This window comes from Mus musculus, chromosome 12, assembly GCF_000001635.26.
Source record: "Mus musculus strain C57BL/6J chromosome 12, GRCm38.p6 C57BL/6J".
NCBI classification, from domain to species: domain Eukaryota; kingdom Metazoa; phylum Chordata; class Mammalia; order Rodentia; family Muridae; genus Mus; species Mus musculus.
This window is the reverse complement of record NC_000078.6, coordinates 105,535,100-105,605,740: the sequence shown is the minus strand read 5'-3', so window position 1 is coordinate 105,605,740 and position 70,641 is coordinate 105,535,100. Positions and strand designations below refer to the sequence as shown.

The 70,641-nt window shown below is 51.0% G+C and overlaps 2 protein-coding genes across 4 annotated transcripts; both read right to left on the bottom strand.

Moving 5' to 3' along the window:
* Nucleotides 1-229: 229 nt before the first annotated feature.
* On the bottom strand, nt 230-1,650 carry Bdkrb1 (bradykinin receptor, beta 1). Its single transcript, NM_007539.3, has one exon. It carries the CDS (start codon nt 1,562-1,564, stop codon nt 560-562), a length of 1,005 nt encoding a protein of 334 aa, NP_031565.1. The 5' UTR covers nt 1,565-1,650; the 3' UTR covers nt 230-559.
* An 8,846-nt stretch (nt 1,651-10,496) lies between these two features.
* Bdkrb2 (bradykinin receptor, beta 2) lies at nt 10,497-42,569 on the bottom strand. 3 transcript variants are annotated; one of them, XM_011243991.3, is made up of 4 exons: nt 22,894-23,068; nt 20,220-20,598; nt 17,441-17,544; nt 10,497-14,168 (listed from the first exon to the last, which is right to left on the bottom strand). In XM_011243991.3, the coding sequence occupies exons 2-4, from the start codon at nt 20,226-20,228 to the stop codon at nt 13,061-13,063; spliced, it is 1,221 nt and encodes a 406-aa protein (XP_011242293.1). In that variant the 5' UTR covers nt 20,229-20,598; nt 22,894-23,068; the 3' UTR covers nt 10,497-13,060. The 3 variants fall into 3 exon arrangements, with proteins under 3 accessions (XP_011242293.1, XP_006515505.1, NP_033877.3); XM_006515442.4 differs by lacking the exon at nt 20,220-20,598; NM_009747.2 differs by lacking the exons at nt 20,220-20,598; nt 22,894-23,068 and adding an exon at nt 42,493-42,569 and having other exon boundaries at nt 12,670-14,168.
* Nucleotides 42,570-70,641: the final 28,072 nt, after the last annotated feature.

Below are 70,641 nucleotides of genomic sequence, written 5' to 3'. Positions count from 1 at the left end.
GGCAAATCAGAGCACAACTTTATTCTCTCACCATCATGGGGGACACGGCTGAAGTCAGCATGTTGGCCAGGCTGGGTTTTTTTTTTTTTTTTTTTTTTTCTGGAGGTTCCAGAGAGGATGTCTGTCTGTGTTCTTTTTTTTTTCCAGCCTCTAAGGGTGCCTGCCATCCTGGCTGGTGGTCCATTCCTCACAATTCTCTGACCTCTGCTTCTGACCTCACACATTCCAGCCCTTTCTAATCCCATCTTAAAAGGACCTCTGTGGCTGTTCTCGCTCTGCCTCTGAAAAGCTTCAGGATCAGCCTAATCTCCGGATCCTTATTAAGTGCATCTGCGAGGTCCCGGCTACCCTGTCCTCCGGCTACCCTGTCCTCCGATTACTCTGTCCTCCGGCATCTTTGTGGGCTGTGGCTCAGCCAACCAGATGGTCCCTATGATAGCAGAGACGGTTGGTCAAGAAGCCAGGCTTCTTGGCTCAATGCTGTTTCAATTCCAGCAGGACAGTTGGAAGAGTTCTTTCCTACTGGGCAATACCGGCATTTTATAAAGAGGTGCATCACTTATAAAGTTCCCAGAACCCTGGTCTTAAAGAGCCGGCCTGCAAAGACATAAATCAGTGGGTTCAGGCAGCTGTTGACAAAAGCAAAGAAGTTGGCCAGCTGCAGGCCCAGGTCTGTGAGCTCCTTCCAGAAGCAGTCCTGGATCACTCTCACCTGGACCAGGAAATCCAGGAAGGCAAAGAAGTGGTAAGGGGCCCAGCAGACCAGGAAGGAGGCTACCAGTGTGAGGATCAGCCCCATTGTCTTGCTGTCCTTGGGTCCCCCACACCGGGTTCTGCTGGCCTCCTTCTGTCCTCTCAGGGAGGCCAGGATGTGAAAGTTGAAGTAGAGGATGGCAGCCAATGGGAGGAGGAAACCCAAAACGTTCAACTCCACCATCCTTACAAAGTGCCAAGCTTCGTGGGGGAAAAGCAGGATGCAGGCAGAGATGTTCAGATCAGGGACGACTTTGACGGAACGCAGAAGGAACGTGGGGGTGCTCAAGAGGCCCCCAGCTACCCAGATGAGCAGGCAGGTCACTTGGGCTTGCCGTCGCCGCCGGTTCCCCCAGCTGGTCATGGGGTATACCAGCAACCTGTAGCGGTCCTGACTGATGGCCACCACCAGGAAGATGCTGATGAACAGGTTGGCCTTGATGACCCCGCTGACCACCCGGCAGAGGTCACTTCCAAAGGGCCAGTTGAAACGGTTCCCAACGTTCTCTGCCCAGAAGGGCAGGCCCAGCACAAACACCAGATCAGAAGCTGCCAAGTTAGCCAGGTAGATTTCTGCTATGGTTAGGCGCTGCCGCCGCTGCTGCCACCATCGTCGCCAAGGCAAAAGGAAGAAGGACAGGACTAAAAGGTTCCCCAGGAGGCCAAAGAAACAGACAGTGATGACAAACCCTGGCAGCACCCGACACAGCAGATCCCAGGCTTCCGGGGCGCCCTCGCAGGAGGTGATGTTGGGAGGGGCCTGCTGGCTTTGGTTAGAAGGCTGTAGCTTCAGCGAGGCCTGGGACGCCATCCACAGGAACCTGAAATTGACAGAGAGTATAGGAGGCCAAGCCCAGCTGTGGTCTATCCCAGACAATAAAGTTTTATTGGCACACAGCCATACTCAATGCTTATATATAGAGCATCTGTGACGATTTTCGTGCGTTATGATGGCAGACCAGAACGGGCACAGCACAGCCTGTCTAGTCTGCAAAACTGACAATATTTACTACCAGTTTCTGTAGAGAAAGAGAGGACTGACCTCTAGGTTAAAAGAGGGATCTAGTAGGAGCTGGAGAAAGCGCTTATTGGTTAAAAATTCCGGCTGCTCTTCCAGAGGACCAGAGTTTGTGTGCCAGCAATCCACATGGTAGCTCACAACCATCTGTAACTTCAGTCCCAGGGGATCTGGTGTCCTCTTCTGTCCTCCACAGGCATTGCATGCATACAGTGCACATACATATACACAGGCAAAACGGGTCAGGCGTGGTGGCACACACCTTTAGTCAGACAGAGCACTCCCACAGGCAGAGATGGGATCTCTGTGAGTTCTAGGCCAGTCTGGTCTACATAGTGAGTTCCAGGACAGCAAGGGCTAGGTAGAGACCTATCTCAACTCTCTCTCTCTCTCTCTCTCTCTCTCTCTCTCTCTCTCTCTCTCTCACACACACACACACACACACACACACACACGGATTGTTAAATCCCTAACCAGAGGCTGGGTATAGTGGTTCACACCTGCATATCCAGAGCTGAGGAGCCTGAAGCAATTTGGGGGTGAACAGGAAAGAGTCTGTCTCAAAACTGCAACAACAACAAAAAGCCACCCCCTCCCAAACCCAGAAACATACCCAAACAGACCAGACATAGGATAAAAATCCTTTTAAAATGAACGGTTGAAGCCTATCTCTTCTGCCAGGCCGTAAGTCAACAAGAACACTTTCTGTTTGTTGTCTTTTGCTAAGAGACCTGCTCTACGGTTCCATTTAACAGTCCTGAGAAGAAAACAGATTGCTATAGACTTACCCAGACAGAAAAACAAAGAGCTCACAGCTTCAGCTGGGGTTTTGTATGGAGACAGCTGTCTTAGGAGGTTTCTGTCCTGGGCAGCTCTCTGGACACATACTGGTCTTAAATGAAACCACCTCTTTTCCCATGATGTCACAGGGGATTACCCGAAAAGTGAGTCTTTCAAGCCAGAGGAGGCTGAGGTTTGGAAGGGGCCGTGGCGCCGCCTTTCACTCGCTCGCTTAGGGATAGTAGGAGGTTCTTCGACTACCTTTTTGCACTTTCTCCACTGACATTTTTGGCCTGTTGAGTTTGCCTAGCTGCTGTGTGTTGGCAAACAGGCCCTGAAGACACATTTCAGTGTGGCCAATACTCTCAAGGCTCACCCCTGGCGGGATGTTGAGTGATGGCTTCCCCTGATTCCCCGTTGGCTCCAGGAGGTCTGGGATTTGGCCACAGGTTCTTGGGAGCACACTAGGACAACCCATCTTGAATTTGAGCAGTGAAGGACACACAGCCAAGAATCCATCAGTGTGGACCCCATTGTACAAACAGTGAGTTCGGGAAAAAGTTTGACTCATGCAGGGCTCAGAGTTGAGTAAGATCAGCCGCACTTTTCCTAATCCTTGCTGACGGCTCTGGGTTTGGTTTGGGTGTGAGTTGGCATCCATGAAGCTGAGCTACCCTAGGCCTGGCTGTGAGAGATGCAGAAATTCCTGGCTTTCTCTGAGAGCTGAGCACCAGGACCCTCCAGCCACTGGCCAGCCATCCCTCTTCATTCCTCCGGTTGTCTCGCTCTGCCCTTACTGCTGGAAACTGCCCAGGTTCATGGCTGGAACGATTTCTAGAGGTGAGTCTAACTCATCCAGCAAAGATGCTCCTGCGGTGTCTGGCATCTGGTCTCTCCTCTTTTATTTTTCTTTTTGCTTCCATGATTTCACGACCCCTAGCAACGTTTCCAGACGCCTTCTCTTCTTGCTAGGGGATGCGAAATCATGGAAGCAGAAAGGTAAAATGAAAGAGAGCGAGCTGGAGCCTGTGAGAAGGTCTCTCGCCTTCCCCAGCACCCCGCAGATGTGTGGCATTGTGAGCCATCTGGGGTTCGGTAGGCGCTTTGTATATTCCTAGGGTTGACGTAGCCTGAGAAAAGTTCAAAAGCCGTGAGCTTCCCCACTTGGCAGTGCAGCCGGGCCTCACTAGCCAGCACTGGTTTTCCCTTGATTCACAGGAGTCGTGACTGAACCATGGCTAAGAAGCACCTGTCCTGGGCACATGTCTCCCTGCCTGGCAGTGACCCACTCCCGGCAGAGCCTTTGATTAGTTCTGGTGGGAGGAGAGAGGGCCTCTCAGAAGATATGTCGACATGTCCACAGGAAGGAGAACAGCCAAGGGCAGAAGGCCAGGCCTGGGTGGGACTGCACTCAGAAACGTGGTAGAGGCTGATGAACCTGGCTTTGTGGGGATGAAAATGAGGTATCTGGATCGGGTCCAGGGCCACCCGGGGTAGGTTGGAGAGCATTTTCAAAAAAGGCTTATCCCCATTGTAGTGGGAAGCTGGCCTAGGGCCAGGGAACAGAGGCTCCCCTTTGTCTTCAGGGCAACAAATAATGGGAAAGGGAGGCATGAGGGCCAAACAGAAGTCTGAGGAGAGAAGTGACCCTTCATGTGTACCTCTCACATGTGTGGTCAAGGCTGGCTCACCCTCACAGTCTGTTGAACTCCCTTTGTTGAGTCAGTCCCCTGCGTTAAAAAAAAATAGAAGAGGAGAAGCCAGTACCTAGAGGAGAAGCTGACCAGTCAATGCTTAAGATGGGCCCTCAGGCTAGCTGGGCACCTCTCCTGCCTAGACATCTTTCCCTGTTCAGACCTCATCCACCATGCCTGTCCCCACAGCCCTTACCCAGCACCTGGCTGAGGAACACAGGGACACTGGGACACCTTCAGAGGGTGGTTGTGTGTATGAGACCATCTCATACCAGGTGTGGCCCTGGCCTGACCCACCTGCAGCTAACCCGAGGCAGGGGGCTCTGGGCGTGCCCTGGGACGAGAAGATGCTCATTGCCAGGGTTCCAAGGGCCAGGGAGAGTTTATAAAGACACACCTATGCTCTTGGGCCCCGTACTGGGCTGCTCAGTTCTGGTTCCAGTCCTCAAGAGGAAACGTCTCCAAGGCCCTAACCTGGGCGATCAGCTCTACCTCTTTATCTTCTGGAATCTAAGCCATGTCTACCCTTGAAACGTTGACACTCTTGTCTCCAGCAGAAACAGAGGCAGGCCAGCCCCCCATGCCCTCCCCCCCACGCCCCATGCTTTATGAGAGAGGGCTTTCCTCTCACCAGCCCTCCAGACCTCCTCAACCGCGTCAGAGCTGACACATCTCTCACCGCAGAGCCTTTGGATTGCCAGTTCCCTCTGCCTGGAGCAGCCTACCCAGGAAGCCACACGCTCACCCCACTCAGGTCTTTCTGTTCCCAGCAAAGTGTCTGGAAATGGGGCCATTTTGGGAGCTTCTTCTCCAACCTCCTCCCTGGCTTCCTGGCTCTTCGTTCTGCCTGCCACTTTCCATGTGTTCTACACTCACGTGTTAGCTCTCACTGCCCCCTGACTAAGTGTGAGGTCCCCCAGCAAGTAAGTGGGTTTCCTCTCTCCTTGTGTTATGGTCACAGTTTCAACACCAGCCACCAGGCTGATGCACTGTGGGATGTCCAGGGTTTGTTGAGAGAATTCAGAGACCACTTATACCTAATAACAGCAGTACTTCTCTTATGTCATTAAGCGTGTCCTAATCCACGTGTGCCAGATACAGTGTGCACACGAAGGGTGCAGAGGTGACACAGCTCTCTCCTGCTCCCCCTTCTCAGAACAATACTCGCATCTTTCTATGGAAAATAGGAGGAAAGCCCAGGCTATCCCAGAAGTCCCCAACGTACAGCCACATGTTTCTGATCTCCTGGAACCAGGCCTTGCCTGGAACCAGGTAGCAGATTTTCTGACCTCAAGGCTCGAACCCCATCTGGTTTTGAGGGCTCAAATTGGACATCAGGGTAATAGGTATGAGACATGGAATCACTTTCCGGGACCACAAGGACCGCAAGCCTCACTCGATCACGCCAAGTAGGTTGATGGGGCTTGTTTACCATGCTGCCTTCAGGAGCTTGGATCCTCAGCTGCAGAGCGACTGCTTTGCAGTCAGAACCACAAGCCATGGCACAGGGAGGCAGCTGGGCTAGGGGGTGTGGTGGGGGGCGTGCCCTCTGCTGTCTTAGGCTTACTGTTGCTGTGGTGAAACACCATGACCAGAAGCAAGTTGAGGAGGAACGGGTTTATTCAGCTTCCACATCCCTGGTCATCACTGAAGGAAGCTGGGGCAGGAACCTGGAGCTGAAGCTCAGGCCATAGCAGGGAGCTGGGATTGGCTTGCTCACTATGGCTGCTTTCTCACAGAATCCAGGACCACCAGCCCAGGGTGATACCACCCACAGTGGGCTGGGCCTTTTCCCATGAGTCACTAATTAAGAAAATGCCTTACACGCTGGCCCCATCTTAGGCAGTTTCTCACTGAGGCTCCTTCCTCTCAAATGACCTTAGTTGATGTCATGTTGACATAAAGGCATCCGGCACACCCACCCTGCTGAGCAAATGCTGCGTCTGTCCCACTGTGGAGGCCACACAGGTGCCACCGTGGAGAGGCGGCATCCTCAGGAGGCTCAGAACCCTAACTCTGTCCCCATCTACAAAACAACAGACTTCCCTAGGACCTCAGTGGCTTGCACCAGCTGCAAGGCTGGAGGCTGGACTCTCAGCTTCTCTTTAACCTAGTTCAAAAGAACCTGCCCTTGGGTGATGGGGGAAGGAAAGAAGTGGAGTAGCCCACATTCTGAGTATGCAGACGTGGGTATACACACCCAGTCCTGCCAGGCCTGTGCTCCCGGCTCTGGGAGCCTGGGATGGTCTCTGGTGCGCTGTGTGACCTTGGGAGAGCTCCCAGCCGCTTTTGTTTGGTAAAATCTGCACAATTCAGAAGGTCAGTATGTGATGGTCTTTCTTAGGCTGCTTCCTTCATGCCTGGGAACAGATGTCAGGACCGAGACAGCTGGAGGCCCTGAGGGGACTGCCCTTGCTCCTTCAGGTCCTCGTGGCTGTCTGTCACCCTTCGCTCTCATAGGCTTAGGCCAGGTCCTCTAGTATGTGTCCCATCCTTCTCTTCCACCCCGGGTGCTTCTCTCTTTTGCAATAATGACAGCTATTTGACTGAGGGCCCCCTCTGCTCCAGTATAACCTCACTTTAAGCTGTTCCTTGTGCCAAGACGCTATTCCCAACGGGGCCACACTGTGGACTTCCAATTGGACGTGGTCTGTTTTTGGGTTTTTGTTTGTTTGTTTTCTGGGAGATGCAGTGTGACACCCCCTTGCCCTCCCCCCTCCCCCCGTACACCAACTTCCCTCACCCAGTTGTCACAGTACCTGGTTCCTTATCTTGTAGAAGAGAAAGCATAAGCAGGGAGCTAACTTCCTCCAGCCATGAAAACCGGTAAGCAGAGGGGAGCCAGGAGCCCAGCACCGCTGCCGGACCACTTTGGTCTTGTGGGCCCCGCCCTCTACAGTTTTCTATGGCTCCTCCGCAGAGTCACATACTGGAGATGTTCTTTCTTAGAGGATTAACTTTCCGCATTACAGATAGAGAAACTGAGGCCAAAAGCCAGGGGAGAGAAGAGGAGTGGAGTCGCTAGCCTGGGTCACGTGGGGATGTCTCCCATTAGTACCACATGTCAGCGGAAAGCAGGTGAGGGAAGCCAGACTCCATCAGTACTCATGCGTGAGTGTGCCAACATGAACTGTCTGAGAGGCCGAGGGAGAGACAGAGATGAGTAGCTACCAGAGCCGTGGGGTGGGAGGAATCTGAGGCGACAGCTAATGGGCTGGGGATTTCACTTTGGGGGTGATGAGAATGTTCCGGAATTAAATAGTGGCGATGGTTGTGCAACTCCGTGAATCACTGAAGGCTGAACCAGGGATGTGTGGGGCACATGGTTTACATCTCAACACGATTTATATGCGTGTGTCAGCGTAAGGTCACGTGCTTCTCCACTCACGGTGGGCCTTCATTCCAATAAACCCCTCCTAAACTGGAGGCTGTCCATATGCGTGGGAAATCTGCATTATACGTCTGTGTCCGTGAATGTCTCAGCCTGGGGCACAGCTTGGACGGTGGTGTTTCCCCTCTGACTGTTATCCTGGAGCAGCCCCTGAGCTGTGGTGCCTCTGCCTACTGCAGAGAGAGACTCAACTAGAGACATGTCACTAGCCTGGGAAAGGAGTCTGACTGGGTCGTCAAAGCCTGGTGCCATGGTAAAGTTGAAGATGTCTAGGCAGAACGACTGTAAAGAGGGGACCTCTGTACTCACAAAGGCTCAAAGACACTGTTTATTGTGGTGTGAACAGGTCAGACTCTAGTATAGCGATTTATGGGATAAACTTCCTGTAGGCCCTGCCTGTCTGTGGTAGACTGCGATGTTTGTTGGTTAAGGCCTGTGCACCCCAGAGTTATTGGGGCTCCCTAACACCCACTAAAGAATTGTAGACCCAGTAAGTTCCCCATTTTGCCAACCTCCATGGAAAGGGGAGAGGTCTGGCATGGTTCTTAGTTCCATGGGCCTGGCTGACCTAGGCCTGGCCTCAGTCAAAACCCAAAGTCTTAAACTTTCAGCCGCTATTCTTGCCAACTCCTGACCATGGCTGTTCATCCGTGACCCCCACATCCTCCCTGCACTTAGATGAGGGACCAGGGCTGTGTGAGGCTTGGCAATGACGTCAGAGATTGGGTAGCAACGACACAGAGGTATGCGCTGCTGAGTTCTAGGAAGCAGGCACTTTACCCGCTGAACCAGAAAGCCTGTTCTTAGTGGCTTCCTAAGACAGCGAGCCATCATCCGTGGCCTCACATGAGTCCTAGGGGATCCCCTGGCCTGCTGGGGATATCTCTGCACTTGGCCTTGACACCCCTGGCCAGAGTGGCATTCCTGCTCTTGACTGGTTTCCTGAGGCCTACCAGGAGCTCTCCTCATGGCTCTGACTTCCTGGAGCCTAGAGAGCAGCCCGTGTGGTGAGGCTGGGTTGACCAGTCCTGCATCCAGATCTGACTACTGTGATTCCGGCTCCAGTCCACGGCTCCTCTCAGAATCATACATGTATTGTGTGTATAAATGAATGGTTTGTTGTGCCCACATCTCTGTCACCCTGGAGCAGGAATCTCCCTTGGGGATTTCAGATGCAGGGTACTGAGTGTGGGGTGGAGGCTGACAGGAGGAGGGGTCCCTGAGGAGAAGTGAGATATCTCCTGAGATCTGCCCAGGCATCTTGAGCCCCATGTAACTGGAGGGTAGAGAAGGAGTGGGGGAGAAGGGGTGGAGCCAGCAGGGTGGGCGGGGCCAGATTGCCAGGGGCCTCACAGGCCATGTATGAATGTGTAGCTTTATTACAAGAGGGTTGGGGAATATAAAAGGTTCCCCTGTGAAGAGTGTCCTCATCGACATCCACATCCCATCGTATTCACCACCCTCGCCAACAGCTTCTGCACCAACCATCATGCTCTTGGGTAGCGTCCCCTGCTTTGTGAGCCACTCTCAAATAAAACCACTAACTGGCATCTCTTGGTCACTGAGACAGGAACCCTGTGAAACAGCATCATTTCTGCCATCGCCGCCATTGCCACCATCATCAGCATTATTAACACCATCACCATCACGGATGACACTCACCATCACGGATGGCACACACCATCACGGATGACACTCACCATCACGGATGACACACACCATCACGGATGACACTCACCATCACGGATGACACTCACCATCATGGATGACACTCACCATCACGGATGACATTCACCATCACAGATAGCACACACCATCACGGATGACACTCACCATCACAGATGACATATACCATTACAGATACATCCCTCACAGACTGGTTTCAAGTCTGTACCAGACACTGTCCTAAACAGTCTTCTACATGAACCTGTTGCCATTTTTCTGACTTGATTGCTGCCATTGCTGACCCCACTTTACAGTTGTTAAAGAGTCAAATGGGAGCCCAGGGCAGAACCAGAATGGGACTCCACATCGCCCTGACTCTGAAACCTCAGCTCCTTTTATCTGCTCCCCATGATCCCAGCCTCCTGGGACTGTAGCCTTGAGAATTGCTGTTGCTGAGAGTGAGGAATGAGAGCTTAGAGACATCTAAGAGTGGGGTGAGAAGCAGTAAGCCAGGATGGTCGGTCACAAGAGGGGCAGAATCTGAAAGGGAGGCTCCTGCACTCAGGGATGAACAGGATGGGGTTCAGTGAGCACTGAGCCCCAGGTGTCTGGACTGGACAGATGGGTGTGTGACTAAGCAGTGCTGTTTGTGGATTCACAGAGTGAATGGAGAGTGGACATGAGACCTGAATGTGAAGCACAGAGACTCCCATGGCTGGGAGGACACATTGTACAGGATGCTCTTGATTTGAGGTGAAGGTTGAATGGAAGAGTTTTATAAATGTGAGCGACTGGACTTGGCCGTCTCTGACACTATGATATGAGCATCTGAAAGAGGTTTGGGAATGAGCTGTCTATGGAGTAAAGTAGCATGGGGGGGTGGGGATACCCAAAATGCATTTTCTGAAAAGTCCTAATGCTATTTGTTTAACATAGTCATGCATATTTCAATGAATATTAATAATTATGCAAACTGAGTATCCTGTGTTGTGTGTTGCCCACCACCACCACCACCACCACATCCCCATCTAACCCCTAAGGGATGCACCATTGCAAAAGCTTGGAGTCCGTTGGTCTTTTCCGTGACAGAAACCTTGGGAACCGAATGTGTCCCTCACCTCCCAAGCCTTTTGACTACCAAAGCCAGTGTCCCGGAGTCAGAGCTCAGAGGTTCAGGAAGTTTGACACAGGGAAACACTATGCAGAATTCATCTGTTTATTCCAGTGCACAGGAGAGTCGTGTGCTTTCACAGAGCGCTCCTCCCTCGTTGGTACCCTGGCCACTTCCTCTGCACAGTACAGAGCTCTCTGCATCTTTCACTGGACACGATTTGTCATCAGGATGCTGACACAAGGCACAAGGGGGCTTCCCTCCCACAGTCCTAGTTGCAGACCCTGCAGGGACCCAGTTCCAGACCCTTCAGCCACCCCGAGGGACCCAGGCTGTGGCCAGCCGTGACCCTTGCACTTGTAGCCCACCAGCTCCTCTTCTGAGAACGGGGCCCTGCTTCTCCTTCACAGTATGGGTGTGTCATTTGTTTCCTTCTTCTGGCTACAGTGTCCTGTGTGCTTGTTGGACTAGTGTCCGGGAAGATGGGGTGGAAAAAGAATTTCCTGGGGTCCACTCTGTTAGGAAATTCAAAGTCAGATTGGTGGGGATTTATGGGCTCTTTGCCACATAGGCTCTCCCTTGGCTCCAGCCTGGCCAGAAACTCCAGTGAACTCTGCTCATTTCCCCCAGTCTCCGTAGCCTCTGGCTGTCAAGTGGAGAGCTCCTAAGTGGCTTGGTGTAGGAGGCTGTTTGATATGCTCCTCATATGTCCCCAGGGGCCAGCCAGTTTGTAGCGACATTGTAATGGTTGAGTCTGAAATGCGCTTCCCTTCGTTCCTGGCTGCTGGCCCTATTTTGGAAAGTGATAGAACCTTTTAGGATGTAGGACCTTATAGGTGAAAGGTCACTAGGGGCAGACATTTGACAGTCATAGGCCTCCCTGGTTCCAGCTGTGTCTCCGTTTACTGGTCATCTCTGAAGTATGATGCTTCTGTCAGGCACTCTGTTTACCATACAGTTCCTGCTGCACCGGACCAAAGCCTTTCTTGACACTGAGAGACAAAATACCCTTCTCTTTCCCTTAAGTGGCCTCTGTCAAGAAGTTTGTCACAGGTCCTAGAAAGTAACCGATATGGACGCATGGAAAAATTAACTCCCATGGAAGATTCTGGAACTACGAGTATGGTGTCTGTCACCTGAGCCTCTGGCAGAGTTGGTGGGGCAACTGTCTCCACTGACACCTGAGCTCACCTAAGGACCCTGAGAAGGTTCTAACGGAGAACCCAGTGGCCCTGAAGCTATCCGAGAGGCTATCCTCATATCCCTGATGGGAGACCTGCTCAATATGCACGTGTGCTGTCCCCCAGAGGTGGGGGTGGTTTGAGTCTCATGTCATAGTTCCCTGGGTGCAGGCAGCTCCACCCACCATCACTCATGAGGCTATCACTCTGTGGCCATGCAGGGGATTAGGCCCAGAATTAACACCCTGGGTTAAGTGACCTTGGATGGGTCAGCTGCTCTTTGGTAGTGTCCGTCCCCTGCTTTGTGAGCCACTCTCAAATAAAACCACTCATTGCAGCCCTTGGTCACTGAGACAGGGACTCTGTGAAGCAGCTTAGACTCTCCTGGACAGCTACCAATTTGTAGCCAGGCTGTGAGGTGTGGATTCCCTGGGCAGGTCCCATCAGAATTCCTTTTTCTTTGTTTCCCTGCAAAACAAACACTCGCTGTCTCCCGCCCTTGCCCTTCCTGTGGAGCAAATGCTTTGTGCTTTGTGTGCATAGGGGTGAAATACTAGGAGGGAAAGATAGAGGGGACTGAGGGCCGCAGACACCTGCAGGCAGGTACTGGGCCTTCCAATACTAAGTGTCCCCACAGAGTAGCTCTTCAGCCTGAGTGGCTTTCTCTGTGCCAAGAGTCCCAATGCGTCTGCATGTGGTGGTGTGGGTCACAATGCCTCACAGCCATATAACACCCCACTTTCAAAGCCCAGGACACCCTCAGATTACAACCGAAGAAGCAGAGGCAGGGATGAGGCTACCGTGTTCGGGGTTACTGGCTAGCCTGGGCCCTGTACTCTCCCGTCTCCCACAGTTCCTTGCTTTGGCACACCAGCAGCAGCCTTCTCGGTATTCTCCGCTAATGTCAGGGCTCCTATAAGACATTAAACTATGCAGTTCTTTCCTCTTGCCCTCAGTGTATAACGGTGTGTATTCAACAAGTGCTCCATAAATGCTTTGGGGGCTCTTCTTTTGTGCTGTCCACCTTGTCTACAGGTGAAAGGAGCCACAGAACCCCAGTCCCTGGGCTCTTACCATAGAATTTAACCTTCAGAAGACCAATAAATCTTATACCCTTGAAACTGGGAAATGAGGCGGCCATGCCTACTGTGCATGTAGCCACAGGGCCAAAGCTGGCAGGAGATCTGTCCTTCCCCAAAAGGGAAGGAAGCTCTGTCACTCCCACCCATACCCATGACCCCTCCACTCATGGAGAATTAGAGCGTCAGTCAGTAAGAATGACCCTGCTGTGCCCCAGGGTACCCATTCCCCACAGCATGCTTATGCCATGAGACAGGGCTGGAGTCACCTGCCTGATTCCCTGGGGCTGCCTAGGATGCTTCAAGCTCCTTCCTGAACCCAGGCTGAGGAGCTCCGGTCCCACCAATCCTCACACACTTGGCAGTAGTCCTGCCTGGTGGCTTCTGTTCACTGTTTCTTCCCTGCCCAGTCCTGCAGCTTGTGGATCTGCCGTTCCACGGAGATCGAGGTTCTCAAAGTCCCCATGGAGTTCTCCATCTGGACGGGTTCTCCCATGCAGCCTCCTTTCTGGCACAGCACCCGGTACACCTCTCGGGACTTCTTCCGGAAGCGCTTGCCCACGATCACGTACACCAGTGGGTTGAGGCCGCTGTTGCTGTAGGCCACGTAGGAACTGATCTGCGTGATGACGTCTACGGCGTGCTCGTCCCAGCATCCGGACAGCACGCCGAGGCGCAGCAGCGTGTCCAGGAAGGTGCTGATCTGGAAAGGCACCCAACACAGCACAAAGAGCCCCAGGACGGCCAGCACTAGCACGGTGGCCTTCCTCTCCGTCTGGACCTCCTTGAACTTCTTCATCTCGTTGTTCCTCAGCACCTGCAAGATGCGCACCGTGCAGAAGGTGATGACGCTCAGGGGCAGGAGGAAACCCACCAGGTTCAGCAGCACGTTGGTGAACACCTCCCAGGAACGGGACGGGTAGACGATGACGCAGGCGGTGACATTGTGGCCCTCTTCGCTGTATTCCCTCATGGTCCTGAACACCAACATGGGTGAACTCAGAAGCAGTGTACAGCCCCAGATCACCAGGCTGTAGAGTTTGGCCCAGCGCACCCCGCGCATCCGGCCCATGGACATGGTCTTCACCAGCGCCAGGTAGCGGTCGATACTCACGAGCATCAGGAAGCAGATGCTGCTGTACAGGTTCATGTAGATCATGGTGTTCACCACCCGGCACAACACCTCTCCAAACACCCAGTCAAAGTTATTGGCGATGGTGATGGCCCAGAAAGGTAACCCGCAGGCCAGGATGAGGTCCGCCGCTGCCAGGTTGCCCAGGTAGATCTCGGCCACAGTGCAGCTGTTTTTGTGCAGGAAGAACACGCTGAGGACAAAGAGGTTCTCCAGTGCGGCCAGCAGGAAGAGGACCCAGAGGAAGGGGGCCTGGATGGCATTGAGCCAACTCCACCACTCGGTGTCTGGGCAGTTGTCCTTCGAAAGGGTCCCGTTAAGAGCAGACCCGAGGACTTGTGTGGTGACGTTGAACATTTCGATGCTGAAAGAAAGTAGAGAAGAGACAGTCGTATCCTCAGGTCACAAGGAGGGGGAGGGGAGGGGAAGAGAAAACGGGATAGCAGAAGGAGGAGGTGGAGGGCCAGGGAGGAGCACAGGACAGGTGGACCAGAAAGTCTATTGTTCAGCTGATGACTCCCGGCGGCAGTGGGGTGTGGGGAGGTGGTGGGACTCCGGTCTGTGGACAGCACTAGGGGACTTGGACTCTCCAGTCCTTTGAGAGATCTTCCTGGGACCAAAGGGACATGATATTTCTTGGTCTGAACTCTGTAAGAATCCTTCCCTGGCTACTCCAATGGTCGTGAATGCCACACCTGGAGCCCTTTGAAGCCTCCACTATGAGATGTGCTCGCTGCCTTCTCATGCCTCTCCCCTGTGGGACCGTGACCCATCAGCTCCTCAGAGTGGGGTCACAGGTGAGCCATAAATTAGACCAGATCAGCGATGCCATGCCAGGTGGAGAGACTGCAGTCTGGCCCCCCAGAGCACAGCCACCTCCATGACAATCTGTGTCTTCTAGCAGAGGGAGAACCTTGTGCCTGTGCCCACTGGCAGCAAAGCACAGAAGGTGAGCCAAGGTTGCCTGGAAAGAGGAAAGGCGAGACTTTGGCTTGGTCCCCCTGGGGCCGAGTCCTGGTCACCGTTTGGCCTTGGTAAGTTGCTTAATGTTTTTGGACCCCTAACCAGTAAGATGGGAATAATATCGAAACATGATTATAAAGATGCACTAAAAAGCCTAAAGCACACCCAGGGCACGTGTGACTAGTCACCTGCAGAGTGGGGGATGGGAGGACCCTTCCACTGCGGGGCAGGGGAAAGGAGGCACTAGGCAGAATGATGAGAAGGCTCTGCTCAGCATCCTGAGGTTTCTCAGGAAGAGCCCCGGAGTGTCTGCTGGGCTGGCGCTACCCTAGAGCCAGGCCGGGGCCTGTGACTCATGGTGACATGGTTTGGATCCTGAGGTATCTAGAGCCCCTGTAGCTCCTGTGTGGATAAGGAGCTTGTTTTTCTCTTAACAGTCATGGACTCCTCTGTGATGAGTCCTGGGTAGGTGGTGATTTCAGGAGGGCACAGACCCAGCATCCCTCCTCCCTTACCACCATCATCATCACTATCAACAGCACCATCACCACCATCACCACCATCACCACCATCACCACCCTCACCACCCTCACCTCCATCACCATCATCAGGAATCCTGGATTGGGCCCAAAGGAGATTTTTTAAAAACCTCCAGACTGGGGAGAACAAAGCAGACAAAGCTGGAGTAGTGACCCATCTCAAGTCCATTTTGGGGTCACGAAGTGAGATTAAAGTTTGCAAGGTGGTACCCGGTATGACAGGGATGTGTGTGGAGGGAGATATGGGAGATGCGACTGAACAAGGGAAGAAGAGAGGGTCCCCACTGTTGCCCTGAGGATATTATGGAGGGGCCAAGGGGTAAGCTGTGTGCTCTGGAAAAACACCTTGCTACCAAAAAAAAAAAAAAAAAAAAAAAAAAAAAATCCCTCCCAGTCTAACTCTTCTTCCTGTGGATGTGGCTGGACTTAGTGAACCGCTGCTGACCCACAGTGGCGATGGGGATACGTGACTTCCAAGGTGGGGCCATTAAATGCATTGCAGTGTCTTCCTGAACTTGCAGGAAGCCAGACACCCTCGGGTGCAAGGGGAGTCGCCAGCTCCAATGCAGCCTGTGTTGTTTCCACTCTCATGACTCAGTGTCTTCCAAATGAGCCTGGGCATCACGCGGCAGAGATGAGCTGCCTGCGGGCTGCCCTACACCATGACCTATGGTATTGGCTCTTCTTTTGGAATCTTCTAGATGTCTTCATTCCAACCTTTGGGCACATTTCTGCAGGCATAGAGAGCCCATATTCTCTCTTTTTTTTAAATTAGGCATTTTCCTCGTTTACATTTCCAATGCTATACCAAAAGTCCCCCATACCCACCCCCCCAATCCCCTACCCACCCACTCCCCCTTTTTGGCCCTGGCGTTCCCCTGTACTGGGGCATATAAAGTTTGCAAGTCCAATGGGCCTCTCTTTCCAGTGATGGCTGACTAGGCCATCTTTTGATACATATGCAGCTAGAGACAAGAGCTCCGGGGTACTGGTTAGTTCATATTGTTGTTCCACCTATAGGGTTGTAGTTCCCTTTAGCTCCTTGGGTACTTTCTCTAGCTCCTCCATTGGGGGCCGTGTGACCCATCCAATAGCTGACTGTGAGCATCCACTTCTGTGTTTGCTAGGCCCCAGCATAGTCTCACAAGAGACAGCTATATCTGGGTCCTTTCAGGAAAATCTTGCTAGTGTATGCAATGGTGTCAGCGTTTGGAAGCTGATTATGGGATGGATCCCTGGATATGGCAATCACTAGATGGTCCATCCTTTCGTCACAGCTCTAAATTTTGTCTCTGTAACTCCTTCCATGGGTGTTTTGTTCCCATTTCTAGGAAGGGGCAAAGTGAGATGGCTCAGTGGGTAAGAGCACCCGACTGCTCTTCCAAAGGTCCGGAGTTCAAATCCCAGCAACCACATGGTGGCTCACAACCATCTGTAACAAGATCTGACGCCCTCTTCTGGAGTGTCTGAAGACAGCTACAGTATACTTACATATAATAAATAAATAAATCTTAAAGAAAAAAATCAAGAAGAACGAAGACCAAAGTGTGGACACTTTGCCCCTTCCTAGAAATGGGAGAGCCCATATTCTTAACAGCAGTTTGGGGGAGGTATTTGCTCACTGGAGACTCAGGTGTACCACCGGGGCCACTTGCTATTTGTTCTGAGGGCCAGCACTCTGAGAAAACCCAGCGGTGCCAGGAGGCTGCCTGGCCAGTGAGCGCTGAGAGCTGTGGGGACAGTTCCCAGTGGCACCTGCCGCAGGATGTTGAGGATCAGTTAGGACCCTTTTCTCTGCTGCCAGCACTGGTCCCTCAGGATGGAGGCCCTGTCTCCTGGCTCTACTCTGACTCAGTTTCCCCAAGGCTTCCCTTCGTCTTCAGTCTTCCAGCAGATGTCAATTCCATGGCGACCCTGTCTTCACAATGACTGGGACATCCCACATGTGATGAAGTGTCCCTGTGCCTTCCCCCAGTCCCACAAAAGCCACTCCTGTTGCTCCTGACGGGGCTGTGGGGACTGTTAAAGATTTGGTCTTTGAGCCTAACTTGAAACACCCCTTCAACCATGACCCACAACAGGACACTGCCTGCCCTGGAGTCACCGATGGTGAGCTGGAGATCCCCTGACTTACCCAAAGGAGGCCGCGGTGGGCATGGGCTCATGCACCGACAGAAACCCGAGTAGCTTCCAGGAGCAGGGCATTTGGACGCCGGACAAAGAGGAGTGAGGATCCTCCTGGGGAGGCAGAGAAGAGAATGTCATTAGCTGGGACGAAGGTCAAAACACACCGATCTGGGCTGGAGAGATGGCCTGAGTGGTTAAGAGCACTGGATGCTCTTACAGAAGACCTAGGTTCAAATCCCAGCCCCCACATGGGAGCCTACAACTGTCTATAACTCCAGTTCCAGGGGATCCGACATCCCCTTCTTGCCTCCAAGACACCTGACACACACATCATATATAGATACACACATTAAAAAGTAATTAGTTGAAAAAAAAACCCATTCTCCATGAGGGTGAAAGATGGGGTCTTGGGACCTTCTCTGGCCCCGTGCGGCGTGTGGGCACACATGGTGGATGCAGGTGCACGCTCTATGTCCAGGAAAGCTTGCAGGCTGCAGAGAAGAGGGGGATGCCACTCAAATAGTCACCAAGGTTTGCCCAACCAATGTCAACTACAAGGCCAATGGCTTGGCTGTGTCCCCAGGAGGCTCGTGTGAAAGCCTGGTTCTTACAAAAGGTGACATCACACGTTCACTCTGAGCTGTCCTCCACAGGCTCATATTCTGAATGTGTGGTCCCAAGGGGTGGAGCTATTTTGGCATGCCATGAACCTTTAGGGGGTGGGGATGGTCTCGCAGAGGCGGGTCACTTGGGACAGGCCTCTTGTAGGTCATATGCAGCCCTGGTTCTGAGTGACTTTCTGCTCCTTGTCACACGCTCTTACTGCGTGACCTCTGCCTAGACAGACCGAACTGGCTGAAACTGTGAATCTGTCTAAACTCGCCTCTGCTCAGGTGTTTCTGTCAGGTGTTTTAGCGTATCTGACCTCCACACTGTCCAGGACTCCGTGTGACATGACAACCCTGCCTGGAAGTATGTAGAAAACTGGGGTACGTAGGTGGGTGTACTATAGGTCTCGCACTCAGCAGCCAGTCACTCCTAAGCTAGAAGATTCTGGACATCGCAAAAGCACCCAGGTTCTCCCAATTCACCAGTGTGTGTGTGTGTGTACACACCAGTGCAGACAGTAGCAGGGGAAGAAAATGTATCGGAAGGCACTCAGGTGACACTGGAAGAGATTTACTGGAACCTCCCAAAACCAGGGCCAGGACTAGAAACTCAGAACTAAGTCTTTCTGCTTCTCCAAAAAAGGGAGGTTGGGAAAGAGAATCCCCCACAGTCAGCCTTTCAGAGACCCTTCCCGACTCTTTAGGGGGAAATCCAACTGGGCGTCTGAGACGATGAATTTGTGGCTCTAGGTTTAGCATACGTTAAGAATGACCGGGGCTGGGGTGACGTTCTGTTATCCAGGAGAAGGGCAGAGATGCCCCTTCTGCCCTGGGACTGGCTAGTCTGTGGCTGGGTGCTGTTCATCTGGACAGTGACAGCTCCTGGAGACCTTGGGTCCTTGGTCTTGGTGGCTCTGGGAAGGTGTCCAAAGCCCCCAGTGACCAGTATGGCCCAGTTAGGCCCTGCTTTCAAGATAAAAGCAAAATGTGTGTTCTCTCTTGCCCAACTCGCAGGCAGCAGGCGCTTTACTGCCCAGGGGACTTGGCAACTACAGGCTACTCCCCTGCTTCTGTATATCTGGAAGCTGCCTGACTGGGACTCTGGTGTGGGTTCTCCTGGGCCCTGCTCCAGAGCATCCCCTGTTCTCCACTGCCTTGGGCTTGTCAGGCCTCTTAGGACCACTCCTGGGATCCTGCCATCTGGCCTCCCAGTGGGTCTGGCCAGGAGTACAGTCGGAGATGCTGGCAACCCAGCTCCCTGTCTTGGGGACCCGTAGGGTCCAGAGTTTCTGGCCTTCACCAAGAGCCCACTGTCTAAAGGGGAAGGGCAGGGAGTGCAGGCCATGCCATCTCAGGACTTCACATGCTCGCTGTACTCTGATGTGAACCGGCTTGTCAACCTCTCTAATGCCACCAGCCTGAATGTACCTTCTGGCTCCCACCAGGGTCCTGACAAATACAGTTTGGGAGAGCAAGTTCAGATACAAGAAGAATGTTTAAAAAGGACAAGGAGGAAAACTTGGTGCTCATGACAGTGTCGTGTTGTGCTGCATGTGTGTGTGTGGGGGGGGGGGGAGCAGGAGGTGGGTGGGCTCCACAGATGCCGCGATTCTCAGGGATGGGATGAGCCTGAGTCGACTCCTGCAGACACTGGGAGCTGGAGCATCTAACATTCCAATTGTCTTGCATGCTCACGGTGGGCGGTGTACTGGCTGGTTTTGTGTCAACTTGATACAGCTGGAGTTATCACAGAGAAAGGAGCTTCAGTTGAGGAAATGCCTCCGTGAGATCCAGCTGTAAGGCATTTTCTCAATTAGTGATCAAGGGGGAAAGGCCCCTTGTGGGTGGTGCCATCTCTGGGCTGGTAATCTTGGTTCTATAAGAGAGCAGGCTGAGCAAGCCAGGGGAAGCAAGCCAATAAAGAACATCCCTCCATGGCCTCTGCAACAGCTCCTGCTTCCTGACCTGCTTGAGTTCCAGTCCTGACTTCCTTTGGTGATGAACAGCAGTGTGGGAAGTGTAAGCCGAATAAACCCTTTCCTCCCCAACTTTCTTCTTGGTCATGATGTTTGTGCAGGAATAGAAACCCTGACTAAGACAGGCAGCATCTAGGCATGCAGCCCAGCTAAGGCAGGGAGTGGGGTTGGGAGAAGAAAGCTTTGTTTTTTGCCTGCTCACTTCATTCATCCTTGTTGCCAAGTTCTTCTACTCTGTCGCTGCTGCAGGCTGTCACTGATGGCACTACCCAGCTTTTTTGGGGTGTCCAACGTGGACTAAGAGTCAGAGGCTCTCTGGGAATTCTCCAGGCCTCTAGCACCAGATTGGATCTGCTGGAGAATGGACCTTGAGGTTCTCGGCCTCTTCAGAATAGAGAAACAGGCATCGTTGGACTACCGGGATCATGTATGTCACATAAGCGCTCTGAGAAACCTCCTTTTAATAGCCATCATTCTGTCTGTTCTGTTCCTCTGGTGACTCCTGACCAACGCAGACGTAAAATCCTCCTCCACGGGGCTGTTATCATGAAAGTCAGCAGGCAGCCTTTCCCTCCAGCGCACTGCGAGGAGGGGAGAAGTCACTGTCAGTCAAGCGCTAGCTCTTGGTCAGTAATCTGCTTCCTCTGCACCACCAGGGGGCGCCCTGCTTCAGCCACAGGAACAGGATGGGGCAGGATTGAGGGAAAGGCCCTTCCTCTCAGCCTGTTCTCCCGTCCACAGCTCATGTTTGGCCTTGATTTCCTATCTGGGTGGACACTGATTTCACAGCGCTGAAGGAGACGGGCAGCCTGACGATCCTGGGGAACCACTGAGGCTATGTTCTGTCTGTGTTCCGAGGGGCAGCTCTCCTATACTTCAGCATCTCAGCAAAGATCATGTGTGTATGTGTACCTGTATGTGTACCTGTGTGCGTCTCTCCGTGTAAGCAAAGTGTACCTGGGTGCCCACCCTATGCCACACACTATTCTCATGGGAGGCCCCTGTCTCCTTGGTCTCCCAGTCTCTGCCCATCATGTCTCAGCCCCTTGAATAACAACATCAAATCAGTAATCAAAGCTCTTTCCGCCACCAGGCCAGAGCCAGAAAGGACCAGGTCTCCTGAATCCCTTCCCTGACTCCTCACAGGATATAAATTTCCCCTAAAGCCAGCCTTTCATGGCTATTGCATCAGGATGGCGTTGATAGACCATCACTACATAAACCTCCGGCCAAGGCACAGATGGGTCTGGAGGAGATCGAGGGGACCTCACAACCTGCCGCAGCCCCTGCAGCAACGTGTAGCCCCGAGCATAGGTTTCCAGGCAACCGTTGCCCTTAAAGGAAGAAGGTCAGAGGCACCTGCAGGGGCAGGGCTGGCGGTTGAGGTGGACGGCAGATTCTCCATTCTCAGAACTCAGTCAAACCAGAAGCCAGATCCAATACACGACACGTGCATGTGGGCCCTCCCAGCATCTGAACGCTTTCTGGTTTTGGAATGTTCTGGAACATTTAGTAATAACTAAAGGAAAGACGGAGCCTTGAGAGGCGGAGCCCCTCTTCCATCTTGCTTTCTGCAGGGGAGGCAGGAGGCAAGGTGAGCTTGCCTGACTGCTTGCCTCAGACCCTGGGAGGGAAGCTGACTTACTTCTTTGTCTTTTGTTTGTTTGTTTTGTTCACCGTGATCCTGTTTAGAACATTAGAACATTACTTTCCCTTCCCACACTGAACTTTACAATTTTGAGAGACTGGCAGTGTAATCTCATGTCCCTTGAAGTAAAAATCCTGACTACAGCATTAGCCCTCTCAGGGACTGCCCCTGAGCTGCTCATAGGCACCATAATGACCTTAAAACAAGCGCAGTGCTTTTAAAGCCATTCCTTTGTTTCAGTCCCCTTTTGTTTAATGTGTTCTGTAGTGCTTGAGACTCTTAATTCAGTCCTGGTTTCGCCAGACATTTTCTATACTCCTAGCTCTGCCTGAAGCCACACCCCTCTGCCAGCTGCCTCCTGACCACACCCTTCTGCCTCCTGGCCACATCCCTCTGCCTGCTGCCCCCTAGCCACACCCCTCTGCCTGCCTCCTCCTGGCCACACCCCTCTGCCTGCTGCCCCCCCCTAGCCACACCCCTCTGCCTGTCTCCTCCTGGCCACACCCCTCTGCCTGCTGCCCCCCCCCCCAGCCACACCCCTGCCCAGTTGCTGCCCCTAACCTCCCATGGATCTTCTTCAAGAACTTTGCTATGGTCATCCCTGTGTGACAGCCTGACTAAGCCACTGTTCCTTGTTATTTTCCCCTGTCCCCTAATGATGGCCTATGTATTACATCGGTGGCTTCATGTAAAATCTATAGCCTCTGACTTTCTACAAGGAAGACATCCATTAGGATGTCCAATGTATGGCTTTTGTGCCCCGGGTATCTCAGGATACCTATGGATGTGACCCAATACATTTGTAGATGACAGCGATGTGTCACACACAGTGTTAAAGGATAAGCCTGTGCCTTCGGCCGCTGACTGGACTTGATCTCATCAGAAGGAGGACATTTAAAGCAGACCCCAGTTTCACAGAAGACGAAGAAACACTCCTTTGGGCTGGCAGCTTCAGTCCAAGTCCAACCCAGGGTTGACTCTTCCCTAAAGAGTTTCCCCGGGTTTCAGGGAGCCCAGACACTCTCCGCAGGCCCATCAGCCAATTCCTCGAAATAAATCCTATGATCTGGATCTCCAGCCATTCCATTTCTCAAGCCAAACTCCGCCCTGAGAGTGTTATGATTTCCTGCTGCTCGGGTAGTGCGACCTCTCCCTCCTGCCCCCAGACATTATTGTAATTGCCACATGGTCCCTTTTGCTGCCTCCCTCCACCAGGCGCCTGACCTACCGTAGGTGCTCTGTCTTTGAGGGTTAGCTGACAGACAATGGGCAGGTGATGTGTACTCCTCCTTTGTCCAAAGCAGATATCTTTGCAGAATAGAGGCAAAAGGGAACAATAGTGTGCCTCTATACGTTCTCACACCCTTGGAGGCTGAGACGCCCTAGACAGAAATGCAGAGGCGCTGAAGCCGCTCCACGTGGTTCAAGCCCACAACCAATCAGAGGCGGGCCTCAAACCCAGGGCTGCACAAGGCTGAATGCTAAATCTTTCTCTGGCCCTGGAGCGGCTCCTATCCATCTCCTAGTGCAGGATGCATCCCAAGGAAGATCTGAGGTAGGTGAGCTCACAGCCTAACTGCTTATGGGAGAAGCTGTACCTTGCTTCTCCAAGGGGAAGATACGCTGTCCATGTGACTGCTCAGAGTCTCTCTGACCCTCTGCTCAGACTCAGGCACTGAGGGGGAGAATCGTCACTGCAGGAAAGAAGAACAGAAAGCTCTAGCCTGGCCCTGGTGATATCTGACCACTGTGATGACTGGATATTATGGGGTTCACACCACAGAAAGACCCTTGCCTCTGTTTCATTGGCTACTTTTTTTTTTTTTTTTTTTTTTTGGTTTTTCGAGACAGGGTTTCTCTGTATAGCCCTGGCTGTCCTGGAACTCACTTTGTAGACCAGGCTGGCCTCGAACTCAGAAATCCGCTTGCCTCTGCCTCCCAAGTGCTGGGATTAAAGGAGTGCACCACCACGCCCGGCCTCAATTGGCTACTTTTAAAATGAGGCTTGAACAGAGTTTGACAAGTGTGATGGTGTATATAAGCTCAGCACAAGGAGTGACACTTTTAGTAGGTGTGGCCTTGTTGGAGGAAGTGTGCCACTGTGGGTATGGGCTTCAAGACCCTCATCCTAGCTGCCCGAAGTCAGTCTTCCACTAGCAGCCTTCAGATGAAGATGTAGAACTCTCAGCTCTGCCTGCACCATGCTTGCCTGGACTCTGCCATGTTCCCATCTTGATGATACAGGACTGAACCTCTGAACCTGTAAGCTAGCCCCAATGTAATGTTGTCCTTTATAAGACTTGCATTGGTCATAGTGTCTGCTCACAGCAGTAAAACCCTAACTAAGACAGCAAGGAAGCTAAGAAGAGTGGCTGCTATTTGTGTGCCTGTGCATTATACATGTGCACAGTGTACACAGGAATAGTGCATATAGTATGTGTGTGCACATATACAAGTGTGTGTGTGTATGTATGCGTGCTTATGTGTGCCCATGTTCCACTGAGTAGATGTGTTCTGGGAGAATGTCCAGTGTACTGTGAGCCTCTTAGTTACTATTACGTGTGCTCAGGAATATGACAAAACAGGGACAGGTACTGGACCTGTGCCAGGATATCATCTCTGAGACCCACAGCCAATCCAAAGGCCAGCTCCAAAGCCCATTAGCTGTAGATAATGCAACCTGAGTTTCTCTAGCTGCTAGGTTAGATACTCCCTTGGGGAGGTTTCAGGGATGCTAACAATTGCAAGACACGCATTAACGGCCCAGGCATACAGTATACCTTTCCCCTATTAACAGCAGGCTTCAGCAAGCAGTTTTATTAGAGGCAAGAGTCCTGGTGCCCAAAGGGACAATGCCCAGCCTTCCCTCTTCCCTATCTTTTTGCAGAGGAGGAAACAAAGTCCCCTCCTTCACTTCCTCCACTAACCTGGACACATCAGCCCAGAGCTGTTGCCAAGACTTTGCCTGTTTAAAAGTGGAGCAGCCAGAGGGGCTCTGGGGCTGGGCCCGGGTGGAACCCCCTGGGAACATTCTTTCAGGTGACATGGTAATTTAAGGCTCTAACTTCATGAAGTCCCGAAGTGTTTGAGTGGGAAGGGCTCCCAGGTGGCACTTGAGAAAAGACCTTGAGGCTCAGAGGTCACTCAGGGCTAGCTGCACTTCCTCTTGAATCTGGGACCTCCAATCTTAACCCTACCTCCTCATTCTTTTGTCTTTTTTGTCCACCCCATTCTGGGGTGGAAGGCTGAGACGTGCGTCCAGCATCAGAGGCCGCCGCACCCCTTACTGTGGTCACGCACGGGATGTTTGAGCACGTGCCTTTTGTGAAGGTAAAGGGTAAAGACTCAGCCTTCCCACGCCTCTGACCGCCCCAGGTTTCCTGTCACGAGCACTGAAATAATCACGGGTCTCAGGAGGCGATAGGAATCTTTTCCACAGAACAAAACCAAAAAAACTACATCAGAGAGGAAGGCTGTTGTGTGTCCAGACAGGAACATGTGCGCCCGCGAGCGATTCCTCAGGGTGGTGAGCAAGCTAGGAAGCCAGTGGGTCCTGTAGGATAGCTGAGCCTCTGCAGCCTCCCCGGCTGCACTGAGGGCCTGTGACAGACAGCACTACGGAGTCTGCCACATTAGAGCCGAGAAATGGAGGAGGGTGGTGTGGAGTTGAGCCCTGGGGACCAGGTGTGTCTTTGGGTAAACATGTATCCGTGAACCTTCTATTTCTTCATCTGGAGAATGGGCTGTAGATGACTCGAGAAAGCAGTGAGTGAGCTCCCCATCCAGAGAAGCATGCAAGCTGAGACCACGGAATCTGCTCTCTCTCTCTCTCTCTCTCTCTCTCTCTCTCTCTCTCTCTCTCTCTCTCTCTCTGTTTCATTGGCACCCAAGGTGGACTGAGTCCATCTTGGCCAGCTTCCTTCACTGGCCATGGTGAGAGGAGACTGCACCCTGCCTAGCTCCTCTCAGCCTCTGAGGATCCTAGGCTGGCTCTGTCCAATCAGGCCTGCCAAAATGGAGCTCACCACCCCCACTCCCCCCCCCCCCGTCACATGACCTCTGTCTGCTGAAAGGGGAGCCCCTCAAAAGAGAGGGAGTAACCCTTCAGAATTCCAGCACTCTGGGCTCTGCCAGCGTTTCCTGGAGAGCATGGGAGAGAAGCAGGGTTCTGAGTGCTGAGCTGCAGAGCAAGAGAGAGAGAGACAGAGAGACACAGAGACAGAGACAGAGAACATAGGAAAGGTTGAGCCCTCGCCGCTGTTTCACGTCTAGCCTGGATTCGGGCGACACAGGAGCAGGGTCTCCATCTTGTCTGTTCTCACTAGAAAACCAGGTGCACATGGCCTCACCTTTTGATGAACTGGGCTGACCTCTCTAAACAGGATACCGGGAGGACTGGTAAAAATGGAGCCTGAGGGCCACACATGGCCACCTGTCTTCTTTCCATGTTTCTGAGCACGTGACAGATAAACCTCTGCATGTAGCCCCATTTTACAGAGAGGTAAAGTGCGGCACACCTAGCAGATGAGAGCTGGGGTTTCAACTCAGGCTGACTGGGCTGGAACCCCATGTTGTGGAGATTTCAAACTGATACTTAATAGGCAGACCAGTTTCATAAGACACATTGTGATTGTCTCTAGGCTTTCATGGCTCCCAACTCACAGCCAGTCCAAATTCTATACAGCACGGAGCCCCGCCCCTCCTGCAGTATGCAAACCCTGAACAGCTGTCATTCCCTGTGTCACTGTCTCCATCTGGACCAGCTCCTGATCTGTCTTACTCTGCAAATATAAGGAAACAGATCTTTTATTTTTTTTAAGTTGAAATTTCCTTAATTTTTTTATTACAGGGCAGTATACCAGATGTAATGAAAAGGGAAAGGGAAAGAAAAAGGAAAAGGGATAGGAAAAGGAAAAAGGAAAAGGAAAAAGGAAAAGGAAAAGGAAAAGGAAAAGGAAAAGGAAAAGGAAAAGGAAAAGGAAAAGGAAAGGCTACAACTGAAGAAAGGCTTCAGGAATGAACATCTAATTGACACTTCAGTGTGGAGATCAACAGCCGCGCTTTTGAGCACGCCTTTAATCCCAGCACTTGGGAGGCAGAGGCAGGCGGATTTCTGAGTTCGAGGCCAGCCTGGTCTACAAAGTGAGTTCCAAGACAGCCAGGGCTATACAGAGAGACCCTGTCTCAAAAAAGCAAAACCAAAAAAACGAACAAACAAACAAACAAACAAGGAGAATGGTTTCTATGACGACGGTCCTGAACAGGCAGGGCTTTCTGTTTGAGCTGAAGGTACTTTTGCTGAGTGTGTATCACTGTTCCTCTGTGGCTGACGTTTACAGTTCCTCTCACGCGTGTGGGACAGCTGTCTCAGAGGGAGTTGCAGCTTTCCTGACAACTCCCATGCTCTCCTGCTAAAAATCCGAGCCATTTTCTGATGCCACGCCCCACCCCTTCCCCCACCAGATCCACAGCCACCACCACAGGGAACACCCGGGCTTCCTTCCACCAACACTGTCATAATTTGATTGCTGTTGTTCGATATAATTTTCAAATCATTAAAGTCCCTCCCCCCAACCATAGTTACCTCCACCAAAGCCTCCTCCGTTGTAGTCACCATATCCCCCTCCTCCACCGTATCCCCCTCCTCCACCGTATCCCCCTCCTCCACCGTATCCCCCTCCTCCACCGTATCCCCCTCCTCCACATCACCTCCTTGGCTTCCATGTTCTGGTTCAGCACCACCATCACATCCTTTGCTACTTTAACCAGGACCACCGCAGTCACCACTGTCACCACTGCCACAGCTACCTCGACTGTCATCACACCTACCACCATAGCCTCCTTTTCAACTAAAGTCTCCCCCACAACTAAAGTTGCCTCCACCACCGCCAAAGTTTCCTCCATGGCCCACAGAGTTACCAGGTCCACCCCGGCAGCCTCTCTGTGATCCAGCAGCCTATGCCTCTTGTTCAGAAAGGGCCCTTTCAACTCCAAGTGGATGCCCATTGATCGTGAGGTATCTCTGAACAACAATCTTATCAACCGCGCCGTGATCATCAATAGTTACAAAAGCAAACCCTCTCTTCTCTCCTCTTTCTCTGTCGTCTATAATGTCTATGCTTTCAGTCTTGCCATACTCCCAAAGTAGCCCCTCGGGGTATGTTTTTCTGTATCTTTAATACCACTGCGATGGCTATTCTTGGCTGGCAACATCAGGAGTGAACTACAAATCCAAAAATGGAGGGCACACCAGTGAGGGATTTCTGCTTAATCTGAAGTAGGACGATCCACACCTTTAATCTGGATCTTGAGGTGAGAAAACACACCTTGTATCTGGGCCATGCCTTCTGCTGGAAGCATATGTGTGTGGGATGTGTGTTTGTGTATGTGTTTGTGTATGTGTATGTGTTTGTGTATGTGTTTGTGTATGTGTGTGTGTTTGTGTATGTGTTTGTGTTTGTGTATGTGTGTGTGTATGCGTGTGTGTATGCGTATGTACATTGAAGAAGGAAGCTTTCGCTCTTTGCCTGCTTGCTCTTGCCTTGCATGTTATTAAGTGTTATGGCATCCATCTTGGTACCTGCAAGCCATTTGTCTCTGACTCCAGTCCCTGAAAGATAAGTTTCCAGTAACCCCAACTCAGTGACCCCCCAAAAATGTATATCCCTGACTATCTACTTGTTAGATGACTAACTGCATTTTTTTTTTTTTTGCTAATGTAACTTGCTTACGCAGATACCCAAAGATTGTTTTGAGTTGCTTTAAGCTCTTAACTTGGCAGAGCAGAGCAATTTTTGCTTGCCTGCATAGATTTTGAAGGTTTCCATGTGGCTTCCCCCTTTAAAATCCTTCCCCCATACCCCTTCTGCGTGACAATCTCAAATTTGGCTCAGGGATTGTTCCTCCTGCTAGCAGCAGATCAATAAATCTTTTAATTATAATTAAATTGAGTCTATGGTTTTTTTCTTAGCGGTCACAAATTCCATAACACAAGTTCATTCCTTCACTGGCACCAGAGCCCATCTCTAGGATTCCAGCGTCTACTGAGGAGCAGCTGAGCCATCCGGCCTCATGGGCTGAGCAGCTACTGCATTCTTGGACCGTCTGTGGGTATCCAGACATTGTTGGATTAGCTGGACACAGCCTGCAAGTCATTTTAGTAAATTCCCCTTCTCTATGTAGAGAGATTCAGTCTATAAGGTCTGTACTCCTAGAACCCTGACTAATATAGCCACCAACAAAGTTTTCTTTTTTTTTTTTAAAGATTTTATTCATTATTTTATTTATTATAATATGTAAGTACACTGTAGCTGTCTTCAGACACACCAAAGGAGGGCATCAGATCTCATTATGGATGGCAATGTGCCATCATGTGGTTGCTGGGATTTGAACTCAGGACCTTCGGAAGAGCAGTCAGTGCTCTTTAACCGCTGAGCCATCTCTCCAGCCCCAAAGTTTTCTTTTCTGCAAGTGTCCACCAGGCTTTATAAGAATCCACTGCACAGCCATCAACCTCGTGTGGCCGAGCACACACTGCAACATCCACCTCTTCAACACAAGAGTAGCTCACAGTCCCAGAGCCCCTGGAACATTTTATTTAGGGATCCCTCATCACCACACGGTCTATAAGTGTGCCCCATGTCTTGGAATGGTCTCCTAAGTGGTCATCTATAGTTTCAAATCTCAGACAACCAATAAACCGCTTCCTCAACTCTTCTGGTAACTTTGGATGGTGCCCCCCGCCCATTTTGAGACCAGACGGGCCACTTAAAAGTCCAAGTTCAACAGACGAAGATGTATCTTAATTCTATGAGCCATTCTAGAAAGTTCTTGAATCTGAGGAAAGGGCTGTGGGAACCCTTTATTGACAGATGCCTCATCAAAAGCACAGATCACAATCAGGGGCTTTGGAGTGGCATCTCAGAGGGTGACAGTCTTGTGGTAGATACTGTGTCCTTAACCTGTGAGATTTGGGTCATCTCTGGCCAGCTGACATCATTGTCTCCTGGGTCAACAGAGGTACTCTGGGCAGGTGAGATGGCTTAGGGTAGTGGGTCTCAACCTTCCTAATGCTGTGACCCCTTAACATGGTTTCTCATGTTGTGGTGACTCCCAACCATAAAACTATTTTTGTTGTTGCTTCATAACTGTAATTTTGCTACTATTATGAACTGTAATGTAAATATCTGTATTTTCCAATGACCCATCCGTGAAAGGGTCATTTAACCCTCCAAGGGGTTACAGACCCATAGGTTGAAAACCAGTGCCTTAGTGGGCAAAGGCATTTGCTGCTAAGCCTGACCACTTGAGTTCAATTCCTAGGAATCACATGGTGGAAGGAGCAAACAAACACCTACAAGTTTTCCTCTGACCTACACATGCATGTGGACATGCACACGTGAATATATATATACCAGATCATAAATATATAAGTATAATAACTTATTTAGGGACCGAGGTGGCAATGGGTGTATCAGGATAGCCAAGGGTAGCTCAACCTTTCCAGCGACACTGTAGAAGGGACCTTACTGGGTATAAAACCAGCGAGTTCTGAAGATGAGAAATGTCTGTCAGAGTGGGTGTTTGCATCCTGAAGGATGCCCAGCTGTGGAGTGTCAGGGTGGTCCTCTGTATCTGTGCATAGTCTGCTCTTATAGACTACTCAAGTGCCCCCCCCCCCCGTGTGTATGTGTGTGTGCGCGTGCGTGCGTGTGCACATGAGTGTGTGTGGTGCGTCCACAAATATGTGTGTGTAGACCAGATGACAGCTTCAGCTGTTTTCCTTAGGGGCCATCTACCTTCTTTTCTGAGATTGTCTCCAGTGATCTCTAATCTAAGTAGTTCAGTCTAGTCAACTTGCCACAGGGATCCACCTGTCCCTGTCCCTGTCCCTGTTCCTCCAGGGCTGGATGATAAGCATTCACCCACTACACCTTGATTTTTTCCTTTTAGATTTATGTATGCCTGTGTGTTTGTATGTGCACATGAGTGTTTTGCTTCTATGTATGTCTGTATACCACCATGTGCACACAGTGCCTGCAGAGGCCTGAAGAGGGCATCAGATCTCTGGAACTGGCGTTATAGACAGTTGTTAGCCTCCGTGTGGGTGCTGGGAACTGAACCTGGATCCTTTGGAAGAGCAGGCAGGGCTGGTAACCACTGAGCCAATTCTCTAGCTGACACTCGGATTTTATAAAAATGATTCTGGGATTAACTCAGGTCCTCCCTTGTGCTTGAGCAGTGAGCCCTTTCCCATCCGGCCACCTTCTTGTCACCATTGTCTATTACATAAACACCCCAGCCCCAGCATACATCAGAAGAGTCTAATTTGTAGCCCAGCTGGCCAGAGAGGACTTGGAGGGAACTCATGATCTGTCCCCAGGCTGGGAGGCCTCAGCCAGGACCTGAGCATGCATGAGTATCAACATGGCCGAAAATCCCCACGTCTGAGCTGGGATTCAGCATGGCTCTGACATGCATGGGCTTGCTGCCTTCACCAGCCCTTCACATTCTGGAGCCAGAGATAAACCCGCCCAGACTCCCTGCTCAGCTCATTGGCGGCCTGACCTGCTGGAACCCATCCCAATGCAAAGTTTGCCCTGGGGAAGCTGGGTCACACTTCTGGTTCTCCACTAATGGTGAATCTAAAATACTTTAAACCTTAGGCTGCCTGGGGTGGGCAGCTAGTAGGTGCTCAATCAATTTTTAGGATTGCTACTAACAAGGACTGAATTAATGTACTGTAGCATCAGCTTGCCCATCTGCAAGGATCCACTCTTGAATGTCCATCCCTACAGGGACCTTCAGTGCCAAGACAATGTAAAAAATGGCCTGGTCTGCATGTGGCAGGTTACAAACCAAGGGACCAAGGGAGGCAGCAATAGGTGGCAGCTTTGATGTGTTTTCTGAATAGGGGTGGGGAAGGGGGAGGGGACAGAACGGCCTCCAATCCTGCCACCAGAAAATTAGATTTTAGCATAATTTATTGAATAAATTGCAACCTTTTTTTTTTTTTTAAGAGGCCATTACCTTTTTGGGTGCTGTTTCTGAGAGAGGAATGAAAGGACAGGAAGTGCCTCATGCAGGGACACGTTCGTCCTCAGGGGGCACCGGCTAGATGCTATTCTATGCCCATGCAATGACTGCTATAGGGTGCTTCTCCAAGCTTGCCAAAATGAGAGTCTCTTTCTGAAGTCTTGCCAACCTTATAAACTCAGGCCGTTAAACCTTTTACACAGCTCAGAATCTACCTTCTGAAGGGTGCACTGCTGAGGACAGGCGCCAGTGTCTTTAGCTGTTGGATCACAATGTTTAGTCACAGGATGACCATCTTTAGCCACAGGATCACAGTTTGCTTTGGACTTCTTTGTAGGGCTTCCCACGTTTTCTTTTTAAATGAAGACCGTCTATGGGACTGGGAGGAGCCTCAGATTCTTAGCAGCCACAGCAAAGCAGGCCATAGCAGTGTATGCTGTAACCTCCGTGCTGGGGAAGGGCAGAGAAAGGCAGCTCCTGGGAGCCCGATGGCTGCTCAGTTTAACTAAAAGTTGGGCTACAGGTTTGGTAAGAGAGTGGGTCTCAAAAGCTACGGCAGGAAGCGATAAAGGAAGACACCAACATTGACTTCTGACTTCCACAAAGGCATGCACAGACCGGCACACTTATGCCAACCCACGAGGCTTTTGCAATAATAACAAGCCTTGTGTTTTCTCCTTTAAAAAACAAAATAGAGAGTGAATTATGGTTAGTTTGTAGAAGAAAGAGAGCTGGCCAGGCCTTGCTTTAACATGAAATGTTGAACTGTTTCTCTCGTGATTCTCTGGCTGCCTAACTACCACAGGTGAGTCAGAGGGCTTCTGATGATCTGGGAAGAAACAGGTCATTTGGAAAGACCTCAGAGATGGGATTCCTCCCTACCATGCCGCAAAACCCTCCAGGAATCGTGGAATCCAATCTGTCTCCTTGATTTGGCCCCAGGAGATGGGCAGAAGTGGGTCCTTCCACAGTGTTCTCATGGTTGGGTCACCCTTGAGTGGCCTTTTCATGATGCTGAGTCCGCTAAGCACATTCCACATGAACAAGTCTCCCTGCTAACCTTCCTCACCTGCTGTGCTCAACTGAGTCTGTCTGCCAAGATTCTGGGGTTGGAGACTTGGTCCCCAAGGCAGTAGTGTTGGGAGGTGGTGGTAAGGGACCTTTAAGAGGTAGGGCTTAACAGGGAGGCTTTTAAGTCATTGGAGGCGTGGCCTCAGAAGGGATACATTTCTGTCCCTGCCAATCACAATATTGACAGACAAGGGGAGGGGCTTCAAGGGCCAACTTTTAGCAACACAAACTGTGAGTTAATTAAGCTCTTTTCTTTTTCTCTCCTACTCTCCTCCTGCCCCCATCCCTCTCTCTTTCCTGCCTCAGCCTCCCTAGTGCTGGGATTCCAAATACTTTCAACCACACCTGTAACCGCCCCTTTATATACAAAGTTATCTGCCTCGGCACTTTGTAACAGCAGAGGGAACTGAATGAGCCCAGAATCACAGCCCATTTCTCTCCTATATAAGGACTCTGCTCTGTTGGAATCTGACACGCTCATTTCTGCGGAGTCTGATTCTTCTTGCAGTGTGGGAAACTCTGCAAAGAGTAAAGAAAGCCCAAGGCAGCTAGTGGGGCCCTACTCGCAGCTTCCAAGCTGGTGTTAACCTATCCTTTTTCTTTGCAATGCAAAAATGTATCTGGAGTCTCAACTATTCTCACAACCTACAATAGAGCAGGCTTCATTTTTTTTTTCTCAGCTGCAGAGGGTTTGGGGGAGCTGGCACTCACTGTACTCCAGGTTTGAGGGGCCTTTCCCTCACCTGCCCCCTAAGCACCCCCCAAACTCTGGTGCACCTGGTATGCATTCTGAGTACACACTGGCAGGATGGAGGCATGCTGATTGGCATTCAAATCCCAGCCCCGCCATTTGCCTATGCTGTAACCAGCTTTCTGAGCCTGAGTCCCTGCCTGCAGGCTAACGAGCTGTACTGTTGGTGTGAGGGTACCTTGGCGATCTGGCATGCTCACCCCTGTCACTCATCAATGCCAGCACCCTTGCCAGACTCACAGTTGCTTTCTCTTCCCCCCCTAACTGAAGGATGAATCTGAGCAGTCAGGAGCCCAGATGTCTCTACTTCCATCCTCTTAGTCACAGTTACCAAAGGGATTCTGAGAAAGAATTGCCTAGGCCACTTGTGAGGGAAGCCTTTTCTCGGCTGGCACTTATCTTCAGGCTGAACACGTGTCCATTGCTGGGAAGTTCTAGGCTGCAGAGGGTGGTGATAGGCAAGTCACACCAGGTCTCGATGGCTCTGGGATTCCTCCCTCTGTGGAGAAGTGCCTAGCTCCTCAGGGGCTCAGGGTCTGCCACCCTTAACCAGCCTGTGCTCTCCCCTCCACCCCCTCAAGGCCCCAGTAGCTAACCAGTTGTCTGTCTGGGGAGACCAACTGACACAAGAGCCAGGTGAGGTTCAAATGCCCCTTCAGCTACTATGTCACCTTACAGACTGTCTGTCAGAATCAGGTGGGGACACATCACCTAGAGAGCAGGTTTATTTGAATGAGTAGCAGTGTCAGGTTTGGGTGGAGATGGTCCCTGGGGCCGGGATAGGGCTTAAACATAATTCCATACGTGCTGTGTGGCATACCAGCCCATATCATATCCTTTCCCCAATTTTGGCTTACTTGCTGCTTCACAGGGTATGGGACTTGAACTTGAAGCCTGCACAATCTCTCTGGCTCCTCTGGGTAGAGGTCTCTGATCCGGGGATTCTAGAGTAGGCTCAACTAGTGGTTAAAGGCTTATTGTATCTTGCTAGGTCATGTTAGGTACATATTCCCACAAGGCATGCATGCTTTTTTTCTTTTTTTTCCTCTTTCTCTCTTCCTCTCTTTCTTCCTTCCTCCCTTTCTTCCTTCCTCTCTTCCTTCCTCTCTTCCTTCCTTTCTTTCTTTCTTTCTTTCTTTCTTTCTTTCTTTCTTTCTTTCTTAAGAGGGGGAATAGAAGAGGGGTTGATCTAGGGGGAGGAGAGGGAAGGCTGGAGTGGGGGTGGGGGACTGGGAGGATGTAACATATAAGAAAAGAACAAAAGTTGAGAGAGAGAGAGAGAGAGAGAGAGAGAGATTATAGGGAATAAACCAACTTCCCAAATCCTGGGCACAGAGCAGGCTGCCCTGTTCTGTCCGCCCAACCACAGTCCCCCTGCGGATCCCTACAGACGAGAAAGCAGAAGCCCAGAGAAGTCAGGGTCCACAGGGGCAGAACTTAACCCCAGACTGCTGGACAAGACCCATTGGTCCTGATTTCTAAACACTGCTCAAATAATCAGCACAGCTGTGAGCCTAGAGGAACTCTAGCCGAGAACTGAGCTAGAGACATGTGACATTCAGGTGAGGGAGGGAGGGAGGCACTTTCCTCTCCCAGCATGCCTTTCTGGAGTCAAGGAGCCTTCTGTCTAAGACAGTGATCTCCTGGGGCCAGATGGGAAGAGACCCCTAACTGAGTAACTCCTACATCTCCAATGCAGTCTCAGGCAAGGCTGGGGGGCATGGCTGACACCCAACTTCGCCTACAGACTACTCCTAACCACCCAGCAACTGACTTGTTTCCTTCTCTAGCCCTCTCTTCAGAGGGAGGATAAGAGAAGGGACTGACAGGAATGTTAACAAGCACATGTCACATGAGGATGCATGACAATGCTGTAGTGAAACCCTTGCACAGACAGAATGCACACCACAAAGAAAGAGCCAGCTTCTCCTTAAATAGCTTGTTTTTTTGCCTTTTTTTTATTATGTATTTTCTTCAATTACATTTCCAATGCTATCCCAAAAGTCCCCCATACCCTCCCCCCCACTTCCCTACCCACCCATTCCCATTTTTTTGGTCCTGACATTCCCCTGTACTGGGGCATATAAAGTTTGTGTGTCCAATGGGCCTCTCTTTCCAGTGATGGCCGACTAGGCCATCTTTTGATACATATGCAGCTAGAGTCAAGAGCTCCGGGGTACTGGTTAGTTCATAATGTTGTTCCACCTATAGGGTTGCAGATCCCTCTAGCTCCTTGGGTACTTTCTCTAGCTCCTCCATTGGGAACCCTGTGATCCATCCAATAGCTGACTGTGAGCATCCACTTCTGTGTTTGCTAGGCCCCGGCATAGTCTCACAAGAAACAGCTATATCTGGGTCCTTTCAGCAAAATCTTGCTAGTGTATGCAATGGTGTCAGCGTTTGGAAGCTGATTATGGGGTGGATTGCTTTTTGCTTTTTTTCCCTCTGTGTAGCCCTGGCTGTCCTGGAACTCATTCTACAGATCAGGCTGGCCTCGAACTCAGATCTTCCTGCCTCTGCCTCCCAAACACTGGAAATAAAGGTGTGCGCCACCACACTCAGCAAGCTTTTCAATATCAGTATTTTTCTTCTTTCCAGTTATTCCTCCGTGTTTTGCTTTGTTTGTTTGTTTGTTTTGTGTTATTATTTCCCACCATTTCTTTCTGGTTAGTATTCATTTCCTAATTTTTGTTTTCTGGTGCTGGGGGCTGAACCTATGGCTTTGTGTATTCTAGGCAAGCACTGACCTGCAAAGCTACAGTCCTGGTCAATTTTTATTGAGATAGGGATGCCTTACTACGCTGCCCAGGCTGTTTGGTCTTAGGCCTTATAAGCCCCACCACCACCACCACCACCTCAGCTTCCTGGACGTCTGGGACTACAAACCTGAGCTACCAAACCTAGCTTAGCTATAGATATATTTTTAAGTGAATTTGAATGAATTCATGTTTGCAACCCCCTGTGGTTTTGTAAGTGACATTTCTGAAGGAATGAATTGTCCTCTGGTGTTGCCTTGGCTGTGTCCCTTAAGTTTAATAAGTGGTGCTATCATAGACTCTGTCATTTCTCACACATATGTGATTTCACCACAGTGCTTTGATGAATGAGTTTTAGGAACGGTTTCTAGAATTTTCAAGATTTTATATTGGATGTTAACATCCATAGTACAGGCTGTCGATATAGCCTGTCAGAGGTTCATACACAAGGCGTCTATCAATATCAATATCAATCTCTACTTGCTGAGATTTTCTGGCAGGCCTGGAACACACAGCTGATGTCTGCAGCTGTAGGAGCCATGTCATGGGCTCCATTTCTACTTCCCTGCTAACGGCTGTCTTTAAATTATGGACAGACATGAGAATCCATATCTGCTGATTAATGCCAGGATGCAGAGATGGCTTAACGGTAAAGTGTTTGTCACACAACCATGAAGACTTGAGTTCAGATCCTCAACACCCAGGAAAGTCAGGCACAAAGGCACACAAAGGCCCTCTGAATAATCTCAGAGGGCGTAGGCCTGCAGGTCGCTGAAATGGGGAACCTCAGACTCAGTGAGACCCTGTCTCAGACGCTAAGGTGAAGAGCTACAGAGAAAGACACTCAGTGTTCACGCATGCACACACACACACACACACACACACACACACACACACACCTGTGCGCGATCACATACAACCCTGGTATGTCCTTATGATCCACATACAGAGGAGATAGACACAGGAGGATCTCCCGGTGTCGATGGCAAGCCAGTCTACCAGTTGGCCAGACCCAAGTTCAGGGAGGAGACTCTGAAAATATCGAGGGTAATGCGGGAAGACACCCAAGATTTGACCTATGGTCTCATAGGAGCGTGCATGGCGAGGACACATCAACACACTCATGCCCACCACACGTGTATGGGTGCACACACAACCCACACTTAAAAAGAACAAGGTGAAAACCCCTAGTACACTTCTCATTTCCTCCCCAACTCTCTCTTACATTTTCCCCTTTGGGTGAAGAAGTTACATGAGATTTTAGTCCCCGGTAGTTACAAACTGTTTATCTTTTCTGAGGAACCATTCCAAGCATTCATTAAGCATCTCTCTCTCTCTTTCTCTCAGGTTCCAACCAGCTTTAGGGCCATAGCTTAGACTTTAATTGGGAGCATTTAGTCATAAGCATCTTTTCGATAGTGTGCTCCCCCCCCCCCCCCGCTTAGTAGATTATTTAGATTATAATGCATTTTCTATTTGGCTGGAATACTTAGGAAGTTGTTTCTTCCTCCCCCACCCCCACCCCAGAAGGACAAATCCCTCCTCAGAATCTTAGTCCATGTAAGCAGAGGCTGTTTCAAGGAACTGATCCCATACATCCGAATCTATTTAGTGGAGGTGGTTACAAAACAAAACAAAACAAAACAAAACAAAACAAAACAAAACAAAGCAAAACAAAACTTCTCCCTCTCCAGGGCTCAGTTCCAAGCCAAGCACCACACAGTATGTGCTCAGTCATTCCATTTTTGTACACAGTCCCAACAAGACTCTGAAGATCCCTCAAACCCCACCCCTGACCTCACCCTGCCCCCACTGCTGTTCTGCTGGGCTGGCGACCTGACGCAGGCCTGGGTGTGTGATTTCCCCATTCCACCTTTCCAGACCTTATATCTACTGAGATATAGGTGAACCCAGGCTGCTGGTATAGACTTCAGAAGGTCACCCAGACTGGTCTCATACCTGGGGCAATCCTCCTGCCTCAGCTTTCTGGATTTGGGGGTTCCAGGTGCGAGGAGGCCCCACCTGACTTGTCTTCTTTTTCTGTTTCTATTTGCTTTGCTTCTAAGGTTTCATTTAAGTTTCTGCAAAGGGACTTGCAGGCCCATGATAGTTTCAAAGGGTATAAAAGGAAGTACCTTGACCCTTAGCCTCCCTCCTGGTGTGATCCGGCCCTGTTACCCTCCTCCCTGAAGCCCACCAGGCTGTCTCTTTCCTTCCCTTTTCAGATGCCTCCTGGTTTCACAGGCAGATGCCCATGACCAAGCAGAAGGACACACAGGCACTTCCAGTTACTCGTCCTTACCTCTATACATCCACTGAGCTACCCTCCATCTCAGCTTGCTTTCTGTTGCTGTGAGAAAGCAGCCTGGGGAGGGAAGGGTTTATTTGGCTTACAAATCCTGGAACACAGTCCATGGCGGAAAGCCAAAGCAAGAACTGTCAGCAGGAAACATGGAGAAAAAGCTGCCGACTGCCTTGCTCCTCCTGGCTGGCTCCATTTGCTTTCTTATACAACCCAAGACCGCTTGCCCAGAGAGGACACTGACCGCAGGGGGCTGGGTCCTTCCCTGTCAATTAAGACAATGTCCCACAGGCTTGCCCGCAGGAGGCATTTCCTCAACTGAGTTTCCTCTTTTCAGATAATGCTAGTTTGTGTCAAGTTGAAAAACAGCCAACCACCACACCACCTCATTTTTTGAGGTGCTAGGAAAGAAATCCAGGACTTTACTTCTGCCAGATAAGGTATAGCCCTGGCCCTCATTTAAAAAAAAAAAAAAAGACAGATGAATGCTTCTTTATGGAATACATCACAAGACTGATTGATAGTCGAGTCAGAAGAGTGGAAATGCATCTCTCATGCTAACATCTTGGTGTGTCGAGGTCCCATGCTTCACTAGCATGTTATAATTCCCGTAGGGTGCTGCAGGAGCCAGAAGCCCTGTCCCCTGGTTGTTCTTCAACTGTGTAGCTGCAGCACCTTTTCCTTCCTCACCTTCTTTGTGACTGGCCTTCCAGAGGCACTGCTGTGGGAGACTAGGGCTGTCCCTGAGTGCTCCAGACTCTCATGGGGGTTTCCAATTTGAATTTTTAGGTAGTTTCTGATCCAGGTGCTATTTATAGTGGAAAGAGCCAAGGCTCTGAGAGCTAATGGCTTGCCCTAGGCAGGGTGGTGGGGGAGGAGGGATTCTATTCTAGCTTACCTTCAGAAAAACAGTGAAAAGAAGAGAGGAGAGAAAAGGAGGAGAGAGGAGGAAGGGGAGAGGAGGGGGGAGGAAGAGAGGAGGGGAGAGGAGAAGAGAAGAGGGGAGGGGAGGGAGAGAAGGGGAGGGGAGAGGAGAAGAGGGGAGGGAGAGAAGAGGGGAGGGGAGAAGAGAGGAAGGGAGAGGAGGGGAAGGGAGGGGAGGGGAAGAAGGGGAGGGGAGAAGAGAGGAGGGGAGAGGAGGGGGAGAAAGGGAGGGGAGAGGAAGAGAGGAAGGGAGGGAAGAGAAGGAGAGAGGAGGGAAGGGGAGAGGAGAAGAGAAGACAGGAGGGGAGAGGGAGAAAAGGAGGGGGAGGGGGAGAAGGGGAAGGGAGAAGATAGGAGGGGAGGAGAGGAAGAGAGGAGGGGGGATCTCCTTCTCAGTGGTGTTCCCTCTAGTCTGTACTCTAAGGAGCTGTGCAGGGCTCCTCTGAAGTGGGGACACTTGTCCGTATCACAGGCAAGTGAGCAGAGACTCAGAGTCTCTCGATCCGTACGTGGCACCCTTGAGGTCTGGACCCAATGTCCCGCTTGTCCCTCTCACTGTGACCTCTGACAAAGTGGTGGGGTCTCTAGGGTTCCACTTTTTTTTTTTTTTTTGGCCTCCAGAGTCTCAGAGACCCCACCTTGGTGACAGAATCATCGAGAGATGGATTGTTCAGTTTGCTGTGGAATGCAGCTCTGGGTGTGTGTCTTGGGTGTAGGCTCCCCAGAAAATCAGGAAAGCTTACCATGTGACCCCTTTCTCAGAGGGCAGGTGAAGGGCCGAGGACATTCCGGCCAAGGAGAGCTGACTCATACAGCTCATAACAACAGTACATATGCTGTGGCTCTGGGGAAGCTGGTTACCACCACATGAGGAGAGGATCGCTGGCTTAGAGCCCTCCTGTGATGGACCAGACCATGGGCAACAACCATCTTCCTGATCCTGAGATGCACACTGGCCCCAGCATGCACACCAAGGCAATTGTTTATGGTTGGGGATTCCTGGGCCAAGGACCACGTGCTGCAAGTGATCACTAGAGTCTCTGGTGTCAGTGGGTTCTTATGCCTTGACCCACGGCCTTTGACTTCTTAAAGCAAAACACAGACCCACCTGATCCACGAGCTTTCCCTGAGAACAGCTCTAGGTTCACAGAAAACGAAAGGGGAAAGTTCAAAGGGTTCTCATCTAACCCACCCCATCCCTCCTGACCCTATGTGTATCATCATAGACTTTATGCGCTTTCTCCAGCATGTCACGGGGTGCTCACAATGTCAGCTTCCCAAACCAGCTGCTTTAACTTGACATCAGGCCGTGTGTTCTCAGTGCTCTCAGTGTGAGCACTGCAGCTGTCCATTCAGCAAACCTTTATTCATGTATTCAGCAAATAGCGGCTATGGGGCCCAGTTCTAAAGCAGTCAACTGTCCATCCCATGATTGAGATATAGAGGTGCGGGTCCCACCTTCATTCTGGAAGCCGAGCCCCCTTGGCAATCTATATGACTCTCCCTCGACCCATGTGGTCCCTTACAGGCCACACCTGAGCAGCAGAGAAGGGTAGCCCTAATGTCACTCTAAGACACCCTGAAATTCTTGTCCAGCCAGTCACTGTGTTAGCAGAAGTCAGACGGTCCAGTTATTCTGGGTTTGATCCCGTTTGCTTGGAGCAGCATCCTTACACAGGCTCAGTCAATCCATCTTTTCATTTTTTTAAAGGTGACACAGCCCGCCTCCCATGAAGTTATGGGAGTCCCTTGGCAATGTAAGAAGGACTTGGTGAAGTTGTGACCTTCTCCAGACTCAGTTTCCCCATCTGTGCTGGGGGCCTTGCAGGGTGTGATTACAGGGGATTTTTCTTTCCCCCCTAACACATCAAGCGGCAGTGCGCAAGTTCAGGATAGAGCTGTCATGGACTCCTAGGGTCCACTGCCAGGCAAGCACAGGAGTTTTTCCACTTTTAATATTTTCTCCAGCCCCCCTTTCCTGCCTGCCCCTGCCCCGATCCAAGCGGAGGAAAACAGCAAACTCCGCTCCCGAGTCTCACAACTGTGGGGGTGTTCCCAACACCCACACTGCTGTTAGGGCACAGCGGGGGACCAGATTCTCTACAAGCCCTTCTCTGACACAGAAGGGCCAGGAGTTGTGTCTGGCATGGCACCACACCCACACTCGGCAGAGCTCCTGCTTCCTGTGGAGGGCTGGAGAGAGCCACAGGCAGCCTGTGACTCAGGAAGGCGCATTCTAACCTGCCTAACCCGCGAGCATCACTGCTGCACCCAACACAGAGGCCACGGAGCTACCAACCAGCAACCTGGGTAACGCAAATTGCACACGTGGCGCGCCGCGCCGCCGTGGGGAGATCGCATTTCTGTCTGCATTAAAAGGAGCCGCCGAGTCTTCTTTGTGGCCCTGGTCCCGAGATATAAAATCTTCGCCAACTATGTTACCCATGGGGTAAAAGCGGAGCTGCGATTTGAACCCAAGACAACACACCAAGCTCACCCATAAGCACTACCTTGATGGAAGAACAGGGCAGGGGACACTAAGTATTTGTGGATTAAAGCTGCCACCACTGGCCCAGATGAGGCGCAACAGACAAAGTCTCCTTTCTGTATTAATCTCCGCCAAACACTTTGCAGACAGAGAAAACAAGGCCTAGAGACGTGACAGCGACTCTCCGGGGGTCACAAAATACCATCAGTGGCTCAGTGAATAAAAAGCCGGACTCTGGACACCTGTCCTGCTGCCTGGCGCTCACTCCTTTAGCCCATGGTGTCTACATGAAACCTATAAAACTCAAACCACTGGTCGCTCACAGGGAAAAGATGAGCTGGAACAGGCAAGGCAAACCCCCTGCCTGTAAGCATCTGTAATCCTTCCTCGCTTCATTTCTCAGACCTAGGGGAGGAAGGAATCTTCCTCCAGTTCCCCGAGACTCAATTTCAGCTGGGATAGTTGCGCTCTCCATTAACGAGCCCATGCCGGAAACTCACCTTTTCTCAAGCGAGCCGGTTCTGTGTTGTAGGGAGTCCCTCGGTCCAGGTTCAGCGGCTGCCTGACACGCCTTCCCAACAGCCCTACTATCCACTCCCCTGAGGAGCGAAGCTGGAGTGGCACGGGGAACAGCTCATCTTTCAAGGGCTGGCCGGTGATGTCATCACTCTCCTGGGCACCTCCCCCCTCCACCTCTAGTCCAGATCAGCTCCAGGCTCCCTCCGGGATCAGCAGCAGTTCTTAGCGGTGGTGCTTTTGGACCTCCTAGCTGCGGAGGCCAAATCAGGATGGCCACAGGTTGTCCCCCGTGGGTGCAGACCATGGTCGGGTCCCGGAGCCTAGGCTGGTAAATGTTTCCCCTGCAGCTCGAACAGCCACGGAGACCACGTGAATGCCTGTGTTTAACACAACACTGTTTACCGTGACAGGGTCTCCTGAAGTGATTGTTTTGCTCCTGAGTTTTAGGTGCAAACAGTGGGCATTTACAGAGGATGTAAATAGAAGGCAGCCAGTTGGGATGGAGGGTTTCTGAACGTGTTTTTTATTTTGCTTTGGCCGTGCACAACTCCCAGGGGTGCTGAGGCAGAAACTAGGATACAACTCAGACAAGGGACACACTGCTGGCCAAGTCCTTGAGTGAGCTGTGTGCTGGCCCCTGCCAGATACGGGACTTCCTCTGGGGAATTTAGAAGCAGTTTCTTCCTCTCCTTCTAAGCTCTGTCTTTTTTCATTTTCTTTGAAGATCTGCTAAAGACCCATTGCGCTTTCCTCTCCAGATGAGAGGAGGATGCAGGGAAGATCAGAGACCAGTCCAGAGAGAGCCTAGGGTTCCAGGAATGCACACAGACAGAGCTCCAGCAGCTGTCCCCCTGTCCCTGACCAAATAGGGATGGGGCAGCGGCAGAGGTCGTGAATCCAACCCTGTCTTGGCTTCAGACTGACTGAAATGAGTCAAAGCTCTTGTGACCTGAGTGTCCCATTGCCCCATCTGCACCTCTGGCCTGTCTGACCACAGGGAGCTTCCGAGGCATGGGACCTCTGGTCCACTTGGGTGAGTGAGCCTGTGATCTGGCTAAGATGATGCTGTGTGCCTACCCACTCGTGCAGGGGAAACCACCACAGCCCTGAAGGGTCACAAGGGAAGGGTCCTTCATGAGCTTTGCAGAGCAGACAGAAGCTGAGTGGTGATTCACAGAAACCAAGGCTGCAGGGTCTAGAGTCAGAGGTCTGCTTAGCTCTCCATATTGGGAAGCAGACTCAAAACCAAGAACAATGCCCCCCCTCCCCCAAAGCCCCACTATCTTGCCCTCATTCTGTAGAGTGCTGGTTGGTCTGGAGTGACAGACTCCGTTCACGTTCCAAACTCTTTTCTTGCTGGGTTTTCTGATGGGAAGCACTTGACCTTTTCACCTCGAAGCCAGATCCTCAGCAGCTCGGAAGAGTCCTATACCACGAGAACATCAGAGTTGATAATTCCCAGGTTAGCTAGCCCCATCTGTCACCCCGACAGAAGCTGCCCCTACTGGTCTGACTTGCTGTCGTGAACGCTAGTGTGGCACTGGAAGAAGTCTTCTCTTGTAAGTCACCTGGAGTTATGTTGTTGTGTCCAGCTGTCAGACGAATCTAGAAAACTTATAGACACCCACACCCCTGTTTATTGACACTAATAATGAACTGTTCCTCCAGCTAGCCACCTATGTCTTTATGCCACTCCCTGCCTCCTTCCTCTCTTCCTCCTCCTCTCCCTCCTTCCTCCCCACTTCTCTCTCCTCTCTCCTTTCTCCACTGTCACCCTCTCCTTTCTCTCTTACACCCACTGGTTCATCTAGCCACCTGTTCATCTCAGGCATTCATAGGCAGCAGAAAAGGAGGGATGGGCGTACGTCCGGCCAGTCCCTGAGGGCAGAGCAGGCTGTGCAGTCATTTCAAAGCGCTCCTCCTTACGAGCTGGTAACTGGTCCTCTCTGGCTTTGTCTGCTTTTCTCGCCTTGCTTTTGCTCTGAGCAAATCTGGCTCAGCTCTTTCTGAAAGCTCTCTGAGGTGGCTGCCTCTGACGTCCTCTGCACTGTGTGTGCTTGTGCGGGGGCTGCAGAGGGAAGCTCAGTCTGGGCAGGGCTCCAGCCTTCAGCCCTCCACTATATTCAGAGAGGGCAATGGAGGGGGCCAGGTGTTCCTGTGACACTCCTGTAGCCTCCTCACCTAGCTGGGGTCCTTCACACAACATACAAAGGTTCCCCTGTGCCCCACTCTCCTCTAGTACAGTTTCCAGCCACCTCAGTCCTCTGTGCCTTAGCCCCAAGATGCCCTCTCAGCTCCCAAGTGTGTCAGGATCACATCCAACTGTGGGCTTTTGCACTGGCTGTGATCTCTGCCCTGGATGGTAGTCCCTGGTTTCTGGAAGGCTGTTTGGGGACATCCAATATGTTTGTCCAGGTACCATGTCCCGTGTGTGTCCACCAACTCCTGCATCTCCTGCACCAGCCATGGGGTTTTTCTTGGTGGGCTAAGATCCACAAGCAGGGAGCCCCATCTTTTACTGCTATTTATCACCCATGCCAAGTGGGCACCCCATAACTGGAATGAAGAAGGGAAGAGTCCCCCCACCCAACCTAACTGTGTGAAGGAGAGGCCAAGTAAAACAGAACCGCATAGAGCAGGATACCAATACATTTGTGAACGTCCACCTCTCTGCTGCAATGTTCCAGAACATTCTCTGTGTTGGTGGGAAAGAAAGACGTCCCCAAAGCTTCAAGAACTGGCCTGTGATTTTGTCCAGAAATCAATGGTTGGTTTTGACCAGAAAGCTGTGACTGGATATCTATCTATCTATCTATCTATCTATCTATCTATCTATCTATCTATCTATCTATCTATCTATCCATCTCTTCTACCTGTCTGTCCATCTACATATCTACATATATGTACACATATCTTCTACTTAGCTGTCTATCTACATATGTACATGTATTGAAAGAATTTATTAAATCAGCTTATGTTGAAATAGTAAGAACAGCTCTCTCACACACTTGAGAGCCTGAGAACTGAGTAGTTTTTGCTCCTTAAGACCGGGCACCTTAGCAGTTCCAATCTGGTACTGAAAACCCAGATGGTTCTTGAAGAGCCTCTGGACTCAGTCTACTATGGAAGCCTGGAAATTCTATTCTGGGTCTGATATCATTGAAGGAATCAGCAGCAACAGGGTAAATTATCCCAGAGGCACGAGGGAGGCCAATCAAGAAGAGGGTCTTCTCTGCCCATGTCCCCCTACACTCCTCTTTTAATCTGGACTGCCCAGTAGTTGCTACCCATTTGGGGGGAGTTTCTTCCCACATTAATTAAGGCAATTGGGACCAACTCTCCACTGAGGTTCTCGACTCTGGTGATTCTAATTTGTGGCAAGTTGCATCAGACCCACACATCTGTGTCGGAATGCAAAGGTCGGTCCTGACTTTGGATCTTAGGGTTTAAGCTATCAATTTGTCTGATTGCCACCTTGTAACACATTCAGCAACCCCCACAGTTGGTTCTCTGGGCCTGGATACTCAACAGGGATCTCCTGCCCAACCCTGAAGGGGCATTATGGGACACAGAGTTGGTCCTTGTTCATGGAGATGGGCACTCTCCGGACCAGGCCTTCTTTAAGCATGTGATTACACTATTCCACTATCTTTACACAGCAGTGAAGGAAGCTGGATGAGGAAATGAAGGCTGAGAGAGGCTGGGAGACAGCTCAGTGGGTAAAGCACTTGTCTCACAAGCTTAAGGACCAGAGCTTGGTACCCAGGATGCGTGTGAAAGAGATGGATGCTGTTGTCATGGCCTGTGTTTTAATCCCTGCACTGGAAAGGAGGGGAAAGGTGGGGGTCCCCGGGGCTCCAAGACTAGCCAGGCTAACCTACTTGGTGAGTTCCAGGCCAGTGAGAAAACTTGTCTGAAAAAAAGAAAAGATGGACTCTGCCTTTCAGAAAATAGCAGTGATGATTGACCTCAGGCCTACCTGCATGCACACACCTACTCACTCAAAACCTGAGAGTAGACATAATGTGTGTAGTTCTCTATTGTTTGAGCTCTACCATAAGATAAAAATTGAAAAAAATTTCAATGGCTTAGTTAGGGTTCCCATTTCTGTGAAGAGACACCATGACCATGGAAACTTTTATTAGAAACAAAAACAAAAACAAAAAACCCAAACATTTCACTGGGCTGGCTTACAGTTTCAGAGGTTCAGTCCATTATCATCATGGTGGGAAGCATGGCAGCATCCAGACAGGCATGGTGCAGGAGGAGCTGAGAGTTCTACATCTTCATCTGAAGGCACCAGAAAGGGATCGGATGTGCTCCATGCTTGGCATAGCTTGAACATTTAAGACCTCAAAGCCCCGCCTCCACAGTGACACACTTTCCCTAACAAAGCCACACCTCCTCTAGTATGGTCACACCTCCTAATAGTGCCACCCCCTCAGACCAAGCAGTCAAACACATGAGACTGTGGGGGACCATAGTGTGTGTGTCTTTGCATTTAGGTGTGTGTGTGTTATAACTGGCTTCTTAAGCAACATGCATGATATTATACGTCCATCATGTTACACATGCTGTCTTACACTGTGAATTTCTTCTATTTCTTCTGGTTTTAGTGCTGATTTAATGAAATGCCGTGATGAGGCTCAAATCTGGATCTTGTTTGGCGAGCGTTGTGCCCAGTTGTTCACTGGCTCTCCCCTTTCTGTTGCTTAGTCCTTCTCTTCCTTTCTCAGAGTTTGACCCCAAGACCTTATGCACAATAGGCAAGGGTTCTACCACCCATTGAGCCGTAGCCTTCAACCCTTTGCTGTTTTCCATACCATGACACCCCCTCCTCCATCAGCCATGTTTTTTGAGTGAGGGACCTGATACGTAGTACGTGACATGGAGGCCAAGTTCACCTGTTTTTCCCTTCTCGGCCCGGAGCATTCCTCCAGCTCTGTACTGTGTTCTGCCCTGGAACTAAAGACACCCAAGAACAGATCTTCTCTCTTCTATCTCTGTACTTAGTATGAGCTGTACTTAGCATAAGTGGGTGTCCAGTGCTGGGCAGGCACCTGAGCAGGAGGCCTGAGACAGGGTCTCTGGCCATTGATGTTACAGGAAGTGCATCTTCTCTCAGAGTCTAACGCAGGTTCTGGTGAGGATAGAAAGCATAGGTCAGGTTAGGGCACCCCCAACCTCAGACTCACTTTGAGCCCCTTGAGTCAAGTACCCCCACTTCTATTTGAGATCTGGACGAATCCTCCAGGGAGGTAAGTTATACTTACACCTGAGGTACTGATGGGTGACACCAGGGAGAAGGGGTGAAATTGCCAAAGTTTGGAAGGTACACCCCACCTCTGACCTCTGTTCCTTTTATACTTAAAGACTGAGATGTGTACACAAGTCTGTTCTTGCCCCTGAAGCAGTTATGCCTCATAGTTAGGGATTCCTGTGCACCCAACAGATACACTGGGCTCCTTGCCCAGGCCCTCTGCCTTAACACTGGGAAGATGATATGTGGGCCCCTTGCCCAGGCTTAGGAATGGATTGTAAATGAATAAACTCGAAACAAGTGAGGTTCTAGCAATTCTTGGTGCAGGGGTAAGAGAGGACAGGTGTTGAAGATCTATCTGTCCTCTGTCTACCTCTTCTGCTTCTCTGGGAGGAGGATGCAGGCATGCCCCTCTGAGGATGGTAGACCCATCACTAGCAAGGCCTCCTCAATACCAGGCAGCTGCTGCACTTCCCAGCTCCGTCCGGCTTGTGCTGCTGCCAGCAGGCAGGGAGAGGCAGTTACTCACTTCCTGAGGCCAGTGCACTGGCCGGGGCCTTTCCAAGCTGGGAAGGGCTACTCAGGGGTATAGAGAGCCGGTTCCCAGCATCCCGCTGACCTAAGCCTGATGCTGCTTGGAAGTACCAGGGAGCTGATCTGCCTGGGTCCTCATGCCATCTCTTCCCTCATACTTGGGATCTTCGCCCAGCTGTCTGACCACCGTGGCCAGAGTCCTCCCCAGGCCCTCTCAGTCTCCCATCCTCTTTATCTGAGATTGAGGCTCAGGAAGAGGAACCCCTCAAGTTAGTAGTGGAGCGCAGCTTAAAAGGGACCTTTGGGGACTTCTCCAATGGCTCGAGGGACCTATAACAGAGGAAGCAGGGGTGGTTGGCTGGAATGTTTGACATGTGGATATCTGAAGGGACTTAGAACACTTCCTGCCTCTTTTCCCTCCTGTCCCAAATTCAGACTTTATCCTCCTGACCACCGGTGTGGTGTGCAGTCAGGAGTCCTCTGTGATCTATGCACAGCCACCGGTCCTGCCTGTGTGCCAGCTGGCTTCTTCACTGCCCAGGTGTCCTGGGCTCTAAATCCCCTGCTTCTCTTGCTCCCAGCATTCACTATCCCCCTCCCACTTCACTCCCTCACTAACCCATTCTCTCCCAACGCAATGTCCCTACCATTCTGGGCTGGGCCTGTCTGTGCCCTCTTTAGTACCAGGACTTGTCATAATCCGGGTCCTCCTGCCTCCTTGTCACTTGTCATTGGTAATTTAGTATACAGAACTCCAGGAGCCAGTCCTTCCATAGTGTTATAATCAGCTCTGCAGGCTGTGAGATTAGATAAGGGGGTTGATAGCAGGCCACCAGCAGAGTGGCAGGCATGTGGCTGGTGGCAGACAATACCAACACAGGCCTTGACCTCAGCCCAGGGTGGCCACTGATAACCGGAAGGGACTGGGGACCCCAAGTCCCTGTGGGAGCCATAGAATAGCAACACACCCAGCCAGGAGGCAGGGACCAACCTCACTGCGTCAAATCTCAATTTTGGCAGAAGTTGAAAGCACCGTCCATTGCCTCCACTGAGAAAAGAGAAATTCAAGAGACAGCAAACTGTCTTTCTGTCGAATTCTGTGGCGTTCACAGCAGTGGGCACCGTCACTTCTGACTAGCTTCCGAACACTCCACCAGCCACAAAGGAGCCGGTGCTCATTAACCACTCACCCCACTTTACTGCCTGTCAAGGGCTCTGTCTATCACTCAGCTTTTGTCTCTGCAGAGTCACCTATCCTGCATATGAAAACATCCATCGTGGGAGCCATCGTGCCTAGCTTCATACAAAGTTCACCCACATCTTAGTATCTATCAGGTTCTAACCTTTTCAAGTCTGTTCCATGGTGGGGTCCCACCACTCGGAAGCTGCTTGCTCCTTCTGACCTCGGTTTAACTATGCTCTGTGAGACCTGGCAGACTTAGCTCAAATCTCTTCACTCTTTTGGCACTCAGGCAGGTTTATAGATAGGTCAGCTCTGTGCTTAATGGTGGAAGGAGCTGCCAGCTTGTGGCACCTACCAGCAACTGAAGTGTTTTTTTTTTTTATGTCTTTTATCCCGCATTCACGGGTAGGTAAAGAGCCTGCTGACTCTGAAAGGAGACTTTAACCAAGGTGATACTGTTTCCTCTCCATCAACAGCTTTACATAAGAACTTTGTGGCTATCTGAAGTGGCTCCCACAGTAGATGCACTGACCTTATTCCTAACTGGAGAGGGTGAATAATCTGTCCAACTCAGCCTAGCTCACTGGTGGTATTGAGATGGAGCAGGACCCCAGCCATGCTGATCTAGTGCTCTGCCTGCCTCTGACAATGTATCTCTTTCCTCATTGTACTTTCTCGGACTTGGTAGGACTTCAAGGGGCTACCTGTTTCCCACTGTTCTTTCCATTTCAGGCAGATCCTGATTTAGCCCCAACTCAAGGCCTGGGCCTCCCTGGGAGAGAAGCATTCTAAATGCACAACATTCTGGCCGCATTCCTCTGTCAGAAAGGTGACGTCAGGGGACCCATAGGCCAGGAGGGTGGGGGTTGGGGTGGGAGCTCAGGAAGCCAGATGCCCTTCATGGCTGAGCAATTTCCCTCACTTCACCTTCAAAGGCTCTTTGAGTGTGCCTACAGCAGCTCCCTGGATGGGTAGCTCAGCCACAGGCATCCCGAGGCAGCCACAGGACCCTCCAGCCCCCGCCCCAGCCCCCGACAAGGTACCCTCATTGTCCAGTCCTAAGTGGGGAGCAATCTGGTCCAGCCAGGTCCTTCCAGGTTGAAGGTGTTGCTTCTATGGGAACAGCTCTCAGGTGGGAGTTGTCATGCATGCCCTATTGAGGAAGCTGAGGCTCACAGTGGTCAACAACCTGCGTCCATCGCTCCACAACCACCAAGTGCCAGGGCTCAGCTGCCCTTGCCTGGGGTGTCCTCGCAAACCTTGCTTGTTTCTCATGGCCCCTATGTTGCTTCCATTTTCTACCCCACCCCACCCCCATGCCAACCCCATAGCTGCTGAAGTTCAATGTTTTCCTTGACTATGTAGGAAGTTCAAGACCAGCCTGGACTACATGAGATCCTGTCTCAGAAAAAAGAAAACAACAACAAAAAAATCACTTCAGCAGCTATGTGGAAGAGAAGAGGTAGAGGGCGTGGAGAAGGCATGGAGCCACGCTGGACCCTTGTGTGGGCACAGGGGGTCTGGGAGATCCCCTGAAAGAGCATGGAATGTGGGAAAGTACCTCAGAAATGAAACCCAGGTTGCCAAGAGGGTTGCCTGGGGCTCTGGAATACTGCTTAAGGCCACCCATCCTGTCCTCCTGGCTGGATCAGTTCCAGTGTTTATCAGTGGGTCACGAAGGCGGAAGTTCTGAGAGGGTGGGGGAGGGGCACCCTGGGTCCCAAAGTTAGGGTAACACTGAGCAAGCACAGCCTGTAGGTCCTGCCCCATAAATAGACACTACCTTCCTCCAGGTCCCGTCAGAAGCCGAGGGGGCTGAAGTGGGAACAGATCCAAGGCTATCTGATGCCAGAAATAGCCAGGGCCCCCCAAGCTGCCCAGACAGGTGGGTGGTAACAGCCACTTCCGGGCTCCAGGCTAGGCACTCTTCCCAGACCAGAATGACTCAGGAAAAAAGAAAAGGTGACCTCCTCCTTCCCCTGGAGCCACCTTTTCATTCTGGGGTTTATTGAGGGACATTCTGAGCACCAAAATGGAAGCAAGAGTGAGTGACGGCATGCTATGGCGCCTGGCAGAGGGAAGTGTTGGATGGTTGTTCTGATTGAATCACCAGCCGGTCCCTTCCATTCGGAGCCCGCAGAATGCAGAGAGGCACTATTGTGTCTCTGGGGTTTCCACAGTGACCCAGTGCTTGCTGCCAAGGGTGGAGTTGGGTGACCCAGACGGGGGTCCTAGAAGCTCTGCTCAGAGCCTATGCTACTGCGAATGTTAAGAGATCTGAGGAGCTCAGGTGTGGCACTGGGTACCACGTTGCCTCTAAAGCAGGACATCAGGGTCCACTTGGTGCCACAGTCTGAGGAGGGCCCCTGGGGTCTCTCTCTCTCTCTCTCTCTCTCTCTCTCTTTGGTTTTTCGAGATAGGGTTTCTCTGAGGAGCCCTGGCTGTCCTGGAACTCACTTTGTAGACCAGGCTGGCCTCGAACTCAGAAATCCGCCTGCCTCTGCCTCCCCAGTGCTGAGATTAAAGGCGTGTGCCACCACGCCCAGCTTGTGTCCATCTCTCTTAATGGCTTATGGTTCTCTCTCAACTGGGAAATTCCAGTCGTCTGTGTATACCCCAAATGTGACAGACGCTAGGAGAATATTACCATCCTTCAAGGGTTGGGTGTGAAATCTGAACTCAAGAAGCTTATGCAGGGAGATGAAGAAGGTCAATAAGAAAGGTCCCCAACACCCTTGCTCGGGGCTGTAACTACCTCTCATGGTGTTAGCTCCTGGGCCTGGGATAGAAACTCTCTGCTTCCTATAACTATATATGTGTGTGAGTGTGTGTGTGTGCATATGTGTGTGTATGTGTGAGTACATATCTGTGTGTGCATGTATGTATGTGTTCATGAGTGTGTGAGAGTAGGTGTGTGCACATGTATGTGAGTGTATGTGTGTGAGTGTATCTCTCTCTTTCTGTGTATGTATGTGTATGTGAGTATGTGTGAATGTATCTGTATGTATGTGTGCGCCTGTGCATGTATGTGAGAGTGTGTATGAGTGATATCTGTTTAAATCATTGTCCCACTTATAAATTGGCCTACTTGTTTCAACGTGGATGAGAGTTCTTTACTGAGAACTGCAGGTCTTTTATCAGAGAAAGTTCTGCTTCACAAAGATTTCCCTCTGAGCTTGATTGTGACGTTAAAATGTTTTATTAAATCCTATTTATGTAACGGTGTGCAAGCATGAAGTGGCACTCATGCGAAGGTCAGAGGACAACTTGGGGAAGCTGATTCTCTTCTGCCACAGGGGTCCTGGCCTGGAAGCAAGTGGTCAGATCCTGATGTGTTTGGTGGTAAGAGCTCTATGTATGGTTCATTTTCATAAACACCCTTCTTTTTGTATAGTGGGCATAATATTTTATTCTTGTAAGCCTTTTCTTAATCAGTGATTGATGGAGCAGGGCCCAGTCCATTGTGGGTGGGACCATGCCTGGAGTTTGGGTTCTTATAGAAAGTTTGCTGAGCAAGCCATGAGGAGCAAGCCAGTAAGCAGCAGCCCTCCATGGCCTCTGCCTCAGCTCTGCCTCCAGGTCCCTGCCCTGCTTGAGTCCCTGCCCTGACTTCCCTCAGGGATAGACTGTCACCTGGAAGTGTAAGTTGCCTTGGTCATGATGTTCATCACAGCCATGGAAACCCTAACTAAGTCATTAACTTATTCAAAAAAAAATCTTATATTTTTAAATTCTTTTTAGGAGTCAGCTCTCTTTTACCGCAGCGCTGGGGGTGGGGGTGAGGGTGGGGGTGGGGGTGGGGGCGGGGCGGGGGTTGAACCCAGGTTATCAAGCTTTCAAGACAAGTGCCTTCGCCTGCTGAGCAATGTCACTGCCTCTTTAGTAACATTCAAAAGGAGTTTGGGGAACAGTCAGAAAACCAAGAAGGGGTACATGTGTCATTTTCCACCCGTTTGCACTTCTGCTCTGATGGCCCACGGCTCCCTGCTTTGTATGAAACCTGCTCACTGCTCCCGTGAGGCCTTCTCCACCCTTGCTGAGGCCTGGACGCCTCTCTCTACCAGTCTGTGTCCCTTGTTGCTTTTTTTCTATTCCGTATAGACCAGACATCACGAACTATCATTTTGACATAGAGTCACACAGCTCAGTGCCTTAGTGCCACTGTCCCCTGGGAACAGACAGCCCCAGTTGGGCCTCCCCTGCCTAGAAGAACCTCCGAGGAGTTCCCATTCCCAGACCCTATTTCCTCTCAGACTTTCTGGCTCTCTTTTTTCCCCCCCTCACCACCCAAGCTGGCAGCTTTCCTGATTACCTCGCAGAGGAAACCTCAGTCCCTGGGGGAGGCGCCTGGTTGTTCTTCACCCCGGGACTGTTCTGCCACTGTCTCTGTCCAGACCATGCACCTGCTTGTCAGGATGTGACCTCATGGTCCCCAGCCAGCAGCCCAGGAACCCATCCAGGAATGCCAGCCAGTATTGGAACAGAACAGGCTTCTAATTTTCAGAATAAAGGCTCCTGGCTCCAGTCCTCTCTTCTTAGCTCACCCTGTTGCTTCATTTGCTGACTTCAGGGGTGATGCTTGTGGTATCTTCTGATGGTTACACAGCAGAGCAGCACCCCCAAGAGCCACTGGGGTCCTAGGAACCCTGCTTTTAACGTTCAGATCGCAGGATGTATGCGAGAGAGCTGGGCTGACTGAACTAAGTGCCAAGAACACAGGAATGCAAGCTACATCATCCTGGAAGCCGGATGTGTAATACCACTGTGTGGCAGGGCCCGAGGCCCCAGAGATGCTGGAAGGCTCTGGTCCAGGCCTTCTGGTGTCTGGTACCTTCTTGGATTGTGGCAGCAGGACTCTTTTCTGCATATGATGCCTACTGTGTGCCTGCCTGTGCCCCAGTTTCCCCAATTTTAAGGACACAGTCACAGCAGGTCTTTATTTTAACTTGATTATTTTTTTTCCCACAAAAGCCTTTCCTCAAAGGATATATTCCCATGTTTGGAGAATTAGTGTGGATGTGACCACTGCTGGAGTAGTCTCCTGGGAGAGTGTCCACTTATTAAGCCACATGAGACAACATTAGGGCATCCTAATAATATTTTTTATGGGGCTGGAGAGATTGCTCAGAGGTTAAGAGCACTGGCTGCTCTCCCAGAGGACCCAGGATTAATTGCCATCACCCATCTGACAGATCACAACTGTCTGTAACTCTAGTTCTAGGGGACCTGACACCCTTGCACAGACATATACTCAGTCAAAACTCCAATGCACATTTACTGAGTTGTAAAAAGAGGGTATTTTTATTTATTCTTTGAAATTCCATACATGTATATATAATGTGTCTTGATTGTATTTAACTCAAAATAACCCTTCCAACTCCCTCATACTTCCCCAATATCTGTATGTCCCCCCATTATTCTCTGTTTTTGTTTTTTCCACCTAGTTCTGCACAAGAATGTGGGGGTACCCCCAGAGCATGTGCATCCTACCAATAACAACTTCTCTGAAGAGGAACTTCCCTTTTTGTATCTGTTCTCCCCCCTCTGCACCTGTCCTCCCCTCCTGCACCTGTCTTCTCCCTCCTGCACCTGTCCTCCCCTCCTGCACCTGTCCTTTCCTCCTGCACCTGTGCTCCCCCTGCACCTGTGCTCCCCTCCTGCACCTGTCCTTCCCTCCTGCACCTGTCCTCCCCCTGCACCTGTCCTCCCCTCCTGCACCTGTCTTCTCCCTCCTGCACCTGTGTTCCCCCTGTTCCTGTCCTCCCCTCCTGCACCTGTCCTCCCCCTGCACCTGTCCTCCCCTCCTGCACCTGTCCTTCCCTCCCGCACCTGTGCTCCCCCTGCACCTGTCCTCCCCTCCTGCACCTGTCCTTCCCTCCTGCACCTGTCCTCCCCCTGTACCTGTCCTTCCCCCTCTGCACCTGTCCTTCCCTTCTGCATCTGTCCTCCCCTCCTGCACCTGTCCTCCCCCTGTACCTGTCCTCCCCTCCTACACCTGTGCTCCCCCTGCACCTTTCCTCCCCTCCTGCACCTGTCCTTCCCTCCTGCACCTGTTCTCCCCTCCTGCACCTGTCCTCCCCTCCTGCACATGGCCTCCCCCTGCACCTATCCTCCCCTCCTGCACTTGTCCTCCCCTCCTGCACCTGTCCTTCCCTCCTGCACCTGTCCTCCCCCCTCTGTACCTGTCCTCCCCCTCTGCACCTGTCCTCCCCCCTCTGTACCTGTCCTCCCCCTCTGCACCTGACCTCACCCCTCTGCACCTGTCCTCCCCCCTCCGTACTCTGCTGTCTTCTCTCAAACTGGCTACACTTCTGCCATGGGAATTCCCTTGCATACTTGCTTACCACAGGGGTCACTGTTCTAGAATTTAACTTCCTACCTATCAGATTCTTGCTGGTCTTTTCCCGACGGATCCTAAAGTCTACACCTGGTACATAACAGATCCTGCAGTTATGGCTGGTGTATAGTTTGTAATGGCTGGTGTATAGTCGGTAATGGCTAGGGCTGGGGCTCAGAGCCTGGATCCCTCTGCCTGTGAGCTGTTTTGAGGAATGAGTGTAGGATCTAGACCCTCTGTCCACCAAGTGTTTATCTACATTCTCTCTCAGAGGGCAAGAGGTCCCTTCCCCATTCAGAAATAAAACTTTAACGTGGTGTATGGAGTCTCAGAGAGGTCAAGAGACTTGGCTTTCTTAAATCTCTCACAGATATGGAGTGAGTCCTGTGGAGGCAGGAGAAATGCCTCTCCATCTAGGCTTGAGTCTGCCAATCCAAGGTGTCACCCATGTGACCCCCATACTGCAGTTATCTGTCCTGACAGCTCTCTGGAGTCCACCTCACCTTACTCTCCCTCCTCCCCGTAGTTTAGGGTGTTGGTACTCAACACTCCTGCACTGAGGGCAGTCAGTCTCCTGGGCTTTGAGGGCAACCTGCAGTGGAAAGCCAGGTCCACCTGGCTCAAATTCTGCCTGGAACGTGAGTCTCCAGAAATCTTTTATTTCCTCTTCTGGAAATGCAGACTCCAAGATGGCCTGGTGCAGTGTTCCCACAGTACTCTAAGTGCCTGCTTTCCTGGTCACTGTGACATGTCCCATGTCTGTGTCACTGGAAACTTCCGGAATGGATTTCCTGTGTCCACAGCACCCTGAGTCAGTGCTGCAGAGGCCAGGGATGGAGCCAGCTAGGCCATGCAAAGGGCAGCTCTTCCCAGCGGCTGACCCTGCTCTTTCCCTGGTCTCTAACCGCAAGGTCACCCTGCGGTCTCACCGCAGCTCTCCATAATATTGCTCATTTAATTCATTTATTCTCCAGGGCAACATCAGACCAGCTCAAGGCCTTTCATTCTCCATGGTTAGAGGGTGGGAGGCTTGTGCAGATCCCGAGGGCTTGGACACCTGCTCTAGAGAAGGCTTCCCACGGATTAGAAGCAATGCCCCCAAACTGGTGCATGCTAGGGCAAACCAGCCAGCCAGCCCATTTCCCCACAGCACAGGATTCTAAGCTGCCGTTCAGCAGAACCTATTATGTAGAATTTAGCATAAAGCTTCCTATAACTGTCATTGAGCCCTCAGAACATCTCTGTAAAATAGACGCTATATATTTATATTCTCCACTTTATATTGTGGAGAAACTGAGGTTCAGGGGGGGGGGGCAGAAAGTCACCTCAAGTCACAAATGTGCGAAGCAGTAGAGGCCATCCTCCTTGGGTCCTACAGGGACAGTACATGGGGACAGAAAGTGAGACTGAGGTTGCTGAGTCTGCAGCTTGGGGTTAGGGGCAGCTTCTTGGATGGTATCCAGACCTTCTGGGCTACACGGAGTTCTTGGAATGAGGTTGTCATCAGTATGTACATAGATGGCCAAGAGCCAGGAGCAGCTCAGTTGTCTGAGTTAGGGTGGCAGAGGTATGGGTTAGATGTTCCCTAACCCTGGGCCCTCTGGGAGAACAGCAAGTATTCTTGACCATTTTGCCACGTATCCAGCCCCATGGGGTATTTTGCTCCTACAATACCCCAGTAAAACAGCTGAGGGGAGGAATGGACTTATTTTAGTTCATGGTTTCATCATGCTGGGAAGGGCAGGGCCAAGCAGATTAGCTCATCGTCCTAGACAGGAAACAAAGTGGGCCAAGGCATGGTATAGCCTTCTAGGACACACTCCCAGTGACACTTCCTCCAACAGTCCCTGTCTCCCATAGTTCCAGTCCCCTTGTGACAGAACAACAGATTTTTGTACCCATTGATGGGTTGGATCATTGAGTAACTCGGAGCCCTAATGAGCTCATTGTCTCTGGAAACACCATCTGTGCTCAGATCCACCTCAAGGTGTGAGTTGACAACACCCTGAACATCTCTAATCAAGGCGACCATCCAGGTCAACCATCACAAAGTGGGTCAGATCCCAGAACACATGATTCTGAGACAGAAACTCACAAACACATTCTTCTGTGTCTGCCTGTCTCCTGTGAGAGGTACTCAGGCCACCCCTCTGAGGTAGCCAGTGGCAACACATGGCCACCAACTGCAGCTGGACGCACTTTTGCAGGAGGGACACTGACTGAATCACCAGCATGAGAGAGCATGCACTAGGCTGCGCTCCTTCCAAAGCAGACAGAGAGGGAGGGTTTGTGTGCAGGACATCAACTTAGGGGTGACCCTGTGGGAAATGGAGGGGCACGGAGAGACGCCAGGAAGGAGAAAGCTGTGTAAAAACATCTTCTGAATCTGAGATGGCCAGGGATGCTAGGAGCTGCCTAGCAACAGGACCTAGCAGGGAGGGAGTTAAACCATCTGAGAAATGTGGGCCAAGGGACTTACAGGAGGATGGTTTCTGCACTAGGATTTCCATAGAGCCTCTGTCCCCAGTGATTCTTTGCTGCACCCTGTGAGTGCCCCTAGGGATCATGAGCTGCAGCTGCTGGGATGCTCAGACAGGAAGTGAGGGACACCACAGCACAGCTCAGAGCCTGAGCAGAACAGAGCCCGGTCATGTCGGTGTTGGCTGCTTCAAGCAGGTGAGGCCAAATACCTGGGCCAAGTCCCTTTCAGGTTCTTGTCACCACCCCATGCATTTATTTCCTGGTGGCCTCTGTGGCTTTCTTCTCCTCGGGAGCTTTTCAGTGTTGGCTTCTGCTGCGGCTGTTGGCTCTTCTGAGACTCAAGTCCGAATTTTCCAGCCCACTTTCCAAAACGGATGGGTGGTTCCCCTCACCTGTGTGGAGCATCAGTGACCGATCTGCTAACCTGTGGGTCGAACTTCCCTTGGAAGGCTCAAGATGCCCGTTTTGACCTCTGGCAAACGTGATCTTAGAAACCGAATGGATCAGGGCACTCCTACTCATGGTCCCAGAGAGACAGAAGGCCTTTGCCGAGGGGGCAACTCTTGGGGAGGAGGACAGGGGTCACTAGACCTTAGCAGGTCCATGTCCTGAGCATGGTTTCTCCGTTGGAAGAGAGGCCAGGGTGAGGGGACTCAGTCTGTCTCTGACTCAGGCATGACGATTCCCACGTGGCTAGGAGCTGGAAAAACACTGGTATCATCAGACCAGATGAATTTCATCCCGGTGATGAAACAGAACTCAGACCCCAGGAAGCAGATGAATGCAAAGACTTTGATTCTCTCTCTCTCTCTCTCTCTTTTCTCCCTTCCCTCCTACTCTCTGTGTTTCTTTGCCTTTCTCTTCTTTTCTTCCTAGATCCTCGTTGGTTTTTCAAGGCCAAGATGCAGAAGAAGAAAGTGAGTGTGGACATCACACAGCCACAGGATTCCTGACATCCTTTGCCCAGTCACCAACTTCCCAGGGTAGCAACCCCGGGCCACAGAGGTTACACAGGCAATTATTATCAGTGAGTTTACTCACCTCTGCCAATAGAAAGCAAACAGGGAGGCTGGGATGAGACCCGGAAGCGTTGGGAATGAGGTGGGTGGGAGAAAGCGAAATCTGGGAGGGGCGGCAGCGCCTATGAGGGTGAAAGGTCACGGGTGGGGTTGCCGGTGTCGACAGCGTGCTTTCTGTAAGTCATCACTCAAGTTGAGCAATGTGGAGGAATTGATCTCAGTGTTAGCCATGCAATCAAAGTGTGTGGTCCAAGAAGGCAGAGCGCTCCCTCTGGACTCAATTAGAGGCACCCACGGGAATGACAAAAGACACCATCTGCTCAGTCTTTTAAGATGGAGCTCAACCTGCTGTGTGCCCCAGGCACAGGCAGGGGCTCCAGTGAAGCTGGCTTTCCTGGCTCTTTTACAGGAGATGTACAGTTTTGGGAGGGACAGGCTTCAAATGTGCGTGATTACAAAAGACTGTTGAGCCACTTCTGGGATAAGTGTGGCGTGAGATCGTGAAAGGAAGTGACACTCAGTTGCTGTCGTTAGAGCCAGGTTTATTTGAGGAGCAGTGGGGATAGATTTCCAGATGAAGCAGCTGTGCAAGGCCCCTGTGACCCGACTCCTGAGCAGCTCATGGGTGGATGAAAATAGCAGCTTGTCTATGAGAGCCAGAAGTTTAAAGCGAGATGTGTGGGGTCCAAGGGGTGTTACAACCAAATCTGGGTGCTCAAGTGAGGGAAAAGTGTCAAAAAGCGATGGAAAGGGACTTGGACTTTGTCCTAGGGGTCTGAGAGCTCTGACAGACCCAGAGGGTGGTGTGTGTGTGTGTGTGTGTACAGGGTTGTCTGTGTGCACACATGCATGCATGTGTGTGTGTGTGTGTGAAAGAGAGAGAGAGAGAGAGAGAGGGAGAGAGAGAGAGTCAGGGCTCTCTATAGAAACAGAACCAATTGTATGTGTGTGTGCATGTGTATGTACATATACATATACATACACATACACATACACATACACATACACATACACATACATATACACATACATATACATACATATACATACATATACATATGGAGGCTTATTGAAAGGAATTGGCTCATGACTGTAAAGGCCAACAAGTCTGAAATCTGTAGATGGGTCACCAGGCTGAAGACCTGGTTCAAAAGCTTCCTGCGACAGCATTCTGTCTTGCCCAGGGACCCTGGTGTTTTGTTCTATTGGGGCCGTCAGCTGATGGGACAAGTTCCACCCACATTACAGAGGGCAATGTGCTCTATTCAGAGCCTGCTGATTCCAAAGCTACTCACATTCAGGCTAACCTCACAGACACATCTCGGGTAATAGCAGACCACATAGCTGGGCGCCAACGCCTAGTCAAGTTGACCAGGACACTTAACATCAGAATGTTATCAGTGGAATGTGTCACATGATCAGAACTGCGTTTCTGGGACCTCATGGCTATGGTGGGAAGAATGTGTTGGTACAGGGCCATGTGGAGAAGTGGAGAAAGGAGTGGCCCCCAGGAGGGGTCGGGTGTCTGGAGTGAGGATGAGAGATGGAGAAGGACATCCTACTCTGACTGCCTCTAACGGAAGCACTTGCTGAAGAAATAGGAGCAGAGTGAGGATGCTAGGGTACTCAAGATGCTAGGGTACTCAAGATGCTAGGATACCCAGGATACTAGGGCACCCAGGATGCTAGGGTACTCAAGATGCTAGGGTACCAGGGATGCTAGGGTACTCAAGATACTAGGGTACCCAGGATGCTAGGGCACCCAGGATGCTAGGGTACCAGGGATGCTAGGGTATTCAAGATACTAGGGTACCCAGGATGCTAGGGTACCTGGGATGCTAGGGTACTAGGGATGCTAGGGTACCCAGGATACTAGGGCACCCAGGATGCTAGGGAACTCAAGATGCTAGGGCACCCGGGATACTATGGTACCCAGGATACTAGGGCACCCAGGATGCTAGGGTACTCAAGATGCTAGGGTACCCAGGATGCTAGGGTACCCGGGATGCTAGGGTACCAGGAATGCTAGGAAACCCAGGATGTTAGGGCACCCGGGATCCTAGGGTACCAGGGATGCTAGGATACCCAGGATGCTAGGGCACCAGGGATGCTAGGGTACCCAGGATGCTAGGGTACCCAGGATGCTAGGGTACCCAGGATGCTAGGGTAACCAGGATGCTAGGGTACCCAGAATGCAAGGGCACCCAGGTTACTAGGATACCTAGAATGCTAGGGTACTAGGGATATAGGGCACCTGGGGTACTAGGGTACCCAGGGATCCTCCATTTTGTGGATGCAGGGATGGGTGCAGGGAAGATTGAGTGAGGAGTCCAGATTCCCAGTGACACAGGAAAGCTACCGGTGCTGGTAACTAACTAAGCACATTACTCCATCACTGCGTGGGCCCTGTCCCATTTCCATAATGACAGAAGCTCCTCACTGAGCTTCCTGTCTCTTGAGTGGCTGGTGCGTTGGTAGAATGAATCATTATCTCCTGGTTTCTTTCCAGGACTCAGAACCACACCCATCCTGGCAGATTCCACAGAGCGCCTCCTTTACTAACACCGTCCTCGGTGACTTCTCTCTTCCCTCAAGTCCCACAAACAGTGTTTATTATCTAATTCAACAAATGGCTTGTTCATTCCTTGATTGTGCTTTAATTTTTAAAGGCTCACATTGAAGTGTTCTTTATGGGCAATTGATTTCACATATTTTATTTAAAAGGTACAGCTTGCCAGGAGCAGTCAGACTCAGCCAGGCTGCAGGAATAAGAACGTCTGCTCTTAGGCAGCAAAGGTTTATCTCTTGTTCGAATCACAGGGGTGTCCTTCTTCAAGCTGCGGGCTGGAGCCCCAGGTCTCTTCAGCTTTCCATTTTGTTTTTTACAATCGCCTTGGTCCATTTGGTCTTCATGGCAGTCTAGAAAGAGAGAAGGAGGATTCTTTGTGAAAGGCTTCAAGAAGTAGTCACGCTAGAAGCTGGAATCGCTTTCTCCTACATCAAAGCTGGTATCGCTTTCTCTTACATCTGATTGGCTGGAATATGATCATGTGGCCTTGTCGAGTTGCAAAGGAGGCTGGGAAATAGATTTTATGGCTTATTTGTGAAGAGAAAGAAATGGGTATGGGTGAATCCCAGTGGCCGTGAGACTGGTTATTTTGCCAGTAAGAGTGTGGGGCCTCAGCAAGGAGAGATGAATGGTCCAAGATCACAGGGCTACGAAGGGGAGGTGTGTGGTCCAAGATCACAGGGCTACGAAGGGGAGTGTGTGGTGGGGTGGGGAGGGGCTTGGGATGGAATGTGAGCCTAGACAGTAGCATGCAGCAGAGTGTTCACATTAAAACATTAAAATGTAAACTGAGACAGGAGGAAGAACAGTGTTAGTTCATGCCCACTTGCATTGGTTACATGTTTATAAGCGTGCACCCATACACACACACACACACACACACACACACACACACACACTCACTCACACTCACACACTTTCACAGTTCATGTATATACATACACACACATTCTTAAAAGGTAAACTGGAGGAAACACACTAACTATCATCGGGTGGTCACTTGGACTACATCTGGCTGATATTTTCTTTCTATGTTTAATATTTTTTGAGTGTATGCCTGAGTGTGAATGTGTACATGGGCATATGTGCAAATGCATGCATGTGTGTGGGTACCAGACTCCAGCAGAGCATCTTTCTTGTCTGTTTGATTGTGAACCCAGCCAGTCCCAGCTTGAAACCATCTGTAACTCTGGGAAGGGGATCCTATACTTCTTCTGACCCCCTGGGCGCCTGCATGCATACAATGCACATATATACACACAGGCTCACACACATACACAGAAAGGCTTCAAATGTTGTCTCTCAGGACAAGTGAAGACAGCATCCTTATCGCTGATACTGATTCCTTCATCTATGGTCCCCTCTCTTTTCCATGTTCAATGTGTTCTTTGAATGACTGAGTCTGTCCTTTCATTTATTTACCCCATGAGCTCTGACCAACAGTCTGTCAGCCAGGTGCCAGCATGGCCCTGGATGGCACAGAAGGAAAGAGACACAGAATGCTGACTAAATCTACGAAGCCAGAAACAAAGTCAACAATGGATGGAGCAAGTGCATGGCCAGTGGGCTAGGACCGAGAGGGGCCTCAGTGATGGGTCGTGGGGGTTTTGGAGTGGATTCCTGCTGCCACTACGGCACTCCAGCAGGACCTGCTGTGAGATGTGGTCATGAGGGCTCTGAAAGATGTGGGCGGAGGGCATAGAAGCCCAAGGCACACCAGGAGCTTGGGGACCAAGATCTGATTTAAAGCCTGATCTAGGTTCAATCCAGGACTCATTTTTAGAACTCCGTTTTTGGGCTGCAGGGTAGCCTGGCAGCTGGGATGTTTCTGTGGTGCCTAACTGCCAGGGCTCTTAAGGCTCCGCCTGCACAACTATGCCTCGGGCCCAGGGGCTCCCCCAGCTGTGACTTCTGGGAACACCACAGTCTTTCAGACAAACAGTGGCTCAGATTGATGATATAAGGACCACAGCATGTGAGCAATGTAAGCCCGTCATGGTGGCCAGCTATGGTCACTTCTCAGAGCTCATTTGGGATAAGGACAGCTCCTCCCTGACTTTCTATGAGTGGGTGTGGGACATACACAAACATGCACACACATGTGCTACCTGCTGTACACTGTCACACATGTTTGCATCAAGTGGGCAGGCCTTAGTTTCCCACGTGTACGCCTGTTCATATGAAGATACCCGGCTCACAAAAACAGTGCACAGAAACCTACTTACTCCCCTGCCTTCTTGCCCTCTGTTGAGTCTAACCAGTCTTGGGGACCATGTCAAGTGCTGGGATCAGGTGGGTGGGGAGCTGTTGGGAACAAAAAAGGGGGGCCCTGGGAGGCCTGGGGAGAAGTGGGGGAGAAAAAATATGCCACGTCCGGCCAGAGTTCCTGTGCTCTGGGCAGGCAAACTTGGGGAGACTGCCTGGTGCTTTCCACGCGGCCCCGGGTGGAGATCTAAGCCTCTGACCCATGCAGCGGGGGGTGGAGAAGGGGCAGCCCCCGACCAGGGACCCCGAGGCCACACCTTGTAGCCCCAGGGTTATAGGAGACAGGGGATAGGGGAAGAAGTTCCCAACGCTGACCAGAGTGCGCAGCGGGTCTTGATGGAGCAGAGACTCTCTATGGTTTAAGAGCTTTATTATAGAAATGCAGGGAGAATGAGAGATGGTAGAAAGGTAGAAAGGAGAGAGAGAGAGAGAGAGAGAGAGAGAGAGAGAGAGAGAGAGAGAGAGAGAGAGAGAGTTAGAGAGAAGGCTAGAGAGAAAGAGAGAGGAGAGAGGAGAGGAGAAGACAAAGAGAAAGGGAAGAGGAAAGAGAAGTGAGAGAAGTGAGAGGTAAGAGTAAGAGAGTGAGGTGGGGGCTTAACAGCCCCTTTTATGGTCTTTACTGTTGCTAGGTAACTGGGGAGGAGTTTAACCTGAAGGTCAGAAGCTTGGGCTGTGACTACTGACCAAGCTTCTCTTGTGGGGGCTGAGGGAGGTGGTACCTTAGGCAGGGGCCAGAGTTCCAGAAGCATGAGGGAACGCCTACTATGTCATGTAGGTGAATCATGACAATCGGGGTTCAGAGACCTCAGCTCGACTGGAGACCAGCCTGCAATTCCCCACAGGGAGCCATGCTATAAGTAAAATTAATGAACTCATGTTTTTGTGTCATTGGTTATGGAAAAGAAAACTATAACATAGCATATGTTTGGCTGTATTGGGAACATAAATTCAGAGTCTCCCAGATGACCTGTTGGGCGGTTTGTATACTCACCTCCCTTACCCCTCCTTGCTTTTCTGCCAAACTCATGTACTGTGTGTGTGGTATGCATGTGTGTGTGATATGCATGTGTGCGCGTGCATATGCATGTGTGTGCATGCATGTCCAGATTTGCTTACCTGTGGAGGTGTGTGTGAAGGCTGGATGTCAATCTTGGGTTTCCTTCCCTCAGCTGTTTATCTTATTTATTTATTTATTTATTTATTTATTTATCTTGAGATGAGATACCTCACTGAACACAGGTGGGCAGTTTTGGGTAGACTGGCTGACCAGTGAGCCCACGGTACCCTCTTGCCGTCACCCTACAGTGCTGGTTACCGTGCATAAGGCACTCACTCCTAGCATGTGGCTTCTGGTGGTTAAAACTCTTCCTGCCATGTCTTCGCTCCGACATCATGAAACCCAACGCCCTGTCATCCTAAGCCCAAATAAACTCTCTCCTCCATAAGTTGCCTTGGTCATGGTGTTTTATCACGGCGAGACAAGTAACTAAGACGAACATATACACAGAGACAAAGAAACTTGGGTTTCTCCAGTTCCTTTCAGCGAGTACATCACGTCTAGGAAGAAATCCATGGGCGAGCCCACTGGAGACAGAGGCAAAGCCCTTGGGCTTTGTGTGGGCAGCAGCATCCTGCCTCAGGCCAGAGAGGCCTGTAGTCCTTCTGATGTGTGCTTGTGGTACGGTAGGGTAGTGAGAGACAGCAGGAAGTGGTGAGCCCTAGCCTGGGCAGAAGACGACGCCCCTCTGCTGTTTTGCAATTGTGAAACTCTTGACATGTGGCAGCAGTGGTCAGATCTTAGCCCATGTGTCTGAAGCGCAGAGGCCGATGCCAGCCAGTCCTTCCAATGAAGTGGCAGAAGTCTGTAGAGGAAAACTGGGAGACGCCATGGAAATTATGTTGGGGTAGGGGGTTGGGACAAGGCAGGGGGCGTCCTTTGGAAGGGTAGAGCACAGAACCAGCAGTTTCGGTGAAATCTCCCCAAATCCATGGCAAGCAGAGAGGGTCCTGCTAACCCCTGGGTCTGTCTGTATGACTCAATGTCACCTTCTGTAGACTTGGAGATGGTCCCTGAGCAAGGGGCTCCTCCCACCAAGCAGCACATGGCTGCGCTGAGCCCAGCGTGAGCTCAGAGCCCCAGGATTAAAAGTTCACTAGGACTCTAGTGCCGGTTCTCCTCAGCCGCAGACAGAACCTGAACCTGTCTTGACTTTCCCCAGCCTAACCACCCACTCCCTAGAGAGGCTCTGAATCGTCACCTGAGAGGCTCAGGATTTGTCCTCTACCATGAGGACTGAGCTTGCTGCCTTCTGTGCTTACTGAAATTTGACTGTTGTCCATTCGAAAGTCCAGAGTCATAGGAAGTCTCAGTGAGGGTCTGTCTAGATCAGACTGGCCTGAGGACAGTGTGTGGAGGGTTATCTTGACCTATGTCAACGCTAACCACTGTGTATCTTCAAACCGAGAGCCAACACGAATCCTTCCTTCTCAGCTCGGAGGGCTCCAGAACGAAGCGGAATTGAGAACGTTGGGTCATAAGGATGTCAGGACATCCTTCCCCTCTTCCAACATCAAAAGACAAGGTCCAGTGCCAGGCGAGAGGGACAAATATGAAAAAGCCACAGGCCTCCGTCATCGATGGGTCCACTGTGGCCAGGGACAGAGGCTGCTCTGGCTAAACCTACTTGACTTGTTTTGGAATCGCCACCTGTGGGAAGGTCTGTGAGGGGGCTTCCAACAGATGAGGGAGAAGAGGTGGGTCTGGGGTCTCAACAAAATGACTACAACCCATAGTTTGGCAAGGCAAAAACCCCTGACTTCTGTCAAAGGCATAGCTTTGCCAAGTGAAGCAGTCTGGGGCACCCAGGGTGAGCCCCACTGGGCTTTTATCCCTAAGGCCAACCTGGTGCTCCTTTGAGCACACGTGCCTGGCTTGCTGCAGGTCCTGAGCCTAACTGAGCTATCTATCCTGAGCTATCTTTAGCCCCTCAAAGAGCCTTTCCTTGCTCACCTCTGCACGGGACCTAACATCCTGATAAACAAGGGGGGAAAAAAATCCCAAACCAACCCTGGAGTATATTAACAAAACCCCCTTACCCCCTTCTCCACCAATCAGAGGGCCAAGGTTGCTATTGGCTAGAAGCTGATGTGTGTAGCTGAGACATACCCAACCCCCGGCTCTAACCCTGCGCTTTGATCTCTCCCCCAGTGTGGTTTTTAAATGCTTTGATTTATGACCATCTTTGATCTGTTATTATAAAGAACGCTATGAAACCTCTCCCACGTTGGAGCACAGGATTTGTGGTAAACTGAGTTCCCTGGCCATTCTCACTCATATTTGGCTCCAGAATAAAACATCTCTTGTTCCCACTGAGCTGAGAGCCATGGTTTTCCACTTCCAGGCACTGCGGTACCTTACCTCTTAGCTAGGTTCCTGCCATAGTCTACTGAGGTCCGTTCTAAGATATTAGAACTTATCTCAGAACCTTAAGACCCAGAAGGAGCCTGAAGCATTCACTGACTGGGTGCATGGAGAGGAGAGCAGATGGCAGGAAATGAACCTGCTACCCATAGCCCAGAAGGCTAGTAGAAGATTGATGGTCTGGGAAAATCTCTTGCCCTTCTCATCCTCTGTTTCCCAATCTGTGAAATGGGACCTAACACCTGGCACACTGAGAAGAGCAGATGCCAACAAGTCCATTGTCATGAGGCCTCGGACACACCCTCTGGGTTCCCTGACACTGGCTGGTAAGTTTGGTTGTGGAAAGCCAGGAAAGGGAAGCCTTACCATGCAGGAGCGGAGGGACCTGCAGGCACTGAGCTTTGAAAGCAAGGCTGCTATGGCTCAGTTCAGAAGGTCTGCCAGCGCTTTCATGAGCCATATTTGTTCCAGTGAGTGGTGGTGGTGGTTGTGTGTGTGTGGCCAGGGGAAAGGGCACATACAAACTGTGGGGTGCAAAGGCTGGAGTGCTTCTGAGGGTGGGCTGAAGTGGGGGTGTTGCTTCCCCCGAATCCTCTTAGCACTCTTCAAGTGTGTTACGGTGTGTGACGTACTCTCAGATACAGAGATGACTAAATATGGGGAGTCAGATGTTTGTGGCTCATCTTTGACATTAGGTTCCATGCAACAACATAAACTTCAGAGAGTAAACAAATGGAGCAGACTGGGACTGTGTTTATGGTGGCTATCAAGGAGGGAGGTGACTTCTTGGCCACTCCACGGGGTGACTAAGCTTTTATTTACGCCTTCCCACTGCAAACAGACGGCTTGCTGGAAACTGGAAGCCTGGGGGTGGATCATAGAGCACTTGAGTATGCTATGGTTACAGGAGTGTGACCCTAGAGGCCTCTGAAGCCATCTGGACCTCCACACCTTTGGATGTGGGGGCTCTCCCCACCTTCAACTGGTCTCAGCTGTCCCTCAACACCTTGCTCAGAAGCGGAGTCTAGCATGTCCATTCTGTACTCTTCTGTCCAGCATTGGACTTTACTGTGGCTCCCTCGAGGTTCTGCAATCTGAGCTGAACTCACTCGGCTCTCTGACCTGAAGCTTCCAGTCTAGATAGGAAAGCTAGCAGAGCATGCCACAGTAGGGCTGCCCACCTGGGGACAGAGCAAGTGTGGCTGGCTCACAGGTGGCCTCTCTGTGATCTGCTGGCATGAGAGAGGGGCCTTCACAGTGTGGGCCAGACGGGAGTTCTCTGGCTGTGGTGGTGAGATCAGCTAGAGACCTCTCTCCCTCCTTTGTCATCCTGGGATAATAGAAAGCTCTTCCCAAGATGGAGAAAGGATGGGGTAAGTTCTCACGGATGAGAACCTGAATCTACTGTATCTCATGGGATGCCAGTTATGGCTTATCTTGTCCTCATCCACCCAGCAGGGAGCTGGACTGTCCCTGTGCCTCCAACTGACATTTCACTCACACTAGTTATGCATAAAGATGCAAAGGCCTGGGAGAGACTGTCACATTGATGCGGCATGTGATCTTGACTGCTTACCCAGAGGACCCCGTGTTCACTCTACAGTGGGCATCTCTTGGCCCGGAGTCCAGATCTTCACAGTCCTAGGTAGCCATGCCTGGCTTGCCCCTCCCACCGCTCCTTGTCTTTACCCAAAGCTGGCTGCCATTCCTGTCCACATTCACACGCTCACTCCCTGTCCCCCAAGACACAGCAGGACACAGAAAAATGTCTCACAGAGTGAACATTTGCTGTTAGCAGAGAGGCAGAGAGTAAAGCGGGGTTCCCTGCTCTGAAGCCCCTCTATACTGAAATAGTCCCAATCCCTCTTCTTTGGGCTGTTTGAATTCTGTACCCCTCCTTTCCTGGACAGAGGCTGTGTCAGCCTCACGTCCTCCTTCTCCCCCCACCCCCACCCCACCGCCAGTGTAGAGGGGAAGTGACAACCCAGTGTTTCCTTGTGCCGCTGACTTCCTGTGATTCTCAAGGGGGCATCTGTTCCACCTTCGTTCCTACAGGCTTCTCTTGCCCTTGGCAGGCTCTCCAGCATGCGTGCGTTTGGGGCTTTCTCCTCTAGGTTCTCGAGGCTATATTTTCTTCTGAAAGCTTCAGGGTTTTTTTTTAGGTTTTAAATTAAAGTCTTTGATTCATTTTTGAATGAAATCCATTTTTTAAGAGAGAGAGAGAGAGAGAGAGAGAGAGAGAGAGAGAGAGAGAGAGATTAAACACCAAAAAGGTGTTTGGGCACTGGGGTCAAATGGAACACATCTGTGTCTTATCATGTTCCACCACAGCAGGCCCATCCCAAGCAGAAGGTGGGGCTTGCACATCCAGGTACTCAGCCCGTAGGAACAGAGGAGGGGCTCGCCATGTTACCATCATAATGTGGAAACAGCTCGAATTCCTAATAATAGGAATGAAGTAAACTGTGACTGAATCCGCTTAGTGGAGGGTTACACAACTGTTTAAAAAAAGGAATTTACAAAGAGCGACTGGAGAATATAAGTCTTGAGACTGCTTACATCCAGTCTCAAATGGTGGAGGTAGGGTGTCTCAAGTGCTGGGCATGTAACTTTGTGACAGCTCTGCCAAGGAACGCAAGACAGGACAACACATTTAAAACTGACTCCACCGCTACCATCGTGGAGTTCCAAACCTCTGCAGTCTCCTGCCATCTGCTTCTCTCACGAGTGGTCCAGCAAGGGGGTGATTTTAGCCACAGTGGACATATACCTCCCCTACATGATCCGCCTTTGTGAGCAGGGCTTCAGCTCTGGGCCGGGAGGGCTAAGGTTAAAGGACAGGTCCCCTAGCGTTGCAAGACTCGTGTTCCTGCTCTGCTTCTCTGATTGGCCGCTTCCTCGATCGACCAGCAATCGATCCGGTGGATCCTGAGAGGGAAGCATGGCAGAAGGGTATGAAGAAACCTCAGGCAGCAGAGAACAGGCTCTTGAGAAGCTGCTTCTGTGAGACAGCTTATTTGAATAGTGGGAGGCGGGACAAAGGCTATTTAGACCCTTGGGG

Coding starts and splice junctions, on each gene's coding strand:
- Bdkrb1 (NM_007539.3), bottom strand. CDS start 1,564: ATGGCGTCCCAGGCCTCGCTGAAGCTACAGCCTTCTAACCAAAGCCAG.
- Bdkrb2 (XM_011243991.3), bottom strand. Junction 14,169..17,440: donor CCCACCGCGGCCTCCTTTGG/GTAAGTCAGGGG, acceptor ACTTTCTTTCAG/CATCGAAATGTTCAACGTCA.